Below are 72,089 nucleotides of genomic sequence, written 5' to 3'. Positions count from 1 at the left end.
AATTATAAGACCTGAAAACATGAACATACCCAAAGTTCCTAAAAGAAAGGGAGGCCAAATATCTTTGAGAAAAGATTTTGTGATAACAACAAAGTATATTCCATAACTCTTGCTCCTGGCAAAGTCAAGGAGTTTGCAGCTATTTACTAGTGTAGTTAAGTGCTGGGAAAGAGAAATAGGTAGACACTTGGGAGACAACTGGACCCTGGCTCTGCTTATCCCAGGAGACCTAGAATGCCACTACAGTGCACGACTCTGAGTCTGGGAGTCTGAGTCCACTTCAGGGTAAACCCATCCTCATGCTGTTCCTTTAGTGTCCTGACATATATTTGGAATTGATCAACTCAACAACAAGCAGTATCCTACACTGACGTTCTGAACCATGGAATGAGGATTAGTACAAAAAGAAGGACCTAATAGGAGCCCAGCAACCCTGGTGGCACAAAGGTTAAAAGCTTGGCTGCTAACCAAAAGGTCAGCAGCTTAAATCTACCAGCTGCTCCTTGGAAACCCTATGGGGCAGTTCTACTCTGTTGTATAGGGTCACTATGAGTCAGTATTGACTCAATGGCAACAGCTTTGGTGGGTTTTGTCTGTCTGTTTTTGGAATGGGGACCTATGCTTCTCCCCCTCCCTAAGAAATGTAAACCCAAAACAGCACTACATTTCTGGGGACCCTGATGATTAGTGCCACCCTAATTACTTGATATTTTATCTCTTTCATGTCCCTTTTGTTTTTTGGTCTGCACAGAAAATCAATAACTTACAGGATGACAGTAGATTAAGATGAGATTAATCAACAGTTACTCCAATTCAAGTTGCTGGACCAAATATAGTCTCAGCAGAGCATAACAGCATAGGTTTCCAGCTTAGTATGCAACCAGAATTTTTTTTTTTTTTTTTTTCTCCGTCACACTAAGTAGAGAATACTGGAAGCAGTTTGCTTTCACCTAGCATGGGTAGTAATATACGTTCACTCTCCTGTGCAGGGGTATGTTAACTCTCCAGCTCTGGGACATAATTTTGCCTATAGGAATGGTGGTGATTCTCACTATTTTATAGGATATAAAGTTGGACTATGGTACTGATTATTTCATGAAGGTAGAATCTTATAAACACTGTTGTTAGGTTGTTGTTAAGTACTGTTGAGTCAGTTCCCACTCATAGTGGCCCTATGTACAACAGACGGAAACATTCCCAGGTCCTGTGCCATCCTCACAATCACTGTTATGCTTCAGCCTATTGTTAAAGCCACTGTGTCAAGCCATCTCGTTGAGGGTTTTCCTCTTTTTCACTGACTCTCTACTTTACCAAGCATGATGTTCTTCTCCAGGGACTGATCCCTCTTGATAATATGTACAAAATATGTGAGACATAGTCTCGCCATCCTTGCTTCTAAGGAGCACTCTGGTTGTACTTCTTCCAAGAGAGATTTGTTTGTTCTTTTGGCAGTCCATGGTATAGTCAATATTCTTCACCAATACCATTCAAAGGAGTCAATTCTTCTTTGGTCTTCTTTATTCATCGTCCAGCATTCACATGCATATGACGCGATTGAAAGCATCATGGCTTGAATCATGCACACCTTAGTCTTCACAGTGACATGTTTGCCTTTTACCACTGCACCACCAGGGTTTACAGCTCCTTCTAAAGAGCAGAAGAGTTGGTTGCTAGTGAAGGTATTGCTTTTCTTCAGAGAGAATTCAATGAGACTTCTGCTTCCATAGGTGTTGATTGGGGATCCAAGTTAAATGAAATCCTTGACAACTTCAGCCTTTTCTCCACTTATCGCCATGTTGCCTATTGGTCCAGTTGTGAGGATTTTTGTTTCCTTTATGTTAAGGTGTAATCTATACTGAGGGCTGTGTTGCTTCAAGTTCTCTTCACTTTCAGCAAGCAAGGTTGTGTCATCTGCATAATGAAGGTTGAACACTAAATAGTTGTAATTAACTTATTGGTCCTTCTAAAACACATGTACACAAAGGGTTTTAGATAAACCCACGACAATTTCGTGCTCAGTGAAATGGAGTGTGTTGAGATACGCCTGCCAAAGTGAAAGACAAATTGCTGTACCTGATATCCTCTACAACTAAGAAAGATAAATTGTGCTTGCTGGCCCTCTTTGCATTTTGGAGACAGCACTCAGCACTTTTTCTGTGTCTTACTCTACTAAATTATTTATAAGACTGGCAGTTTTTAATAGAATTCAGAGAAATATAAAGTTCTACAGCCAATAAGGCTACAGTAAAAGCCCTTGAAATTATTGCAACTTTATCAGTATAAGAATCACAGGCAAGACTCATTGAGTTCTCTCTGAAGGAAAGCAATACCTTCACTAGCAAGCAACTCGTCTCCTTATTAGAAGCAGCTATAAGCAAAAAAAAAAAAAAAAATTTTTTTTTTTTTTTTATAAGCCCTGGTGTTGCAGTGGTAAAGAGCTGTGATTTCTAGCCAGAAGGTTGGCAGTTGGAATCCACCAGGCGCTCCTTAGAAACCCTATGGGGCAGTTCTTCTGTGTCCTATAAAGTCACTATGAGTCAGAATCGATCTGACAGCAACTGGTCGTTTGGTTTTTTTTTTTTTTTTCCGCTAAGCTTCTTATTGGGATCTGGTAGAATGAATGCCCAACCATAAGACACCAAACAACCATGGAACCTGGGCTGTCCAACATGAATTAGGTGTTACTGGATTAAAAAAAACTATCAAATCAGATGTTCTCAGCAATACTCCATCACCAAGTGAATGTAGATATCTGAAAGCTCTCTGAAGACACAGATTAAGTTGTATGAGCAGATAATGCAAATTCTCACCATGTCTACTCTTATTGCACTGCCTCCTCTCCCTCATAGAGTCTCATGAGAACTACTCCATTACTAGCTGACTAAGGAATTAAATATTTCACCTTGGTTTATAAAGTATCATATGTTAGAACCATCCAGACAGGGACTGATGCGGCAACTCAGACCCACTCTCGTGTGACCTTGAAGGACACCGGGGACGATTTATATTCCCACTGGGCACCAATTCCAGTATGGTTAGGGTTCTATCCTTCAGGATAGGGTATATACTCCAAACCACCTGATACATGATGTTTAATCTCCCATAGCCAAAGTGTGTGTACCTGGGACCCAAGGAGTGGAAATGAACGTGGCATCTCTTACTTTTGCACCTAATGTCCCCTTCATAACAGTTTTGCTCCCCATCCTTGTAGATTTGATCTCTGCTTGTTAAAGGCTTTAGTACTTGTACATAGACTTCCAGTTTTCCCAAGACTAATTCTTCTGCATGGAAATAATAGGACACTCTGAGTATCTATCTGTTTAGCATATGGCTGCCCAGCTAGAGACTACTAGTTCCAGTGTCCTTTGCATCTACACGTAGTCATGTGATAACATTCTGGTTAATGGTATATAAGCAGAGTGAGGTATGCAACTTTGAGGTAAAGTCCTTTAAAAAAGAAAATTCTTGCACTTTGCTTCCTTTCTTTCCATAGTCATGTGGGCTCAAATTCAGAGATGTGCTATAGGTGAGCCAGTTCTGACCATGCACATAAGGACAAGATACTACGGCATTACAGAGCAGCAAGATAGAACAAGATAAAAGGAATCTCTGGATAATCTTACGAAGCTGATATACCTGTATGCCCTAAATCACCTTCCGGCCCTGGACTCATGTGAGGGAAATAAACTATCTTGTTTGAGTTACTGTATTTTGAGATTTCTTCGTTATAGCAGGTTAGCTTTTATTGGAACTAAAATAGTACCCAAGGAAGGAATGCTCTCAGCAGAGGACATAAAAATGTACCACTCACTAGCCGATGAGACTGCCACCTGGTCACTTGGGGGTTCACCTGTCACAGGACCAACAGAGGGGGAAGGGGGGTTACTGTGTTTTCTGGGGTAATTAATGCATTTTAAAGAGAAATAGAGTTACAGCTATATAGCAAACTTAGGGAAGGATATGTTTGGACCTCTGGGGTATCCCCTAATTCTGCTATGACCAGGAAGATATGAGTCTCCCACAAGGAATAAACACTAATTTGCTTATGTGTCATCTATGGGAAAAGGGAGCATAGAATGGGTGGTGAAGGGAGAAAGTTGTGAATATCCACTGCTTCCGCATGAACAGTTGTAGAAAAATAGGGCTGTAGAAACTACCAATATTTTCACTATTGCCCTTATGTATAAACTTTTCCTTCTTCATCTTTCCTCCATTTTTTCTGTCGCTTTAGGTAGGACCTGCAGTTTTTCTGGTAATGATAACCTTTTTAATGTACTCCACAGCTTACAGGAGGCAGGGAGGAATGGATGTCACCCAAAAATGGACGTGGGAACTAATGAGACTTTGGATGTCCCTTCTGGGGAGAGCGTATTGTTGCCTGTATGAGAAAGAGTTGCATTAGTCTTGGTAAGATCATTTTTCCTTTGCATCCATTATTGATTTGTGGAAGTTTGAGAATGAGAAGAAGGGAGTGTACAGATATTGATGGGACCAAGCTTCAGAGCATGGCAAATATGTAGACTGGCTCACTCAACATCAATCCCAACCTCCTGCTAGCATTTCCACCTGTACTGCAGGAACTGAAATCTAAAAGAACTGAGTCTTTCATACCGTCTGGCTTCTACAGCTCTACGAGTCACTTAAGGCCTGCCAATCAAATAAGACATTCAAAAGTTTGATTGGAAATTGAGTTATATGAGGAGAGACAAAGCACTCGTTTTGCTAATGCTGATGGTGGGAAAGTGCTTCTAGACCTAGCATCTGTGGTAAGGCTTCCAGATTCAGCAGATGGACCCCAGAGTGGACAGCTTCCTGATTTGGGCAGATGTGGCTTGATTCTGAAGCCAACAGCAAATGTCAGGTCCTGGGGATGGCAGAAGTAACAGTTTCCTCTTCAGCTACGTTTACGAGGTGTCATTCTTGGATTCTCAGCTTTCTACTTCAGTCTGGGGTGTTGTGAGGTCTCCATATCTCTTAGTAGATTTTATTCTGCTTTTAAATTGCCTGATTAGTTTAATACTCCTGTGTAGATAACAAACCATGTAGCTTTATAGTGTACTATGATTTTTTGTACCACCTTTCCTTCTAATAATTTATTTGACCAAGAAATCTTTAATGGCAAAATTTCTCTAAATCAAGTGTGAAGTTTACAATTCAAGAGAGAGGTTACAACTAGCAATTAAAAAAGGAGGAAGAAGAGGAGAAGAAGAAGAACAACAAATAGGTGGTTAAAATCAAGGGAGTGGATATCAAAACCAAGAGAAGCCTACAGAGGAAAGAAAGAAGGCCCAGGGCAGAATAATTGCAACAGTGTAGGGGTAGATGAACAGTAACAGGTAAAGCAATCAGAGATGTTGTTGTTGTTGTTAGGTGCCATCGAGTAGGTTCTGACTCATACCTACCGTGTGTACAACAGAATGTAACACCGCCAGGTAGTATGCCATCCTCACAATTATTGCTGTGTTTGAGCCCACTGTTGGAGCCACTGTGTCAGTTCATCTCCTTGAAGGTCTTCCTCTTTTTGACTGACTCTCTAATTTACCAAACATGATGTCCTTCTCCAGGGACTGGTTCCCCTGAAAACATGTCCAGAGTAAGTGAAACGAAGTCTCACTATCCTCTGTTCTAAGGAACATTCTGGCTGTACTTCTCCCAAGACAGATTTGTTTGTTTCTTCCGGCAGTCCACAATAGTCAACATTGTTTGCCAATGCATCAGTTCTTCTTTGGTCTTCATTATTCTTTGTCTAGCTTTCACATGCACATGAAGCAATTCAAAATACCGTGGCTTGGGTCAGGCACCCCTTAGTTCAAAGGTGACATATTTGCTTTTTAACACTTTAAAGAGGTCTTTTACAGCAGTTTTGTCCAATGCAAGACATCATTTGATTTCTTGACTGCTGCTTCCAGGGATGTTGATTGTGAATCCAAATGAGATGAAATCCTTGACAACTCCAATATTTTCTCCATTTATCATGACGTTGCTTATTGATCCAGTTGTGAGGATTTTGTCTTCTCTATGTTAAATTGTAATCCATGCTGAAGGCTGTAGCCTTTGATCTTCATTAGTAACCATTTCAAGTCCTCTTCAGTTTTAGAAAACAAGGTTGTGTCTTCTGCATCATGCAGGTTGTTGATGAGTCTTCCTTCAATTCTGATGTTGCATTCTTCATATAGTCCAGCTTCTCAGATTATTTGCTTAGCATACAGACTGAATAAATATGGTGAAAGGATACAACTCTGATGCACACATTTTCTGATTTTAAACCATGCAGTATCTCCTTGTTCTGTTAGAATAACTGCCTCTTGGTGTATGTACAGGTTCTGCATAAGCACAATGAAATGTTCTAGAATTCCCATTCTTCACAATGTCACCCATAATTTGTTATGATCCACACAGTGGACTGCCTTTGCATAGTCAAATGACAAATGAAGGTTACCTAAGGACGGTTTGGTGGCTTAGTGCTCATGTCCAAATGGAGGAGGGGTGGCGGTTGGTGAGTAGTGAAGTGGCCTTGAGCGGAAAAGCAATAAGACAACCTTGTGCTGTTACACAGAAATGGCTTATCAGGGGCTCAGAGGTGTGGGGGAGTGATGGGAGGAGGGGGAACAGTTTGACCCTGTCTGTTACAATCCCACAGCTCATCTGGTCTTGGGTCGTTTATGTTCAGTACATCAAATCTGTTCTTGAGGTGGTCTACAAATTCAGGTGGCATACACTTTTTGTGGACTTGTTTTAGTTTTCTTCAGCTTCAGCTGGAGCTTGCATATGAGCAATTGGTCTGTTCACAGTCGGCCCTTGGCCTTATTTTGATACTGAGCTTCTCCCTCATCTCTTTCCACAAATGCAGTCAATTCCTGTGTATTTCATCTGGCAAGGTCCACATGTATAGTCACCATTTATGTTGTTGAAAAAAGGTATTTGCAATAAGTAAGTCTTTGGACTTGCAAAATTCTGTCATGCAATCTCCTGCGTTGTTTCTATCACCAAGGCCATATTTTCCAAATACCAATCCTTTTTTTTGTTTCCCACTTTCGTGTTCCAATCCCCAGTGGCTATCCATGCATCTCGATTGCGTGTTTAATCCATTTCAGACTGGAGAAGTTGGTAAAAATCTTCAGGTTTTTTCATCTTTGGCATTAGTAGTTGGCGTGTAAATTTGAATAATACTCATATTAACTGATCTTCCATGTAGTCCTGTGGATATTATCCTACCACTGATGGCATTGCAGTTCAGTATAGATCTTGAAATGTTCTTTTTGATGATGAATGTGATGTCATTCCTCTTCAATTTGTTATCCTGGCATAGTAGACTACATGATTGTCTGATTCAAAAGGGCCAGTACTGGTCCATATCAGTTCACTAAAGCTTCAGATAATGATCTTTATTCGTTCCATTTTATTTTTGAGGACTTCCAATTTTCCTTGATTCATACTTTGTACATTTCATGATTACTAATTTTTTGCTTGCAGCTGTTTCTTCTCATTTTAAGTCATGCCATATCAGCAAATGAAGGTCCAGAGAGCTTTACTCCATTCACATCATTAAGGTCCACTCTACTTTGAGGTGGCAGCTCTTCCCTAATCAAATTTTGAGTGCCTTCCAACCTGAGGGGCTCATCCTTTCACTATATCAGAAATATTCTGCTGTTATTTGTAAGGTTTTCACTGGTCAGTTTTTTCAGAAGTAGATCTCCAGGTCCTTCTTCCTAGTCTGTCTTAGTCTGGAAGCTCTTCTGAAATCTACCCACTATGGGTGACCCTGCTGTTATTTGAAATACTGATGGCATAGCTTCCATCATCACAACAACAAGCAAGCCACCACAGTATGAAAAACTGACAGATAAGCAGTGGAATCAGAGATAGGAGGACCATAAAATGCTATGTTATAAACTCCATGGTTGATTGATTTCTGGCTAGAAAGTAGGAGTCATCAGCATCAAATAGTATGTCATCGAGTAGGATAAGAGACATTATCTATGTTATTAGATCATCACATGTGATTCTCAAGGCTGCAGATCAAGTGTTAAGGGGTGAAGGTAGAAGGCAGATCATTGAGGGTTAAGAAATGAGAGGTTACAGTGGAAGTGGATGTATTATGGGTAGAAAAATTTTCTTTCATAAAGTTTGTTGGTAAGAAAGGATGGTACGTGATAGGCCAGTTCCTTCAGAAAATAGCATGGCCCAAAAAAAGTTCTATTTTGTTTTCTCTTTCTAAATAGGGAAGATATAGGCTTGTGAATAGGAAGAGTAAGAGAGATTAGTAGAGAGGGAGAAATTGGAGATGCAATAGAGAGGATAATTACTAAAGAAGAGTTCAGAAATAGCAGGAAGAACAGAACAAGCAGCTGAGTTAGTCTAATCAGAGACAACAGAAATAATTATTTCTTCCAACAAAGACTCGCTTACTGAATAGGTTAAAACTTAATTTAACCAACACATCCCTTATGCCTAACTTTTTCTACTTTGTTCAATGGAAGAAATACAGAAACATAATCTGTTGTTGTTGTTGTTGCAATGATGTTAGGAGATTGTACCTTACCATTCGCATTCCTGAAGAACAAGGGTTCATTGTCACTCTAATTACAATTCAGAACAGCTCTGTACCTCTTTGAAAGGTAGACTCTAAGAACATTACAGCTGGAATGGACCTTGCAAGAGAATGTTAAATTCTTTCCTCCTCATTTAAATTAAGGTTTTAGAAGAGGTCGAGTACACTATAAGCACAGGAATTCTAATTTGAAAAATAACCATTAAAAAATCCCTGTTTTGTCTTCCAAATATACTTCAAAATAGTTCATATAAAGCGTTGGTTCAAGGAGACTTTTTCTAGGTCCACACAGGTTAAGTTAATTGGTAACAAAATCTCAACTATTGTGTGTCTGGCTGGACTGATTTGGCCAAAATAGGAGATATCCAAATAATCCAGGACTCAAATAACATCAAAGGACCCCTGGTCTCTGAACATATTCCCATTTCTTTTTATCCCGAATTATACAGGTTGATTATTTATCCATACTAAATTCAGCACACACTTTTCTTTACATCATTTTGTGATCCTTCCTTATGGCTTAGTTTTAAGTGAGTTCTTTAAAAACATGCCTTGTTTTCTCATAATCTATAAAGAGTAAAATACTCTGGGAATTATACTTTGGAGCCTTGAGGAAAAAGAGGCCATTATATTTGAATTTCCCTGAAAATTCTTCCGCGAAGCCATAGTCCTAACTAAATTCTATATAGCAAATTCACAAATCAGAATGGGAACAACAAAACCCACACACAAACAGGAAAAGTATCAAAGAAAAAGAAGTAGTGTCAGCTTCCAGCTTTGGAAGACACCCCTCAGGAGACCTTAAAGTGTCATTCAAAGACAGACAATGAATGCATAATAACACAAGGACATTTACATAATCTGGCATCTGAGACAAAAACGTTAGTTGGGAAAAGGAAGTGCAAGTAAAGGTTGCCAAATCAATGGGGATTTTAAGAGGCTTCAGAATCTCTATTAATGGGAGAAGACTGTAAATATATTCTATTCAGCAGTGATAGGCTAGAAAAATATTAACCATCTCTGTGGCTGGCAGCATCTAAGATGGTCACCATTGAAATTCTCCTCCTGCTATTCGTGTTGTTAGGTTATTAGGGGCCATCGAGTTGGTTCCTCAATCCAGCTCTTTGAGCGTCTTCCTCTTTTTCGCTGACTTGGAAACCCTGGTGGTGTAGTGGTTAAGTGCTATGGCTGCCAACCAAAGGGTCGGCAGTTGAATCCACTAGGCGCTCATTGGAAACTCTATGGGGCAGTTCTACTCTGTCCTACAGAGTCCCTATGAGTCGGAATCGACTCAACGACACTGGGGGGCTACTTTACCAAGCATGAAGCATGATGTCCTCTTCCAGGACCTGGTCCCTCCTAATGTTGCTGTTGTTGTTAGGTGCCATTGAATCCGCTCTGACTCATGGTGACCCCATGTACAGCAGAATGAAACAGTGCCCAGTCCTGCACCATGCCCATAATTGTTGTTATGCTTGAGCCCATCTTTGCAACCACCATGTCAATCTACCTCGTTGAGGGTCTTCCTCTTTTCCACTGACCCTGTACTTACCAAGCATGATGTCATTCTCCAAGGACTGATTCCCCCGACAAGATATCCAAAGTAAGTAACATGTAGTCTCACCATCCTTGCTTCTAAGGAGCATTCTGGTTATACTTCTTTCAATGCAGGTTTGTTTGTTCTTTTGGCAGTCCATGATATATTCAATATTCTTCACCAACACCGCAGTTCAAAGGCATCAATTTTTCTTAATAACATGTCCAAAGTATGTGAGATGTAGTCTCTCCAACCTCGCATTCTGGCTGTACTTCTTCTAAGACAGATTCAATAAATATTATATGACAAAACTGATGGATTGTCAATTCTTCAGAAAATCTCTGGCTTCCGTCTTGGTGTCCTTTCTCACTCCCTCCCTCACTCACTCTGAAAGAAACTGGTTGCTGTGTTGTGAAAGGTCCTATGGAGACATCCATGTGGCACAGAATTGGTGTCTCCAGGCTGTAAACAGACTGTGGGGACTTGAAGCCTGCTAATAGCTATGTGGGTGAGTTTAGAAGCCAATCCTTCCTCAGTCAAAACTTAAGATGGCTGCAACCCTGGTCAACAGCTTGATCGAAGCTTTGGGAGAGACTCTAAGCTAGAGACACCTAGTTACCAACATGCAGATTACTGATCCCCCAGAGACACCTAATTAACCCACTTGCAGATTACTGATCCCCCAGAGGCACTTAGTTGACTCACATGAAGATTATCGACCTACCAGAGATTGTGATATAATAAATCTTTGCTATTTTAAACTACTAGGTTTAGGGGCGATTTGTTATACAGCAATAGATAACTAATACAATCCCTGAATTCCTAATGTTAGAATTGTCCTTAGTATGAACAAGGCATTTTACTTATTTTTAAACAATTTTCTTGATCCAGGCACTGTTCTAAATTATATTAACTCATTTATAATTTATGATATGATAATTTATAGTACCATATTTATATTATAATATTGTTCAAATATTAACTCATTTAAACCCTATTACAACCTTATGAAGTAGGTTCTATTTTTAGTTATTTTTTCTAGATGAAGAAATAGGCATTTGAAAAATTAAACCACTTACCCAATGTTATAGTATGAATAAGTGGGAACATTTAGAATCTGAACTTTTCACTACCACACTCTACTGTCTCTACAACTCAATAAATGCTTGTTTTTTTTATTGATGTTTAGACAGAAGCTTCCCCAAGAGAATTTCCCACAACTAAAATATTCTAGTCAAATAAGTAATTAGTTTATAAGGCCCTAAACCAAGGATGATACTCATATTTGTATGTCCAAATTTTGCTCTAGCATAGCACATATTCAGTAAACATTTGTGTGAAAACATTGACTTAGGGGATGGGAAAACAGTAGGGTCATACAGAAAGTAATTCATTTTCTGTGAAACTAAGTATTTTGGAGCTAATTTCACTACGGGTCTTCCCTATAATTATTTCAGCTTATTCTGTAGAAGAAAGTCCAACTATGCATTTATATGTACTTTCTTGCATCTTGTCTTTACTTCCTTTTTGTACCAGTCAGAAGGAAAGGTTTAATAGCTGGTCAATGATGAAGTAATTTCTGGGCATTGGAAGCAATTTGGGCATGTTGGGAGCTCACCTGGGTATTCTGAGACCTTTCTCTACGCTATTACCATTCACGCTACATCATCCTTTTTTTTTAAAGTTAAGTAAATCAGTGCTAGAGGACGTGTATTGTGTCTCATGAGTTTGTTAAAATGCAGAACCACCATCAACTAGAGCGAGCTTCGTGCTTGACATCTCTCAGACAAGTCTTCTGGCTTACAAATACTCACTTCTTTTAAATTAATATACCTAGAGAAACAAGGAAAACATTATCACCACAAAAAAAAAAAAGCACTACAAAGTGACAATAATAAACTCAATGATAAAGAACAATGATGAATCTGTGAAGCATCTCATAACATGGATACATCTGGAGGACATTATGCCAAGTGAAATAAGTCAGTCACAAAAGGACAAATATTGCATGAGACCACTACTTTAAAAACTCATGAAAAGGTTTACATACAAAAAGAAACAATATTTGATAGTTACTAGGGAGAGGACAGGTACGGATGGAAAAACACTTAATAGACAATAGATAAGTGGTAACTTTGGTGAAGGTTAAGACAGTACACCATACCGGGGAAGCCAGCACAACCTGTACAAGGTAAGGCCACAGTAGCTCAGTAGACACATCTAAACTCCCTGAGGGACTGAATTGCTGGGCTGAGGGCTTTGGGGATTATGGGCTCAGGGAACATCTAGCTCAATTGGCATAACACAGTTTATAAAGAAAATGTTCTATATTCTACTTTGGTGAGTAGCATCTGGGGTCTTAAAAGCCTGTGAGTGGCCATCTAGGATACTCCGCTGGTCTCACCCCTTTAGGAGCAAGGAAGAATGAAGAAAACTAAAGATACAAGGGAAAGATTAGTCCAAAGGACTAATGGGCCACATCAACCACAGCCTCCACCAGACAGTACAACTAGATGGTGCCCGGCTACCGCCACTGACCGTTCTGACAGAGATCACAATAGAGGGCCCTGGACAAAGCTGGAGAAAAATGTAGAACAAAATTCTAACTCAAAAAGAAAGACCAGACTTGCTGGTCTGACAGAGGCTTGAGAAGCCCAGAGAGTATGACCCCTGGACACCCTTTCAGCTCAGTAATGAGGCCACTCCTGAGGTTCACCCTTCAGCCAAAGATTGAACAGGCCTATGGAACAAAATAAGACTAAAGGGACCCACCAACCCTGGGACAGGAACTGGAAGGCAGGAGGGAACAGGAAAGCTGGTAATAGGGAACCCAGGGTTGAGAAGGGAGAGTGTTGACATGTTGTGGGGTTGTTAACCACTGTCATACAACAATGTGTTTACTAACTGATGATAAACTAGTTTGTTCTGTAAACCTTCATCTAATGTTCAATAAAAAATAAAAATTAATTAATTAATTAATACACCTAAATCTGGCTATGATGTAAAATGAACAAAAACAGTGTATGGTGAAAAGCTCCAAAAAAAAAAAACCAAAAACCAAACCCAGTGCCATCGAGTTGATTCCAACTCATAGTGACCCTATAGTGACCCTATAGGACAGAGTAGAACTGCCCCATAGAGTTTCCAAGGAGCGCCTGGTGGATTCGAACTGCCGACACTTTGGTTAGCAGCCGTAGCACTTAACAACTATACCACAATGGTTTCTGATGAAAAGCTCAGGGAGAAAATATAATGTAGCAAGAACCTGTGAGCTTAAAGCAATTCATAGGAAAAGATGTTCTGTTGTTTGAATCTTGATCGCTAGTTCAACTGCTTTAGGTGAACTGAACAAGGGCTTGGTCCACAGAGTTAAAAGAGCTCACGCGTGTTTCCCTAAGAAAAGCTGCGGATAGTCTTAATATGCAGAGGTATTTTCTCTCACAGAAAATCAGAAACTGGGCAAGTCTACAAAATGGGGGGAATAGGGAGGAACCAGTAGGGCACGTGCTGTCTAGGTTTTCACCTTCAGGTCTAGAGAGCTCAAGGTGCCCCTTTCATGAAGTATATCTGCACACCCAGATGTTTAAACTTTAGGCTTCTACTATAAGAAATGCTTAGTCTCTGTTGTCTTCCAGAAATGGCTCTCACGTTAACTGAAAAAGAATCATCCATTGCTCATTTTTCTACCTTTAAAGAAACAATGTAGGAAAATACCAAAATGGGTTGTTTATTGATCCCTATCTAACTACCAGTGTACTTTGTTACTGTTTTGAAACTTTATAAAAGTGTAAACTATGTTTAGTATTGTAAACTTAGAGTGAAATATTTCAATAGGGACTTCATAGGAATATTTTCACCTGCCATACTTACTGTTATATTTACTCATGTATTGAAATTTAAATGAGCATATTTATTATCTGACTTTGTACTAAGATGCAATACAGGTGTCACAAGTATACATTGTTTTATGCTAATAATAGACCAAAAAGGTTGAAGGGAATGATATTTTATATCAAAATACAGCGAAGGCCGGCTGCTAACAGAAGAAATAAGTTGCCTCAGGATAAAAGACTAAAGTTAATCATTGAATACATTGTTTCCTGTCAGTCAAAGCCTTCCTATACTGGAACAGCACCGTAAATAAACTAACATGTGCAAATAGTCTTACAGTTTACGAAATGCTTTCCTATCTCTTTTCATTCTCACAAAAGTCATGCGAGGCCTGAACTACTGTCTCCGTTTGACAGATGAGAAAGGAAGCTGGTCGACAACTGCAGTTTCCAGTTTCAAATCTCATTTTTATTTCATTGTACCATGCTGCCTGTAATTATACAGTAAGGAATATTCCATGCTGAGGAGGAATGAAACTGAAGTATTTAGTTACTAAGAGTATTTCCTTCCCTTAAAACGTGTATTGCTGATACTTAATTTGCATAAAACTGCTAACAGATGCCAATAAGGACCAAGAGGAAAAGGGAGAAAATAATTACAGTGAATGACACCTGTGACAAATGTGTATCTAGAGAGCAGAAGAAATATTTGTAAAAGAAGCGGGAAAATGCTGGTAGATAAAGAAACCAAAGTAAGCAATTGCACTGAGGAATAAAGACCCTCACAGCTATTTCAATTTCCCGATAGGCACATTATAAATAAATAAATAAATAAATAAATAAATAAAGTGGAAATGTGTTTTAACGCTTCATTCTCAGATAAGATTGACACAAAAATTATAATGATTTGGGAATTTACAGTAAAGATAATCCCTGTGAAATATAGTCTCAAAATATTTTTATACAATGTTGTGGAATTAACAATACAACTAACGTTATGAGGAAAATACAGGATGTTTGTATCTTTCTTTCACCACCAAGACATCTGTGGGAGTTACAGCAATGTTACCAAGCATAGCAGAGTATGCAAATAAATTAGAATAATTTTAAGCAAGATTTTATCACCTATGCCTATTTTAAACAAGACATCTAAATATTAGAAAGTTACAATTATAAAGGAGTTAAAAAAAAAAACCTGGCTAAACAACAGAGAATACAAGGAAAAAAAAAAAGTGCTATTGAAAGAAAGCAAATTAAACAAGCCACTTTAGTCTTGACCTGAATTCAATGACAGTTCTGATATTCCAAATCTGTCCTGGAAAAATATATTCCATAACTACTTGAAAAAGCTATGGGGCATAGTGATTTATACTAGCAGTTCTGAGCAAATGAAAACCCAACGTTTTTACAGTTGAACAAAATTGGGCTTGGACCATAGGGAACCTAAAACTCGTTTGGATTCATGCAGTGTTTCAAAAACACATCACTAGGACCTCTTACAATCAATCCAGTACCTAACTGGCAGCCAGAACCAAAATCTCCAAGCAGAGGCATACGTTGACCACACTCTGCATGTTTAAAATCTCAGGGGTTGCATACTTGTGCAAGCTGTCTTTTTCTTTCGCCAAAGGAACACAGGAAGGAGACTTGTAGGCAGAGAATTACAATAATCCAAGTAGGATATCATAAAAGCACGAGTTAAAGTTTCACTGCCTGTCTGTGACATTACATTCTAACTCACTCTATTTCTAAACCGATTATACACGGGTTTTCCCCAATAGATTGAACGTAATTTGGGAAGAACAGGCATCAATTAATGTTTACACCTTGTGCACAGATAAGAGAATGGTTGTCCTTTTCGCTTTGTAACAAGAAAAGATGAAAATCTACAGGCACGGAGCTTTAGGAGCTTTGCTGTGCATCTTTTTCATATTATCTGAATTATATTTCAGGACATCTGAGGCCTCCAAAACTAGACAGCATATGATATTGAAGGCAGGTGTTCTTGCAAGCTAATAGCGAAAAATAGTCTCTAATAGCTAGGTCAACTTCACAACGCTATTCTTATTCTTTTCTTGGTCTGTGATATCTATTGATTCCTGAAATACTCAGGCACAGATAGAGCCATATCCCTGCAAAACGGTAGAAAGAAAAAAGAGCCTCTAACGTCTGTCTTTACCACGATGGGTTGTAAGAGAAGTTAATAGGAACAAAAGTGGATAAGGGGCAGCCCAGACTGATAAAGACGGTATCATCCTCCATAGGCAGCTTAATATCGTACAGAGGCTTCTAAGTCCTCTCATGGCATAGAAGGATATCAAAGTTCCTACGACCGACTCGGGAAATCCAGTTAACATTAGCTTTCAGCCCGAGCACATGGTTTGAATACAATAGATGGTGTTCATCTTTGTGTTACGGAGTCATATGGTATTTTGGGATTTGACCCAACTCTTCAGAAAATTTGCACTTTCCCCATAAAAGTAAATGGATAGACATTTTTGCACTGTTAATACAGACTCACTTTTCTAAATCTGATTAAGCATTTCATTCCCTAAATTAAACTGTAATTCATGTTTGCCTTCTTTCTCCACTATCGGAAAACATTCATCATTTCATTTTCATAGAAGGGCAGAGCTTTCTGTTTCAAGAATTGATAAGCTATGATGGTGTTACAGCCTGGACCTTGGAGAAGTCCATGTACAAGAAGATTATTTTATAATATATATGAAATTGATAATGATGAATTAAGAGTATGATAGAACACCGGTATCCAAAAGTCTTTGCTCTGGAGTTTTTGCTCTTCTGGCCTTCTTCTCAGAAACCCTCAAGTTGAACGTGTGTAAATGCATTTGTTTCATGTTTTTTGTAACCAAATACCTGTGACTTTACCTACACAGGTAAATAGGAGTTGTAAGTGATGATCTAAGTGGCCAAATGATAACAAATCTATACAGACTTATAAACATGCCATGTTCGTGCTCTACAGCGATTTTTTCCTCTGAAGTCCACAGATGAAGGCCCGAGTTCCCCGCTTCCCGTTCCTCTGACAGGGAGAATCTAAAGGTGATGAAGCTCCATGCTGTACGCTGGCTAACATAACTTTTCCTCAGCCTAGGAAGTTTTACGGGGCAGGTCTTAACAGGGCATGTAAATAACCACTAACCACTTTTGCAAGTACTGATGCTTAATGTAGTTTTTTTTTCTCTTCACATCAAAACTACGATGAAATTTTATTTTAGTGTTTTATGTTCACTCCGAGTTGAATCTATACAGATTTTAAACAAGAAAATATACCATGTGATCTCAGGGAGCATCTAGCTCAACTGGCATAACACAGTTTATAAAGAAAATGTTCTACATTCTACTTTGGTGGGTAGCATCTGGGATTTTAAAAGCCTGTGAGCGGCCATTTAAAATACTCCACTGGCCTCACCCTTTCCGGAGCAAGGGAGAATGAAGAAAACTAAAGATACAAGGGAAAGATTAGTCCAGAGGACTAATGGACCACATCTACTATGACCTCCACCAGACGGAGTCCAGTACAACTGGATGGCGCTTGTCTACCACCACTGACTGCTCTGACAGGGATCACAACAGAAGGTCCTAGACAGAGCTGGAGAAAAATGGAGAACAAGTTTCTAACACAAAAAAAAAGATCAGACTTACTGGCTGATAGAGACTGGAGAAACCCCAAGAGTATGGCCCCAGACACGCTTTTAGCTCAGTAATGACATCACTCCTGAGGTTCACCCTTCAGCCAAAGATTAGACAGGCCCGTAAAACAAAATGAGACTAAAGGGGCACACCAGCCCAGGGGCAAGGACTAGAAGGCAGGAGGGGGCAGGAAAGGGAGTAATAGGGAACCCAAGGCTGAAAAGGGAGAGTGCTGACATGTCATAGGTTGGTTAACCAATCTCATAAAACAATGCGTGTTTAAATGTTTAATGAGAAGCTAGTTTGTTCTGTAAATCTTCATCTAAAGTTCAATAAAAAAATAATAATAATGAAAAATATGCCATGTGAACATTATGTCCTGCTATCGTTCTAGAATATTTTATTTTAACTGGGGATCTTATTTCCTTTATTTTCCTTTGTATAACCTAAGTGATGCATAATAAGTTATATATCATATTCCTGAAGACATCTATTTTCCTGCTCTCCTGGGCTTTCTCTGGTTAGCACTTCTACGTGGAGTGCTCTTCCCCAATCTTTGCCCATTAGAAGTCTTTATTGTCATTCAAGAACCAATTCATCTGCTGACTTCTCAGTGAACACCCTGGCTGGACAGAATTTCCCTCTTCTCTGGACTTCTATAGCATTTTGGGCCACACTTGCAGTGTTACTTATTATATTTGTTAGTTATTTTTAAGCTAATTTATACTTGGCAGGAGTGGGGTGGAGAAGAAGGATGGTAATATTTTCTTTCTTTACTCAACCAAAAAAAATCCCTGCTGCCTTCTAGTCAATTCCGACTCACAATGACCCTATAGGACAAAGTTGAACTGCCCCATGGAGTTTCCAAGGAGTGCCTGGTGGATTTGAACTGCAGACCTTTCAGTTAGCAGCCGTAGGTCTTAACCGCTATGCCACCAGGGTCCTCTTTCATCACCAGTAGGCAGTTAATAAACAATTACTATATAAAACAGTGTGTTGGCAATTAAGAGCAAATCCAAGTTTTAGTCTATACCCATTGTCGTCTAGTCAGTTCCAACTAATGGTGACCCCCTGTGTGTTAGAGCAGAACTATGTACCATAGTGTTTTCAGTGGCTGATTCTTCAGAAGTAGATCTCCAGGCCTTTCTTCCAAGGCACCTCTGGGTAGACTCAAACCACCAACCTTCCTGTTAGCAGGTGAGTGCATCAACAGTTTGCACCACCCAGGGACTCCAAGTTTTAGTCTGTATTTCTTTTTAAATGCCATTTTTAAATTTTTGTGAATTTCTTTTCAAGAAAAATTCCAACTTTAACTTCATTTTTATAAATTTATTGTAAACAGAAAAGGTGGTATTTTGCACTTGAAATCACTGTTAAGCATTTGAAGTTTTATTAAAACTCTATGAGTGCCAAATGCGCTCCTTTTAAAAATCACCTCTATGAGACCAAACAGTCAACAATTAAAACAAAGGTGAGAATGTAACAGGGCAGGGAAACTAGATTAACGGAAATGGAACAACCAGAACGAAACTAATAACAATGTCCGTGCATTGTGAAGAACGTAACCAACGTTTCTGAACAACTTGCGTAGACATTGTTGAATGGGGACCTAAACTGCTGTGTAAACCTTCACTGAAAATATAATAAAATATTATTTAAAAAAAAAAAACATATAACAGCTTATTTAATGAATCCACATAGTAACTGTAAATAAAACTATTGCTACCAAAAAACAAGCAAAAACTCTATGAGTGCCAGAAACTACTGACCAGCAGATGAAAATAAAAGGAAAGAAAAGTCATCTTTCCAGTAACCCACCTTCCCTAATAACTAACATTTTCAGCAGTGGCTCATTATAATAAGGTGGGGAAAGGGAGGCAAGCGTAAGAAATGTCTATTTTGCTTTCAAGTGTTGCTGCCCCTTCTTGGGAGTCAGAAGTTGTCAGAGCAAGAGAGAATGTTTGTCCCGTATTCCTCCTATTTAGTGTGCTTTTAAAGTTTTCTTCACCCATTTATCTTTTCCACATGTATGCACAATCTTTTTCTATGCCATAGGCAAGAAGGTGAGTTTTGTATTATGCAGTCTGCTTTGGTTTAAATCAGAATTATTTGTTTTTCTAATTCTAAGAGTCCATCTTAGATAAATGAAATCTGTTTCTTTTTGTTGGCTTATTCTTGAAATTAGAGTTTGAATTTTTTCAATTAGCTTTAAAAGTCTTAATTTTTTTTTTTCAAGGAAGTAATTCTTACTGTACTTCAAGTTTATCCACACCCTTAATATTTCCAGAGTCTCAAAGGCTGAACCACCTTCATATGGACTATGCCCTATAGGTACCAACCTTCATCCAGAAATAATGAAGACAGCAGAGTAAAGGTTTTTTGTCTCTGATTCTAGCTCCTTCTCAGATTCGAATCCCAATGAAAGTTCCTAATTCTACATTATCTATATTAAAAACTGCTTAAGCTTATCAATAATGGTTTCCAGTTCAATATACATTAACTAAATCTGGAGGCTTTTATGTAGCACTTATGAAAAGCATATGCTAGTACTTTAGGGCAGGGTGTCAGTAAACTTCTTCTGTGAAGGGTTAGATAATAAATATTTTAGGCTTTGTAGGCCATACAGTCTCTGTCGTAACTACTCAGTTCTACCACTGTAGCACGAAATCAGCCATAGACAATACATAAATGAATAAACATGGCTGTGCTCCAATAATATTTCAACAGACACTGACATTTTAATTTCAGATAATTTTCACATGTTGCAAAATATTTGTTTTCTTCTATTTTTTTCAACCATTTATAAATGTAAAAACCATTCTTAGCTTGCAGACTATACAAAAACAGGTGGTTGACCAGATCTGGCCACAAACTAATTTGTTGACCTCCGATTTAGGTGCTAGAAGGGAAATCAGGTTTAACATCCATAACTAGTAGGGGAGAAAGGATATGTAGACAAAATATTAGACTACAAGGTACCATGAGAAACGTACAAGCTACTAAGAGAGTTTACAGAGGGCTGGAGAAAAGCATATAAAAATATGTTATGCATAACTCTGATGGTTAAATTTAATGGAATATTTCTAGTAAAGTAAAATGTAAATTCTGAAAATGTGTATGTATAATAAAGACTTGGACTAACAGTAAATGCAGTGTCACAAATTCCACCCACCAAAGAATTCCCAAATCTATGGTGGTGCAGTGGTTAAAAGCTCATCTGCTAACCAAAAGGTTGGCAGTTCAAATCCACCAGCCACTCCTTGGAAATACATGGGGCAGTTCTACTCTGTCCTACAGGGTCACTGTGAGTCGGAATCAACTTGACAGCAAAGGGTTTGGTTTTTTAGTTTATCTGCCAATTAGAAGCAGGGCACATCTGAATAAGTAACAAAGAGAAGGCAAACAACAGTGAACCATGTCAGAACAAAGGATCAAGAAGGCAGAATATGACACTGGAGTAATACACAACGTAGCAGGAAACAACCCCCTAACTCTATTGCTCTCAAGCAATTAATAAACTTTAGAATAGTAGCAAAGTAACTAATGTAAGCAAAATGAGATACAAACCAGTAGAAAAACATTCACAAAAATATCAACTGACTCTCAATATTGTTTATATCCCCGCTGCCATAGACTCGTTAAAAACAATAATGGTATACCCCTACCCTCCAAACTATTAAACATCCCAGGTTAAACACACAAACACACATATACACGATAGTTCATTTATATGAAATGCATGGTAGCAGGGGGGATTATCCAACAGGCCAGGTAAGCATGGTGCTTACCTTGCTTACAAGATCATCTGTAGTGAACAATTCCACAATTTTTTCACCACATCAAAGATTCTGCTTCTAGGTATGGCTGGCATCTGTCTCTCTCCCAACCCCATAGCACCTTCCTACGGAATCAAAGCCTCTTTTCAAATTTACAATCCCTGACGGGGCAGATGACCCAGCAAGCAAGGTAAGCACAAGCTGACTTGTGCTTACTTACTAATCCGTGGTGAACAATTTCACATATGCAGTAAAAAAGTGTGAAATTGTTCACTACAGATTAGTAAGTAGCACAAGTAAACCTGTGCTTTCCTTTCTTACTGAATCATCTGCCCCTGCATGGTAGAGAAGCCAGGTCAAACAGCAGAAAGCGAGCTGAATGCCTAACATTGTTGGAAGAAATTGTGCTGAGGAGAAATGGATTTGAATTATTTATGATAACAAGCAAGTCAAAAATCAGTCCAAACTCAATTTTCTTCCTGAGTTAGTGCCTATTACTGCTGACTCCCAATTGTGCTGTGCAGGCATCATCAATGAGAAATTTATTCAGATACAATTATTAGCTCTGTTAAAAATATCCTTCTTTAGGGCTAATCGAAGATTTTCATTTATTATAAATTTAGCCATTTCGTGATTTCAACCTTATTTCAGGCATATGGTGGGATAGAATAATTATAAAAGGCTTTTTCTTAGTGAAAGTAAAAATCATCCCTTTCTACAGACCACTTTTTTTACTTCGTTTGGAACACTTGCCCCAGCAGGGCAGATGGGGGATGGCAAGGCCTGAGGGGTTGAGAGGCTAAGGAGCCAGGAAGCGGAAGCTAAAGAGACAAGGAACACAGAAAGCAGAGCTGCCTCAGTCTCAAAGGATGGGGCCATGGCCTCTGGGGTCTCAAGAGTGGAGACCAACTCCCACTCATAATGGATTATTTCTTTTAATTTTTTTCTCCTCAAGCCATTCCTCGACCCCCAAGGCTGAAAAATCTCCTAAATGTCAATGGGCAAAATTTATTCAAGCATTTGTGCATTCTAGAACTCCAAGATTAGCCTATACAGCAGCGAACAGATAGTCAGGAAGACCGTTCCCTTTCCCCACTCACCAAACTTGCAATGCTCTTCAGTTGTACTGCTGGGTAGCTGTCTCGTTCTTCTTGAGATGGGGTAAATCTTCATATAATAAGAGCAAAAAGATCTAGCTAGGAAACTTAATTGTCCAATTAGATATTATCAAAGCCTAATTAAGGGGAACAGAGTATATACCCTGTGACCTAATTCTTAGGAAGTCAATTGGGAGAAAAACATCTTGTTTTCAGCTAAATGCAACAACTTGCAAAGTCTTGTGTTAGTTCTGCAGAAGTAACCTCTCTCAAATAGCTCTCCGTAGGATTTAGCGGTTCAAAAAACCTGTTAACCAAAGAGGTTTCTTTTGAGAATCTGCATCAGGCCATGGTGCTAAATTTCACGATCATACAAACCTGACTTAGGTGTCAGTGGCAATAGATGGGCCATGTTTTACAGATCCTTCCAGGAGAAGGTAGGCTATCATTTCAAAGTACTTATTTATATAATCTAATCAGTAAGGAAATTTTGTCCAGGTGATCAATAAAGGCTAAATAAACTTTACATTAAAACCATTTGGATCAAAGAGAGAAAGGAAAGGAAAAAGCATTTATTGAGCTGTACAGGTACTGGGTGCTTCACAAGTTTATGTATATTTCAGCAATGAGTCCCCTCAGTCTCACTGGGTGGTTGTTACCATTATTTCACTGAGGCACAGCGAGATTAACACAGCGCTGTTTTGCTTATTAAATTTGAGGGTGAAAAAAGAAAAGCTTAGGGTAAAAACGACAAGAAGAGTTTGTCTTTGCCACAGTTCATATATGCTCAAATCCCCACTCATCCTTCAAAGGCTAAATCAAACGTTAGCCCCTTCATTTCTTCTCTTTCACTGATTCACTAGGCGGAGAAGATCTCTCCCTCCTAAAACTCTCCAAATATTTTTTGAAGTCTGACCATGTCATAAATCTATCATATTCACAGTGTTATGCTAAACACCATACAGTCACTTCTTAGAGTGGCTGACTTCTCACTACTGTGTCTTTTTAGTCAGCTGATCAAATGGCCAGGGGTGCCCTAGGCCAGCCTCAGAGTGACTAAGGATCCAGGAGTATTGGCAATGTCTGTGCATATCATTGTTATCATCTTTAATCCTCTTTCCCCCTCCCAAAACTGGAAAGGAAAAATTTGCTTAGAATAATAATATTTGGGTAAATCTAATAAGTACTTATGTTACTGTGCTTCTAGATTTCTTCAGTAAATTTGTTCCACAGCCCATCATATTTACCTATGCAAACAGCCAGACAAGCCTGTGGGACCAGAGAACGAGGGAGCGCTGGGTTCCGCTGTGGGGAGAAGGCAGGTCAAGCTGCAGGGACAGAGAAGGAATGGTGGCACCAGCAGTCCAGGCTTTCAATGGCTTCAAATGGTCTCGCCATTTCTCAGTGTGGGCAGATGTCCAGGGACAGAAGGGAATGGAGGAATTGGCAAGAATGACCAAGATGGTGAGGCCCAGTAAAGATGATGGATATCTCATGGCAGCAGATAGTCATATGAGCAAAGACATTGCAGTACCCCCATCAAAGGCTTGCTGTTATGTAAGCCCTCAGAACATAGGTCCAATCCTACACTGAAGGAGAAAGAAAACTGCAAATTGACTGAGATGATAAGTCTGCTTAGGGAAGGGGAATTGGCTCAAAGTACAACTTTGTTGAATAGAAAAATAAAAAAACATATTGCATTTATTGTGTTCTTGTTAAGTGCTCAACGGCTAACCAAAAGGTTGGTGGTTCAAATCCACCCAGCGTATCTGTGAGAGAAAGCATTGGCTACCTGCTTTCATAAAGATTACAGCTTAGAAAATCCTGTGGAGCAGCTCTACTCTGTCCGTCACATGGGGTCACTATGAGTTGAAATCGACTCGATAGCACCCAACAACAACAGGTGCTGTATAAGGAACCTGGATGGCACGAGTGGTTTGTGATTAGCTACTAGTTTAAAGGTTGGTGGTTGGAACCTACCCAGCAGCTCCACAGAAGAAAGGCCTGGCAATCTGCTTCCATAAAGATTACAGCCAAGAAAATCGTATGGAGCAGTTCTACTCTGTAATACCTAGGGTTGCCATGAGTTGGGGGTCTGCTAAACAGCAGCTAAGAAAAACAATAAGTGCTTTATATGAATTAACTCAATTAATCCTCAGAAAAAGCAATTCATTTTATTGCCAGTTAGGTGAACAGAGACATTATGTAGAAGAGGAAGCAAAGTTAAATAACTCACCCAATGTCACAGCAAATAAGTGGCAAATTCAGGATTTAAACTCAGGCACTAACCACACCACCACCATTGGAATCAAGTTGATTCTGACTCATAGCGACCCTATCCAGCAAGGACAGAGTAGAACTGCCCCATAGGGTTTCCAAGGAGCACCTGGTGGATTTGAACTGCCAACCTTTTTGGTTAACAGCCATAGCTCAATCACTACACCACCAGGGTTACCAAAACTGCACCATAGGGTTTCCAAGGTGCGCCTGGTGGATTCGAATCGCTGACCTTTTGGTTAGCAGCCGTAGCAATTAACCACTACACCACCAGGGTTTCCATATCACTTCTCATGATGGGCATTACTAATAACAAACTATTTAATTGCCATCTTTTGAGCATACTAACTCATAGTGCTGTTTGCCTAACATAAACAGTAATTTCCTAGCCCATTAAACTGAAAAAAAAAAAAAACTATTAATAAATACAGATATGGAAACATTAATGACAATAGGTTGATAAGGTTCTTTTCCTTTCTAAATGAATTAATTTAGTTAGAAGCTTACTCGTGTCATGTAGCATCCATTAGATAAGTCAGCAGCCAGTAATAACGCATGTTATTGATATAATTGGTAATGTTTTATAATAACCATAATCTATCAGTTTAATTTTTTAAATTTATACAAAAATAAAATCTTAGTAATATGCCAATCTTTATTTTAAACTTTCAACCATCTGCATAGGATTATATTAAAGATGCAATTTTACTCCCTTTTTGGACAAAAAAGTTACACTCTTTAATTCAAATTCTGTTTTTCAAATCTTGCTGTTGACCATCTCTCTTTTCGAAAAGAAAGAAGAAAGACCCAACTTTAGGGAGTCCTTTATCTTTTCTCACATATATGCTAAAGGAACTAACTTCATCCAAATGGAAATGAATTTTGTTTTTTTGAGTCATTCGTATCTCTGGCAAAATTATAACTAATCAGAATTACATATCTGCCCCTCACAACCGTAACTAACACACCTCTAATGCAATGTTTCATTGTCATTAAATTGAGTGAAGATTGCTTTAACAACAAAAGAACATGACGTTTCAATTAACTGTACACACTTTAAAACTCTAGGTTCCCCTTATGTCTTCCTTATCCTTCCATAGTTAATGATGCACAAGGATGATATTCCTTAGACAAAGTAAAATACAAGTATGCAAGGATCTCATTAAAAATCAGTTGGTTGAGCTGTGGGCTTGGTCGTTATATAAGTTGAACCACGTACCTCATGTGGACCATGATAGATAGGTACCACATCTCAATACTTAAAACCCAATCCCTTAACCTGGAGCCTTGATTTGTCGATGAATGGTACCACCGGTTCGCCGACAGACAAGGAATAAAGTTCTCACTGAAGGGAAGGAAGAAGAGCAAGAACGAGAAACCAAGACGAAATACAGATTTGTCGAGTACAACTTGGGCTAGATTAGTTGGGAACAAAGCCATTATTGAAGGATTGTGGCAAAGCTCTCTCTTGGGAAGATGAGGAAGAAAACAGGTAGCCAACTGTATAGGGTTGTTTATGTATATTTTTAGAGGTACCCGAAAGCATATATTTTCTTTCCTTCGTGTGCCATTAATGTATACTTCATATATGTTTGATACTATGGTTTAAATCTCCAAAATGAAACATAACAGGCAGTCCCTAAGTTACAAACATTCTTAGAATTCTAAACACTTTTATTCTGATGCTGTAATGTGTTTTCTTAAAGAGACGTTAATAAAAATGGTGTTCAGGGTCTAATTGCCAATTAAAAAAATCTATTTAAGCTAAAATACAAATGGAATATTGAAGATTTGCAACATAAATTAAAAGAAATATTTAATCATCATAAAATGAAACTTAAATAGAAATTATATTAAACTCCTAACTACGTAGAGCTTTTCTGAAATAGTGCAAGAGTAGTAATTAAACAAAAATACAGTAAACAAGTTAAGTAATTAAACAAATAATACACTTTATACCTTATTTAATGATTGCTGTTTAGGAAAAGTATATTTATAATACTTTGGAGAATTTCATTGACATTATAAAAAAGAAGAGTGGTATTTTAAGTGGGTTTAGATGTTCTTTTTTTTTTTTTTACAATGAACACTGACAATAATGCCCACCATGTATGAGGTTATCATAGTGATTAAGAGCTATGGCTGCTAACCAAAAGGTTGGCAGTTTGAATGCACCAGGCGCTCCTTGAAAACCCTATGGGGAAGTTCTACTCTGCCCTTTAGGGCCACTAGGAGTCAAAATCAACTAGAGGGCAACAGGCTTGGGTTTTTTTTTAAGGATGATAATCTCAACCCTTAAGAGCTGACTGTCTTGTTTAATAAACATTCGTTTTTGTTTTCCCAAAGTAATACCAAAAAGAATTAATTTTTAGAATTAACTATCATAAGGTAACAAGGCTTTCTGTTCAAATGTCCAGAAAGGATTCAAACTTACCACCTTTGTGTATATTTCCATCAGATAATTCTCTGAAATGCCCTTCTTCTGAAGGCATACTACTCTACTCCTGGCTTTTCCACAGAAACTTTCTCTGAAATGAACAACTGTTATCTGAATTAACAATCTGAACGAATTGACTGACACAGAGCCATTAACATCTGTTAACAAAATTGGATGGCGGAATCTGACTGGGTGCATCTCTCCCTTTTCCCTTTGTACATTTGTGTTGTTTGATTTGGGGTGCAGGTGGCACAGTGGTTAAGCGCTCAGCTGCTATCCAAAAGGATGGTGGTTCGAACCTACATGCTGCTTTGTAGGAGAAAGGTGTGGCAGCCTGCTTCCATAAAGATTTACAGCCTTGGAAACCCTGTGGGGTAGTTCTACTCTGTCTTGTAGGTTACTGCGAGTCAGAATCAACTCAACAGCAATGGATTCGGATTGTTGAATTTGATAGAATGAACAAATGCTTGTTTTGTAATTTTTTCTTTAAAAGAACCTAATGGAGGAAAACTATAAAGAGAATTTACTGAGGCAGGCACTACCATTCTTAACCCTTTTCAGATATGTTTGGAAGCCCTTTAGCAAATAGTGAATCTGGTACCCTCCACAGGGCTTGCCACTCCCTTTAACAATGGAAGAATAGGGTGGGCTTTGAAAAGAGTGAATTACCTATGGCTTGTAATTTACTTTTTGTAATAAAAGTCTTGTTAGTTGGCACTTTTCGCATGGTAGACATAGTCTTCAGTTTCTCCCAGATGAATATTGAGATAACGATGCTGATAGCTGATATTTATTGATCTCTCTCCATATGCAAAAACTGTCATAAAAGTTTTATATTAATTAACTTGTTTAATGTTGAGTTTCTATATATGGTACATAGTCAGCCAGTTTCCTATGTTTTATTGTTTGTGTGTTGCAGAATTCACGTTTTGTGTTTCAGAATCATCCCTTATCAACAAAGGATTAAGCTCATGTAGAAAAAGCTTTTCTTTTTCTATACGTAGGACATCTGTGATTTTTCTCGCTATTTTCATTTTTTTTAATAGTATTGTCCCCATTTTTGTGTCATTGTAATCACACATACATTCTCACTAGTACTTCATTCACAGTGTTAAACCCCTTTCTACTTGAAATAGCCAGGTGAGTTTCTCTTCACCAACCTAAAGCAAACTTTCTTTTAGTCTGCTTTCTATTCTTTCTACCTCTTAGTTTTAGAGTTTCTCCAGGTTTCTCTCAGCTGTCTCTAACGCAGTATTTTAGGAAAGCAGCTTTGTAAAATATGGAGTGCACTGTTCTTTTAGTCAAATAACAGGGTCAAACCTGAGTTCTTTTTCTTACTAGCTACAGAGCTCTAGACCAATAACTTAATCTTTTAGACCTGTCAGTAAAATGAAGAATTTCCATAGTTATTGTGATAAGATTGCCACCTTAGCATCTTAAAAGTTTCTACAACATGAATATGAATCAGATTATCTGTATCTCTGAGAAATCGATCTTTAACCAGAAATATTTAGCACTCAGACCCTCCTAACCATTGTAAGCCAACAGCCCCTGTGGACTCAGACTCCTGGATTCTCCTGTTTATTCAAGGTCTAACTCAGGAACGAATTTGAGCAACTGGATACAAAGAAGGTGATGCCACTCGCCGAATCCGGGCTTAAGATCTTTGAAACTTGGAGGTAGATCAGTCTTGAGACAGAAACCAATCAAAAAGAAAAAAGTTGCCAGCTCATTATACCTCATCAAATGCAATTCCTAAGCATGTGTAGACACAATTCACACAGTTTTCCCTTCCTCTGCCTGAAGGCAAAAGTCATAGGACCCACAGCAGGATTGGTATTGCTCTCTCAACGAGCAGGGTGTTACACGATTGTGGGGTTTACCCAAAGAATTTGGTTTTGTTCTTGGTTCCTGAGAGACAATCTCTAAAACTTCTAAATTTACGAAGAAATTGAACTGTCTTTTATCTATAAGCTATAAGGGCTTCAAATCACAACTGAGGATTTATGCTAATGAGATGACCCTTGGGTGGAGACTGGCTGGGCCAGAAAGATTCAGTGTGTGATATAAGCCCAACCTCAAGGAACAGTGGCTGGAGGTTGAGCTCAATCAATCATGCCTCTATAACGAGGCCCCAGTGAAGGCTCTGAACATAGAAGGTCTATGAACTTCCTGGCTGGTGAAAGACACCCATGCTTGGGAGGGTATCATGTCCTTTGGGACATGGAAGCTTCACTTTGGGAAACCTCCCAGGTCTTGCCCTATGCATCTCTTCATTTTTATCCTTTTTGCTGTAATAAAACTGTACTCATGAAGTATAGCACTTTCCTGAATTCTAGGTGTTATTCTAGTGAATCATCAAACCCAAGGAAGTAGTGGGAGCCAGCAGGTCAAAAGTGAATGGGATCTGGGGGTCCCCAACCTTATGGATGATAATCCTTAGGTGGGTAGAGTGAACCCCTGAATTTGTAGCTAATAGGTCAGATGGGAGAGAAGTACTGAGAACCCTTGTGCTTAAGACTGGCATCTTGAAGGTATAGTGGGAAAACTCCCAATGAGTAGCCAAAAGGTCAGAAGTGAGGGTATCGTGGGGACCCGCAAGCTTGAGGCTGGTATCTGAAGTCTTGGGCAGACTTGGCAGTCTGAAGGACTGTGCCCTTTAACTTGTGAGGTCTGACCTAGCTCCAAGTGGTTAGAGTCAGAGAAAAAAGTACTGCATTTTAGTCCCTGTCAGAACTGAACAGAATTTGATAGATCTGAGTTGGCATTGGGTAGATTGAATCCCTTCGCTCCAGAGTTGTGACTAGTGGAATAGATTGCATTGATCTCTGTAATGGCAAAGAAGTCTTGTGTGCTTCCTGTGTTTTTTGTGGTAAGGAGTTGGAAATAGCAGCATATAATGACAGAGATATTCTAAACTGCATTTATTGTATTTTCTGGGGCAGAGAATTTGGGTTGAGAGAGTGAATTTACAGTAAAAATATTTTTCCATAATCTCTGCCTATGGCATCATCTTTTTAGACCTTTATGCTTAAATCTTACTAGAGTCCAACTCATAGGAAATCTCTACAACTTCTTCTGTTTTCTTGACAAGATAAAACCTTTGTTGGGGAGATAGAGTTATATAACAACTGAGCAAGCACACAGAATTCCTAAACAAAAGGGTATTAAGCAGATGATTTTCTAATGTTATTTAACCTCTATGTAATGGGCAGAGGTCCTTGTTTGGCATATCTTACTTAAGAACAAAGAGCTATGGGTATACACGTTACAGAAATGATTGCTGATGTCCACCAGAGAACACATACAGGCATGTTAGCACTAAACTGGAAACACTGCATAATCAATCAATACAAAATGCATCAATAAATTGTAGAAGACTGTGTTACATGACAGGGAAAAAGAAAGAACTACTGACATATGCAATGACATAGGTGAATGTTCACAGACGTAGCAAATGAACACAAACCTACTCGAATGAAGTTCAAAAGCCGACAAAACTACAGTATGGTGATAGAGGTCACAATAGGGCTTATTTTTGGAAGGGGGTGGAAACTAACTAAGGATCACTACTGGAAATGTTCTATATCCTGATTGAGATGTTATTTACAAGGGTAATTCTTTTGATAGGTTAAAGTTTATCAAGCTATAAGCTCAAGACTTTTTTCACTTATATAACATACACCTTCTATAAAAAGTATATAGATAGCCATGGATTTAGATATGGTGTAATCTATATACCTCAATAAAAGTAAATAAAATGAAAATATAATAATTGTCACAATTTATGAGTAATCAGTTCTCATAAGAAGAAAAATCAGTTACACATCAAGTGCCAGCAAGTTTTGGCTCCACATACAGACTTTTTCTAAGGATATCTCATAATACACATATATGAGTAACCAAATTCAAGGCTGTGTACAACAATACTTAGGCACAGGAGTGATAGACAAAATATTTAATTTGGGCTCTTCACCGCCGGTCAATCAGAATAGATACCTGGCTATTAGAAGACATCTATTACGATGTAACTGTGTGTTGCTTGAATATCTACCTGCCTTTTATGAAGATGATAAAAGAATTCATTGAAAAAGATAGAGACCACAGTCAGAAATGAAAACTTTCTACAATTTGCAATGCATTGTTCTACTTGACAAACTATGAAGTCCATAGCATGGGTTCCCGTATTCCTTTACTGAGCCCTCATTGATAAAAGATAGTTATTAGCATTTATTGATTCTCTTCTGCTTTATACTCATTAACTCCCTTGAACCTTACAGCAATCATATTAGGTAGTTTCTTTTAGCCATCCCATTTAATGGATGAGGAAACTAAGATCTACCAAGGCTAAATAATGTTTCCAAAGCTACTCAGTTAATTAGTGGCAGAGAAGGAGTCAAACCTCGACTCTAGGGTATGTAGTCAACCAATTTGTTCTGCTTTCTTTGCACCAAGATGCCAGGAGTAAGTACCCGAGTTCTCTTATTAATAAATGTCAACCTTTGCACTAGCTCAAATATATTTTTAATTATGGATACTATATTAACTAATTTACATGAAAGGTTTGCTCTCCTCATTAGGCTCTGGGGATGACTGTATGGTATTCCAGCTCCGTATTTCCAACCTTAGTCTTGTTTAAGGGAATTGCATTTTTCTGGGTAGTGCGATGGGAGTCCTGGTCTTTTAAAGTGCTCGTGGGAGAGTCTCCTGCAGCTCTTCCACTGGGCAGACTCCAGTGTGCCATGACACTTCCTATTTATCACTATTAAACAATCTCTTCTACTCTGAGGACAGCAGCCCAGAGAGTTACTGTTTAAACACTTCATGCCCAACATTGTACGTGTCATGCCTATATTCACAAAATGGGTTTTTAAGGTCATCTAGCCCATTCCCAAGTCTACTGAAATTATCACATTTGCTTCATTTGAGATAAATGAAAATGTTTATAACCAACCAACCAAAGAGGGTCATTTCTATTCTAATATTTAGTAAATTTCACTGTCAAGACACATTTAAATAACCTAATCCTTTGGGCTTCATCTTAGCCAGATTTTTTCCCCCCCTATTCTCAATAGTTACCAATCTCGAATTATCACCAAGCCTGTTGAAAGGGATGAAGAGCTTTGGAAGATGGGATGACAATTCAAAGTGACTCAGAATAAATTTCAGACACTTAAAAAATGTTAATAAATACCCAAATTCATTTCAAGTACTTACAAATTTTACTAATTCAGGAGGTTATAACTAACATCCCATTTTCAAAAAGAAAATGAATTACACCAACTGAACAGCCAAAGTCACTGGAAATTAAGTTTCCTTACATTTTGCCTTCCCAGTCTATCACCTCCTCTTTGTAATGAAGAGGATATCTGTCATCAGTAAAGGGCTTTTAGGCAGCATGGTGACTTCAGTAAAATTATTTTTCTAATAGTGATACCTCTAACACCAGATAGCAGACATTTTTAGTTTTTTATTTATCTATACTTTGACATTTAAAGGTACAAAAGCATATAAAAAAATAATTTTTTAAGTATTCAAGATGAAAAAAGCAAAGGAGAATTTGTCTAAAAATTAGCAACTGTCCACAGTAACAATCTGAAAATAAAATAAGAAGGGTAGCACGTGCTTAAATTCTTTGTAAATGTCTTTGTTTTCTCCTTGCTTAGCCTAATACCATTCTTATTTTTGTCTGGTGATTTCTCTGATATCATGGCTTGTCCTTCCATGCTCCAAGGAGCTGCTTAAATTCCTATCAGCCCCAAGCAGTCCTGGGAATGGTTCTGGTATAGAGATGGGGACCTATACTATGGAATTTAAGGGGTGGATTTCCTTACTTTGTATTCTAAGAATTAATAGGATTTTTTTAAATGTGTTTTGGAAAAATTATTAATTAACACATAATCCTGATATCATTTCCAAAACCCTTTTCTGTTTACATTTTCTCTCCCCAAGCAGCATAGGCAGAAGGGATAATAAATGAATTCTAACAAGATACTTTCACTGGTTTGTTTTAGACCAATCAAATCCTTAGAAATGAGAAACTCAAGCCTATATTATTAAAATTAAGTGTTTCTTAAGGCTTTTTCTATTTAAAGTCAAAGGGAAAATAAGCTGCAAAACTTGAATGTACTTTTATTTGAGTTTTACATTATTATTCTTATCTCTATGTTCTGTTTCCTTTCATAGCCGCCCCTCCAAGATTGCCTCGAAACAATTTTTGAGAAGAAAATAAAGAGAACTGTCTTTATTGAATAATCTTCCTACGCACAGGCACATTCACTTGTTTGTCTGTTTAAATTGGCAATTGAGGCCAGCAGAAAGAAGCTGCATCTAGAGATAAAAGGTTAGTTTTTCCAATCAGAAGTCTCAGGGTAGAATTAAGTAAATTAATTTTAAATAAAGAAGGAACCAACTTACCTGAAGATTGGCTAAATGAATTGACAGCTAGGATGCATAATATATGACTCCATCCTGCTCATTAATATATCCCTATGTTATTTGCCTTAGATTAAATTATATAGAGAGCATTCACTAACAGAAATATTGCAATAAATTACAGCAAAATTCTGCTCTTTCCAGGTGATTAAAATTAATAAAGATTAATTTCATAATATAGATTGTTACATAGAAAATAATACAGAAATGCCTGAAAACACCAGAAGAGATGAAACTTTCAAGGTCTTTTTGTTTCTCCGGCCTCCGTATTAACCACACACACAAAAGGTCAAGGCTTTGTTTTAAGACCCTTTCCCGGAAAACATGGGGAATTGAAGAAGGGGTGTGTAAGCTCAGAGATGACTACTGAGAAAAATTTTTGTTGCTTTCCTGTATTTCCCAAACCTGCAGACATCATAACTCTGGCAATCCGGCTAATCACCACCTTTACCCTCATATTCAGCCTATACAGATAACTTGATTTTTCTATCCACTGTTCAGAGAGATGTGTGAAGCCAGGCAATTTCACTGCAGTGTCCCTTTACATGTATAATTTGAAGAAGACCAAAAAGCTTCATTCGCTTTAAATGTTTTGTTTAATTTCATACAGAGTAGATGAAATGGCCATACAGTTTTTTTGTTTGGCTTTATTTTGGCCAATGCTATAATTGAAAGTGTAAAATCAATCAATGCCATCTCTCATTAAAATTTATTTCTGAGAAATATCCCAAAGGAGTGATTTCGGAGGAATAATATGCAGCCTTCAATTTACTTTATCACAGCTGGATATGAAGTTAAATCCCCGGCTGGAATTTAACCATCCAGAACCAAGCACCAGATGGCTTCTCTGCACCTCAACCTGACAGCTGTGCCCTGATAGGCACAGCTGGTCTTCACATTTGAATGACGAAATTTAAATGATAAAATTATGTAATGTGGAAAAATGTGTTTGGGCAGCCTGGGTCTTGAAAAGTAGATTGCACGGCTCCTCTTAATAGTAAATGTGCAGCCTCAACCACTAATTCACATTCCTTCTATCTGTGTTGATGGGCCTTGGCTGGAGATAAGAGTTCAGCGCCACATGGAAACACTCCAGTGTCATTCATATTGTACTACTATCTATCCATAATGATTCTCTTGTGTGCTCACCATGGTAGATTTTTCTTTGTGTTAAAACAAGCACAACACAGTTTCCATTGTGAAGCAGGAGACTTTTAAAATTTTGTGATAATTAATAGAGGGTGCATCCTGCCAAGATGGAGGAATTAAAAGGAGCTTGGTGGGTTTTTTTTTTTTTTTTTTGGTGGGAAGCAGCTGCTATAGAAGTTCTTTGACAGTTTTGAGATGTTATTATTCATTTTCTAGTTGAGTCACAAATGTCAACAGATCAACAAAACGGAGCAAAATTAATACCAAAATTCACCACTTTTCAAAAAACTCCATGAAGGGCAAACTCTCTCAAGGAAAATGTATTTGAATATGTTTCAGACACAAATGAAAAATGTGACATATTTCAAATGAGAGATAGATGAACTAATGTACAAGGCTTTAACTAATAAAATCTATAATGGCAAGTATTCTATTTCACGATTTGACAGAGGGTTTCTATGCTGCTGCTCAAACATTGATGAATGTATACACTACCCCAGCGATTCAAAGAAAACTTCTCCTTAATGTATATCAAAAGTAGTTACGGATATAAAAAAAAAAAAACTTTGGATCTACTAATCAGGGGCCTGCATATAGTACCTTACTGCTACATTTAGTAACTATAAGTGTGGTCATGTCTTTTAACTTCTACAACTTAAATTCTTTCACCTATATAATGGGAGCCTCACAATTTAGGACAAAAATAAGACATAATGTCACAGATGAGATTACATGTGTGAATATGTTTTGCAAACTTTTATGAAACAGAAGGTAGTGTGACTAAATAGTACTCCTCTCCCCCACCCATGGGACAAAAACATGTGAGTCTGCTTCCGTAAAGATTACAACTTTGGAAACCCTATGGGGCAGTTATTCTTTTTTTTTGCTCCTTCAGTGGGATTCTGAGTAACCTAAAACATAAAATCAGGAAGGCAGACAGAGACCTGAAGACCACAATCGTAACTGATAAAGACTAAGTCAGAGGATATCCCTTAGTGCAAAAGCCAAATGGGTTTCCTAGCAGAATCAGGCAGGCTTACCCATTCAGGTAGACAAAGCAGGGGAAAAGAGCTTAGCCCTGTGAGCAGCTCAGGCTCCAGAGAAAAAAGGGCAAAGATGAGCCTAGCGTGCCCAAGGTAGTCCTCCCAAATTTGTCAATCAAATAAGGCAGTCAGAGAAAAGGAGTAGATACTCCAGGAGTTCAATGAATACCCTTCACATGGAAGAAAATATAGGAACTGGAGAAGTGTCTCCCCCTAACATTCCTCAGCATTTTGTTCTCTTACTCAGTTGACTTACCCACTAAGTTTTGTTCAACCAGGGATATGACTCTCCACTTTGGAGGAAGATATTAACAGAGTCCTGCTTCTACTTTCATGCAGCTAGTCCCCCAATACCAGTAATCATTCCTTTGAGTATCCTGAGACCACTGATAGGCCAGATAGATTTTCCCCTCAGAAAACTCAGAAATAAGCCAGAGTACTACATTAACTAAATCAACCCCAATTTACTCTGTATCTAAAGCCAGAAATTACTCCTTATTCCATTTCCCATCTGTCTTAGTCATCCAGTCCTGCTATAACAGAAATACCACAAGAGGATGGCTTTAACAAGAGAAGTTCATTCTCTCACATCCGGTATTGACAGCACCATTTGTTAAAAAGAATGACTCTTCACCATTTGATGGACTTTGGTCCTTTGTCAAAGATCTGCTGACCGTAGGTGATGTCCACCTGTAAAAAAAGAAACAGGACTCATACCTGACACCATACACAAAAACTAACTCAAAATGAATCAAAGACCTAAAATATAAAACCTAAAGCAATAAATACCATGGACGAAAAAATAGGAACAATGTTAGGGTCCCTAGTACATGGCGTATATACAATATAAACCATAACTAACAATGCACAAACACCAGAAAAGAAACTGTAAAACTGGAAGCTTCTAAAAATTAAACACTTATGCCCATAAATGACTTCACCAAAAGAGTAAAAATGGAACCTAGCAGACTGGGAAAAAAAATTTGGCTACGACATATCCAACAAGGGTCTAATCTCTAAAATCTATAGAATACTTCGACATCTCAACAACAAAAAGACAAATAATCCAATTAAAAAATGGGCAAAGGATATGAACAGACAATTTACCAAAGAAGACATTTAGGCAGTGAACACACACATGAGGAAATGCTCGTGATTATTAGCCATTAGAGAAATACAAATCAAAACTACAATGAGATATCATCTCACCCCGACATTACTGGCATGAATCAAAAAAAAAAAAAAGAACCAGAAAATAACAAATGTTGGGGAGTGTCATGGATTAATTTGTGCCCCCCCAAAATATGTGTCAACTTGGCTAGTCTATGATCCCCAGTGTTTTGTGATTGTCCACCATTTTGTCATCTGATGTGATTTTCCCACGTGTTGTAAATCCTACCTTAATGTTGTTAATGAGGCTGGATTATTGGCAGTTATGTTAATGATACAGGACTCAATCTACAAGATTAGATTCTGCGTAAAGCCAATCTCTTTTGAGATATAAAAGACAGAAGCATGCAGAGAGACAGGGGGACCTCATACCACCAAGAAACGAGAGCCAGGAGAATAACATGTACTTAGGACCCACAGTCCGTGCCCTGGGAAGCTCCTAAACCAGGTGAAGATTGATGAGAAGGACCTCCCACCAGAGCCAATAGAGAGCGAAAGCCTTACCCTGGAGCTGGCACCCTGAATTCGGACTTCTAGCCTCTAGACTGTGAAAGAATAAATTTCTTTGTTAAGGCCATCCACTTGTGGAATTCCTGTTACAGCACCACTAGATAACTAAGACAGAAAAGTTGAGGGGAGATTGGAATTCTTACACACTGCCACTATGGAAAATGATATGATGCCTTCTTAAAAAGCTAGAAATAAAAATTCCGTAAGATCCAGCAATCCCATTCCTAGGAATATAGCCTAGAGAAACAGGAGCCATCACATGAATAGACATATGCACACCCATGCTCACTGCAGCATTATTCACAATAGCAAAAAATGGAAACGAAGTGCCCATCACCAGATAAATGGATAAACAAAGTATGGTACATATACACAAGGGAATACTACCCAATGATGCATATACACAAGGGAATACTACCCAATGGTAGAATACTACCCAATACTATCCAGTGATAAAGAACAATGATGAATCTGCAAAATACCTCACAACATGGAGGGCATCATGCTGAATGAAATAAGTCAATCAGAAAAGGACAAATATTGTATGAGACCACTATTCTATGTATGAGACCCCAGAAAAGGTTTACATACAGGAAAAAACAATCTTTGATGGTTAAGAGGGAGAGGAAGGATGGGAGGGAAAATCACTAACTAGGTAGCAGACAAGTGTTAACTTTGGTGAAGGGGAAGACAACACACAATACAGGGGAAGTCAGCACAACTTGACTAAGGCAAAGCCATAGAAGCTTTCTAAACACATTCAAACACCTTGAGGGACCGAGTTACTGAGGCTGAGGCCTGGAGATCATCATCTCAGGGGACAACTAGATCAATTGGCATAATATAGTTCATAAGGAAAATGTTCTACATCCTACTTTGGTGAATGGCATCTAGGATCTCAAAAGCTTGTGAGCGGCCATCTAAGATACCTCTATTTTTTTTTTTACCACGTTCGGAGCAAAGGAGAATGAAGAAATTTGAAGACACAAGGGAAATACTAACCCAAAAGACTAATGGACCACAGCCTCCACTAGCCTGAGCCCAGAAGAACTAGATGGTGCCTGGCTACCACCACTGACAGCTCTGACAGGGATCACAATAGAGAGTCCCAGGCAGAGCGAGAGAGAAATGTAGAACAAAATTCAAATTCATAAAAAAAAGACCAGACTTATTGGTCTGACAGACACTGGAGGAGCCCCCGAGACTATGGCCCCTGGACACCCTGCTAACTCAGAACTGCAGCCACTCCCAAAGTCCACCTTTCAGCCAAAGATTAGACAGGCCTATAAAACAAACAAAAACACACTCAAGGAACGTGCTTCTTAGTTCAATCAAGTATATGAGAATGAATAGGCAACACCTGCCTGAAAGCAAAGACAAGAAGGCAGAAAGGGACAGGAAAACTGGATGAATGGACACAAGGAACCCGGGTGTAAAGGGAAAGGGGGAGAGTGCTGACACATTGTGGAGACTGCAACAAGTGCCACAAAAATACACGTGTATAAATTTTTGAATGAGAAACTAATTTGTGCTGTAAACTTTTACCTCAAGCACAATAAAACTTTTTAAAAAAGCAGATGGCATAACAGCGTGTATAATATCAAGATTTTCCAGCGGATTTTATATATCAGAAAATGGTGAGTGATTATTAATAAATAAGACAGCACTTAGAAATTGTCAAAGAACACAGAAGTGTTTCTAACAGATGAAAAAATAGTAAGTCACATGTAAAATAACCTTTCTTTTTATATCTTTATACAAACCATTAAGAAATAACAGACTATCTGGATACCTGTACAGGATATATTTTTTCACTATTAGAATTTTTTTCCATTTAAAGCATGATAAAAAATGAGTTTTATTTTAAATGGGTAATCTGTAGAGTACTTACTATCAGGTATTGCTATTTTAGAATTTTGTTTTTATTGTTAAATTTCTGCATGAAAATCATCTGTGACCATAGTTAACAATGTCAAAGTAATTTTTTAAGTGGTAGGAAAACATTGTGAAGTTTGTTCTTTGCCCTAGGGCTTTATTACTGTAATGGATCATATTGATGAAAACATCGTAACATTATAAACAATTATCATAAAAAGCATACTCCACCATGGAAAATGAACCACACCAGCCTCATTCTAACTTTATTAGAGCAGTGGCCCAGTATTACAATTACAAATTGAAAATACATTGCACACAAGTTATTTTGAGAAGAAATCATTGAATAGGCCAACATTCTCCCCTACAGTCTTGGTCTTCATAGGTCACAAAGATGACTTTTAAAGGTTAAAAAGTTAAAAAAAAGTTTGTAATTTGAACCTGCTATTGATTTGACAAATGGTTTTGGGCACACGAATCAGGAAAATTATTTCAGAAAGAAAGGATACTCTCTTTCCACATTTAGAGAGTAATAAGATGACACTTATCTCTGTCTAATGACTCTAATTACATCCAGAATGTACAATCAGGTAGTAACATCGAGCACTCCTAAAAAAAAAAACACTCCTAGATTGATGTAAAACAGGTTTATATTAGAAACACGGACCCACAATTCTCTAACATCAGCAAAAAATCATTACTTCCCCTTTGCAAATCTGACAAGAGCAAATGTCAATCAAATAAATAACAAGTATTTCGATAACCCAAGAAATAGTTCAGTGGTGAGTTTTGGAAAACGAACTCATTATTTCAAAGCCAAGTCACGCTTACAGCTTTGAACAAGTAGCAAAACAAGGGCATGTTTCTCAAATGGGTTTCACAGCATCAGCGCAAAAGCCGGAGGGGATGGCTTATTTTTTTAAGCCTCAGATTTGAAATACCTAGACTCCCTGCAACTACAGCGTTAAATCCTCTGTGGAACACAGCTTCAAATGCTATCAGGAGTGACTCAACTCTTCATCCTTCTGAGACTGATAAATTGGAAGCCATGAAGTTTAGAGGCAATGAAGGGAGTCTGCAGGGGGGCACCGGCTCCCAGGGAGGCTCTATTTGTAACACCATTTAAGGTTCCATTTGAGGCTGCCTCCTTGGGGAGATTTGAGGATGCTGTCTTAAAGACATTCAGAAATCTCACAACGCTGCCCTTGACCATTCTTTATAAACATTTAAACCAAATTGTAGACAGCTCAAATGAGAATGCAAACATTATTTTTAACTCCCACTTAATACATTCAGGGAAATTCTCAGCACTTACTTTAAATGTATTATAAGTCTCCAGCCAACTTCTTATCACGCCTGTGAACATTTTTGAATCTCAAACTGATTTCTCCTTGCTGCTTTGTATTTTCTGAATTATCTCCTCCCTGACATCAACTGATGGATGCTGGGTAAATGCCAATGAAAACAACAGAATTTTACTTAATTTGTATTATATGCAAAATACTCTTGCATTTCCTTTCTCATGTCACCAAAATTTATTAGATAAGCGAGATCACTATTATTATCTCCATCTTAAGATGAGGAAATTGTGGCAGGAAGATTATATGAATAACCATGACTGATACGTTATGGCCCTAAATTTTTTAAATCCAGGTCTTCAGAATGCTCCTGCTGTATTGATAGTGATAGGTTTTACTTAAGAACATACACTTTTTATCAAAGAAAATTATGTAATGCATTCTAAATTTAAATAAAAAATTTATAACTAGTTCTTTTGATTTATCCGTAAAACTCCGTATAAACTTACGACTTAAAAGAATAAAAAGTTGGGGATGGTGCTGGGAAAACTGCAGATCATTTTAAGTTCTACTCCGTTACTGATTAGCATATATCCCTTTTTATTCAAATTCACCTTAAAATAAAGCAGAAGGAATCCAGTTATATTTAGGGCTAATGGAAAACCTGAAAGTAACATGAAATGACTGTTTTACCCTCTTTTCAAATATCACCTGGCATAAGTTTATCCTCAGTTGTTGTTGTGTGCCCTGGAGTCGGTTCCAATGACCCTACAGGACTGAGTAGAACTGCCCCATAGTGTTTTCAAGAAACGGCTGGTGGATTTGAACTGCTGACATTTTGGCTAGCAGCCTGAGCTCTTAACCACTAGTCACCAGGGCTCCTAAGTATCCTGAGTAGCCCAGCACAAATGACTTGTTCCTCCTCTAAACTCCCATAGTTAGGAATTTATAACACTTCCCTTTAATTACACTAACGTTTTATAGCACTCCCCAGCCTTGGGGTAATTCTTCAAGGCTATTTGATGCTGTTAAGGTCATGTGTTCAATTTCGCACCCATAAAAGCCTTAAATGTTTTGTAACCCTCACAACTCCTAGCTCATATTTTAAAAGTTTACATATTGCTACATGGTTTTTAAAATTATTTGATTTCATAGCTTCCTTTGGCAACAAAAGGCAGGCATTCCAGATTCCCAAATGGGTTATTGGTCCTTGCTCTCACATCTGCCCAGCAATCTAACTATCACAATGAGCAGCTTCTACCATGCACGTAAAGTCTTCTTTCCTGCTTTGATTCAGACATTTATTTAGCACTTAACGCGCTAGGCACAGAGAGAGAAAACATTCAGGCAGGAACCGAGGCAGCGTTCTGGCCCTGGAGGAGCGGGAGGTGCACTTCACTGAGCTGTGTGGAGGGTACTGGCCCTGGAAGAGCAGGAGATGCACTTCACTGAGCTGTTTTGGGGGGCACTGGCCCTGGAGGAACAGGAGGTACACTTCACTGAGCTGTGTGGGGGGTACTGGCCCTGGAGGAGCAGGAGATGCACTTCACTGAGCTGTTTTGGGGGGTACTGGCTCTGGAGGAACAGGAGGCGCACTTCACTGAGCTGTGTGGAGGGTACTGGCCCTGGAGGAGCAGGAGGTGCACTTCACTGAGCTGTATGGGGGGTACTGGCCCTGGAGGAGCAGGAGATGCACTTCTCTGAGCTGTTTTGGGGGGTACTGGCCCTGGAGGAGAAGGTGGTGCACTTCACAGAGCTGTTTTGGGGGATACTGGCTCTGGAGGAACAGGAGGCGCACTTCACTGAGCTGTGTGGAGGGTACTGGCCCTGGAGGAGCAGGAGGTGCACTTCACTGAGCTGTATGGGGGGTACTGGCCCTGGAGGAGCAGGAGATGCACTTCTCTGAGCTGTTTTGGGGGGTACTGGCCCTGGAGGAGAAGGTGGTGCACTTCACAGAGCTGTTTTGGGGGATACTGGCCCTGGAGGAACAGGAGGTGCACTTCACTGAGCTGTGTGGAGGGTACTGGCCCTGGAGGAGCAGGAGGTACACTTCACTGAGCTGTGTGGGGGTTACTGGCCCTGGAGGAGCAGGAGGTGCACTTCACTGAGCTGTGTGGGGGGTACTGGCCCTGGAGGAGCAGGAGGCGCACTTCACTGAGCTGTGTGGAGGGTACTGGCCCTGGAGGAGCAGGAGGCGCACTTCACTGAGCTGTGTGGAGGGTACTGGCCCTGGAGGAGCAGGAGGTGCACTTCACTGAGCTGTGTGGGGGGTACTGGCCCTGGAGGAGCAGGAGGTGCACTTCACTGAGCTGTGTGGGGGATACTGGCCCTGGAGGAACAGGAGGTGCACTTCACTGAGCTGTGTGGGGGGTACTGGCCCTGGAGGAGCAGGAGGTGCACTTCACTGAGCTGTGTGGGGGATACTGGCCCTGGAGGAACAGGAGGTGCACTTCACTGAGCTGTGTAGGGGGTACTGGCCCTGGAGGAGCAGGAGGCGCACTTCACTGAGCTGTGTGGAGGGTACCGGCCGTGGAGGAGCAGGAGGCGCACTTCACTGAGCTGTGTGGAGGGTACTGGCCCTGGAGGAGCAAGAGGTGCACTTCACTGAGCTGTGTGGGGGGTACTGGCCCTGCAGGAGCAGGAGATGCACTTCACTGAGCTGTGTGGAGGGTACGTTTCTGTCGCGTGGACCTTCCTCGTCCTCTTCCAGCTCACTGATGTATAAGGACGTCCTACAAAAGGCTGTGGGTGGAAAGACCTAAAATGAACCTAGTTGTAAGCAGGCACGCTTCATCTGTCCTCAGTAACCTTGCCAGATCTCTGGGGCCAGGAATCCCAGAAAGCACATTTTGAGTTTAGCAAACTTTTTCACCTCGAGGTTCTCATTAAGAGGATAATAAGTAAAACCCCAGTGCGCAGTACCTAACCATTAACAAAAGTCCCTAAGGGCATGAGACACAGCGTTGCATGATTTCGTGCTAATTTTTCAGTATTAAACTAGTTCTGCCTTTAATGATAAGAATGCAACAATTTAGTTGATTAGTATAAAAAACAAACAAAAAGCCTGCGTGACACTTAAAAACAAGCGCTTTACGCAGCAAACCACATGCCCAGCGGGATAGGAAGCCCCGCGGGCCCCGAGGAGGCCACGTCTCGCGAGAGTTGCGGAAACGCGGCCCGACGTCTGAGCGACTGGGCGTGGCCGCCAGGTGGGCGGGGCGCGGGGGTCACGGTTTCGGGGGGCGGGGCCGGCCTCCGCGGGCAGCGCCGTCTCGTGACCGTGTCGTGACAGCGGGGCCGTGTCGTGACAGCGGGCACCGCGTGGTCTCCGCGGGGACCGCCCCGAGCCGCGCCGCCCGCCCGCCGCCCGCCCGCCTGCGGCCATGGCGCGGACGTCCGGCCTGCCTCTGCTGCTCGTGCCGCTGCTGCTGGGCCCGGCCCTGGCTCGCAGCCCCGGCCCTCTGCCCCTGGTCCTCAACACCTGGCCTTTTAGGAACGCCACCGAAGCAGGTGCGGGCGGCGCCCGGGGCGGGGGGCTGCGCCCGAGGGCTCGGCGCGGGGCGGAGGACGGCCGGCCCTGGCCGCGTTAGGGGCGCCCGGAGAGCCGGCGAGCACTGGGCCGCCCGGCCTTCCCGCCCCTGTGCGCCTGATCCTCGCCGCCCCTGCTGCGTTTAGGTCCTCATCCTTCAGGGTCCTTTGCCCTAGCCAGGAATCCTGGTGGCGTGGCGGTTAAGTGCTGCGGCTGCTAACCACAGGGTCGGCAGTTCGAATCCACCGGGCGCTCCTTGGAAACTCTGTGGGGCAGTTCTGCTCTCTCCTGTAGGGTCGCTATGAGTCGGACTCGACTTGACAGTAACGGGTTTTGTCCTGTTTAAGCCCCTGCGCTAATACGTTTTTCACCCTGCTGCTGACCTAGAACAGTTCTGACATTTCTGCTTAAAGTCTTCCAGCAGGGCCTACGCTTTTGCCTGGGATCCAGTCCCTTGATGGGCTATGTCCTATCTATCTGCCTTTCTTATCTGACCTCTCCCTTCTCCGCAGTACCTGGTACCACAGCTTTGTGAACAACTAGTAATTCTAGAAGCATGCTTTTCCCCCCGTTTACGGGCTTGTCACCTACTGACATTTTGTTTCTGCCGTCTGGAGTGCAGTTTCAGCCTTCAGCTGCCAGACTTGATAACTTTGAAACGTTCAGTCAGACAGAGGCTCCAACTTGGGCTGTGCCTTAAAATCACCTGCAGAGCTGCTTAAAAATATCTATGCTTAGGTGCCACGTCCTAAGATTTTGATTGAACTGTTGGAACCAAAGCCTCTGTTTTTGAAAGCTTTCCAAGTGATTCTGATTCCTGGTGGCTTAGTGGTTAAGAGCTAGGGCTGCCAACCAAATGGTCAGCAGTTCAAATCCACCAGGCACTCTTTGGAAACTCTATGGGACAGTTCTACTTTGTCCTGTAGGGTTGCTATGAGTCAGAATCCTCTGGATAGCAATGGGTTTGTTTGTTTGTTTGTTTGAGGGGGGGGAGTACTAAGCTACAGGCGTCCCTTCGTCCAGGAAGCCTTCCCTTACACCCAGCCTGAGTCACATGCCTGTCTTCTGTGCTTCTATATTGCCCTGTCTATACATGTGTCTTGGCATTTTCACACTGTATTGTGCTTGTTTGTTTCTTGGCTTTGAGACATACAATTACAAGAGTAATTTCACATCCCACCTTGTGAGGATGCTGATTTATTTCCTGTCTGGGGCTGAAATGGCTCCAGAAGTTGGTGGAGCTGAGTTCTTAAGTAATAGGCAGCGAATACAAGTCAGAAAATGAGGAAACAGCTGTGAGAAGGAAAATCCCAGTGATAATGAGACAAAAAGGAAAATACAGCAGCCGGGGCAGGGAATGTTTCTGTGTAAGTTTCATGAATTGGAAGGGGGACCCTCTCCCACTATACTCTTAGCCTCTGGGCCCAGTAAAGTGTTGCTTAAAGTATTCACCTGCAGTGGTTTCTATCAGTAAAACCTGGTCCATTGAAGACACTCCCTTCCCGCCCCACCCTCACCTCCACCCTTTTTTCAATGTACAGGGCTCTTCAGAAGTCCCAGAGTAGAATGTTAAAAATGTGGCCTCTGGAGCTGATATGGCCCCTTCCGAATTCTGACTTTGCCCTGTACTAGCTCTGTGACCTTGGACAAGTTTCTTAACCTCTCTGAGTCCAGTTTCCTCTTTTAAAATGAGGACAATACTTACCTCAAGAACTGCTATGAAAATTAAAGAAGTTAATTCATATGAAGCCTATGTTGTCAATATTTGCTGTTACAGTATTTTCATTGAGATTTGTGGGTGATACGCACTCCCTCAATGAAAGTGTTAGTTATGTATATTTTTAATAATACTGCAGAAGAAACTAAGATATAATTCAATGGATTTTCAATTTAACTGCATGTTAGTAGTTTCTGTCGTACTTTTCAAAATTAAAGGAGGGAATACTTATTTCTTTTCTTACACTCCCAAAAGAAACCAGTGTTAGTAAGTGAAAAAGCCCTCACTGGGCATCAATAGCCAGTCTTTGAATTCTTCACAGTCAGTAGTTGCATTTATATAATTTCATCTATACCACTGTGACTCTATTGTAGCATTCGATAAACTAATTTGTTAAAATCTCAACTCAAATTAGAGCAAACTTGAAAAAATAAAATAAAAAGTGTGAGTTATCAGGATGTTTCTGGTTTGTTGCAGTTGACATTGAAAAAAAAAATGTATATGTGTAAATAAAGAAGCACCCTTGTGATCTGATTACCAGCCTGGAGGACATTAGCGTCTGGAGGCTCTCCCCTGGACGCAGTAGAGAGTGGCTGTGCTGTGTGTGAGAGAGAGCAGTGTGATGGCACTGTGGGCTTTGGAGGAAGTCCTGATGAGTTTGGAGAGACCACACTGGATGCCATGATCATGGATGGGTAAGAACGCTCTTGGGAACCTATTTCTCTCTCCACCTTTGCTTCATGGTGAGTTACATTTATAGTTGCGTTCTTCGAATGAGAGCTAGATGGTAGAATAAATGAGTTTCGTCATAGGACAAAACCCGTAGCTTACCGTATTCAGCCTTCCCAAACATAAGAACTTTCCCCTCTCAGTGAATAACAACGACAATAGAAAAAAAAAAGTCACGTACAAATAGGTAGTCTCCTTAGAACAGAGCCAACTGCAAGCTATAAAAATACACCACTAATGGTTTGGGTTTTTTAACCTTAAATGGAGCCCCTGGTGGCGTAGTGGCTAAAAGCTACAGCTGCTAACCAAAGGCTCGGCTGTTCAGATCCACCAAGCGCTTCTTGGAAACTGTATGGGGCAGTTCTGTTGTCCTGTAGGGTCACCGTGAGTCAGAACTGATGGCAGTGGGTTTGGTGACACAGCGGTTAAGAGCTACAGCAGCTAACCAAAAGGTCAGCAGTTCAAATCCCCAGCCGCTCCTTGGAAACCTATGGAAGCAGTCCTACTCTGTCCCGTAGGGTCTCTATGAGTCAGAATCGACTCAATGGCAGTGGGGGAACCTTAAATGCTGTTGTTTGCCTGACCTGAAGCCTTTCAATACATTAGGAAGAACTGAGAATTATAGTGCTGTTGGGGTGTATGGTAAATTGAACTTCTGTTTGTTCATTAAGTTTTTTCTGGCTGTGGGAATTGGTATGAACTTCACGAATGTGCTCTCTCTTCTGTGCCAAGATGGTGGGGTTTATTCTCCAAAACACTTGTTTGGAGGAAAGCAATTTTATATATATATATATATATATATATAAAAAAAAAAAAAAAAAAAAAAATTTTTTTTTTTATATATATATATATTTTAGTCTGTGAAGCTATGAAAATACCTTTTTATCTGTTACTGCATTTGTCTTCTTACAGCACTACTATGGATGTCGGCGCAGTCGGAGCTCTTAGACGAGTTAAAAATGCTATTGGTGTAGCTCGAAAAGTGCTGGAATATACAACACACACACTTTTAGCAGGAGAGTCAGGTATGTTCTAACTGTAAGGAAGGTTTTTCTGGCATTTTTTCAGTTATCTTCACTATGAAAAATAGGATTCCCTGCAAAATAGTTGATAAAAGAAGGCCTAACTTCAAATTCCTGCTGTTTTACTTAGTATCTTTAATTTTGGATAACTTGCTTAACATCTAAATCTCACTTTCTTGGTCATTAAAATAGGATTTTCTTTCATAGTCTGTTATACGTCCATGAGCAAGTGCTAGACCTAAACAGGATTCAGCATTAATTGTCCTGCTGTATTACACCTCGTAGGTGTAAGACCTAGGGAGCATCGTAAACTTAAGAAGGTGGGAATTGAAGGACTTTTGCCATGAAGGTGTCACTTCATCATTTGAACTCCTTCCAAATTATATACCAAAAATCATACTTTGATCTGTAAACGAAAATATTTTTAATGATCTGTTAGCTGACAACTCCAGTAGTCTTCCTTCAAGTTTGTTTCAAGTACAGAATTGGAAATGACCTGACAAGCAAAAGGATTTCTTACCCATTCATTGGAATCCTGTTGTCCTTTTGTGTGGTGTCCCGATACGTTCACATCCGAGGGCATTGCCCCCTTGTTGGAGCAGTAGGATTCTGTTCTGGTGAGAGCTGTGCCTTTTGTTCTGTAAAGTGGAAGAAGGGAGAGTGTAGAAAGGGGGCAGAGAAGGAGACCTGTCATAACACACACCCTGACGGGCACAGCTGATCAGTTTTAGGAAAGCCTCCATAGAGAAATTGATTCCCCTATAACTTTCATCGACTGAGTACTCCTTCGAAGGTCTCCAGCACCCCGACTGGTAATTGTTCCCCAGTTAAGTGACAGCTGACCTAAAGTGCCTCCTAGACATACGCTTTACTTAAGAGGGAGTCCTTGACTCACATTTTTCTTCTCCACCTCCAGCCACTAAGTTTGCTGAAAGTATGGGATTTGTCAACGAAGATTTATCTACCAATGCTTCTCGAGCTCTTCATTCAGCTTGGCTTGCCCGAAATTGCCAGCCAAATTATTGGAGGGTATGTGTGGACGTTTAATTTTTGAAAGTAAATCCTTTGAATATATTAAGTGATGTCCCCTCTGCTCGCCGTTGCCCACCTTCTGTCTGGGTGCTGGTTAGTATCCTGGCCACCCATTAGATTGGTTTCTGGGCACCCAAGCTAAATCAAATGCACATATAAGATGCGGAACTCCTGGTCTCTGGCAAGATTTTCACACTGAAGTTCTGCAGTCGGGAGAGGGAGCTGCCTACATCAGATCTGTCCGCTTGTAATCCTGTAACAAAAGGTTCCAAGTCTAAACAAATCAAACTTCAAAACCATTAATCTACTAATATTTTTTAGATCTTATCTGTATGAAGCATACCCAATATCTTGCCCTTATTTGACTTGAGAATTTATAGTTAGGCATCTGCTATGCTACTAGTGGGATAACTTGTTTTTAAACCAATGGGACTTTTAGCATAAATCAGCTTGCCTTTACTCTCCAGAGTCCTTCTGTAGTAGGGTCGCTTAGTGTCTCATCTGTTTCTTCCCTAACTCCCCAATTACCTTTGAATGACCAAGGAGTCTCTGGGGTTAGCACTTGAAACGGGCAACTCATAAAACCAGGTTAGGAAGGTACCTGGGGCTCCCATCTTGAAGCCATGTGTCTTGGTTTTCTTGCCTTAATAACAGTCTTTACATGCAACCTGAATTTATAAGTTTGAGTTATTTTCCTGAGCTTTTAAGATTTATAAACAAATCTCAGAGTATCACTGAGAATATGTTCACATAAGCCTACCTTTGGAGAGGGGGATGGTTTTAAAACAGATTTTACTTTAAATCTAAGACCTCTACTTTGGCCAATGAATGAATTCTGAAATTTAAAGGTCAGGTCATGTGTGAGAATTAATAGCTAATTAAAATCTTCATTTATATCTGCCATTGTACTGAGAAATTTAGGCATTTAGAGAAAAAATCAGGGATCTAATCCAGACAATATAGATGTCTAACCCATATTATGTAATTCTGTAGTCAGTACAGATACTTAATAAAATCACATCCATGTCTTCACGTAAAACTTAGCTATGTTTTAATTCTTATCTTTGAGTTCCCAAATGTCTTTTTTGGTTTTGGCTAATGTTTGGTAACTGTGTATAACTATTTGCTGATTTTTAAAGACAGTCTTTTTGAAAAATAGAACTTAAATTTTATTTACAGAATGTCGTGCCAGATGCTTCGACATACTGTGGACCCTACAAACCCAAACCACCTGGTGTCTCAGAACAAGATGGTACTACCTGTAAAGGAACAGGAGATACCCACAGTCATGACACTATTGGTAACTTGACTTCTATACAACTTTTATGGCTTAAGTTTAGTCACTTTTAATTGCCTTCATGTAGCTCTTAATTTCCTCATCCCTATTTATGTTTATTTATGTGCCAGAAGTTGATTTTGATTGTTTTAACTATAAATATAGACATTAGTTTTTTAGCATCTGCAAACCATTGGTAAATTGTCTAATACAAGATGGATAAAATCCAGTGAATATTCACTTGTGGATTTTTAGATATTTAATGTTTAATTCTTTGGTAATCTTAAATGGTTTCCTACATTCAAGTGATCTTAAATTTTTCTTTGGAGTTACCTCTGAAAGGGTATTGAAAATAACTGAGCAGTTTGAAGAAGTGGGGATGAGGGATGTCTACCAAATGATGTTAAAACTATGAAACCAGCTCATTAGAAAACACAGATTGTACCACTGGCATAGTTTTCAGTATTCCCGAGTTTCCTGTTCTCTTCTACCTGAAATTAATGAAAGAACGTATTTACGTTACTAGCTACTCAATCATTTGGTGATATTTGGGGTAAACTTTAGAGTTGGTACCTACAATAATTTTGGGGGGTTTTGTTTCTTTTTAACTTCTAGGCATGATTGTAATCCATAAGACAGGACATACCGCTGCTGGTACATCGACAAATGGTTTAAAATTCAAAATACCTGGGTTAGTGTTCCCATTATAACAGATCTCACAAATACGTGTTGAATGTAAATCAGTGTGGGAGGTGCAGAATGCAAAGCATCGCCTTCATCTCACAACTGAGGTAAACGTGGAAGAAAATATGTTAGTATCTGCCGAGTGCCAGAGGGCGTCCTCGGGTGGTGCACACAGTTAGCACGCTCAGCTGTTAACCTGAAGGTTGGAAGTTTGAGTCCAGCCAGAGACACCTTGGAATAAAGGCATGGTGGTCCACTTACAACTATCATCCACTGAAAATCCTATGGCGTGTAGTCCTACACTGACACACACGGGGTCATCGTGAGTCAGAATTGACTTGACAGCAGCTGGTTAAGTGCCAAAAGCGAGGGCTTCACAGCCAGTGCCTTAGAGCTCAGGTGATCCATTTAAGCTGAGGTAGCTTCTGAAGCCAGTAAAGAGATGCCAGGAGCTGAGACCTGAGCCCACTGCAGGGAGCAGGGAGCATCCAGGCAAAGGGATTAGCCCATACAAAGGAGTGCATGCTTCAGATTTAGGGTTCCAGCTTGTGGAAAAGGAATTTTGGGTGGAAGGTAATGGAAGGAAGGACTGCAAGGAAAGACTGGATCCAGATTTCAATGAATCTTAAGTCAGTTTAAGGAGTTCTGATCTTATTATGGGGCCCTGATGGCACAGCGGTTAAGCGTTCACCTGCTAACCAAAAGTTTGACAGTTCAGATCCACTAGCTGCTCCTTGGAAACTCTATGGGGCAGTTCTACTCTGTTCTGTAGGGTCACTGTGAGTGAGAATCAACTTGATGGCAACAGCCTTGTTTTTTTTTTTTTTTTTTTTAAGTCAGTCTAAGGAGTTCTGATCTTATTGTGAAAGTAGTAGAAAAGTGTTGAAGGTTTATTATTAGGGAAGATCTTGATAAAAGTTTGGCACATTAGATAGAAAGGAAAAATAGATTGTAGGTGAGGGAAACCAATTTTGAAACTGTTGAGGTAATCCAACCATTAGATGATAAAAGACAGCAATAATAGAAGAGTCATTGTAAATCTGTGCCATCTTTGTGTAAACTAGCTGGTATCAAATTCTTATAGAATTAACATGGGTTTGGGAAAACCTAAGCTAAAAAACCAATGAAAATTTTTTCCATGTCGTGATGAAGAAATTTCTTCAAAAGCAATCATCTGGAAGTCGGTAGTGGTGATGGTTGCACGCAGTGTGAATGTATAAAATACCACTGAAATGTACACTTTAAAACGGTTAAAATGCTAAGTTTTATGTTACGTGTATTCTACCACAATTAAAAGAAAAAAATCGGGGGTAAGTGGAAGTAACCCTATCGTTGAAACAGCGTATAAACTAATGTCTTTTTTACACTTGACACCCTGCGTTAAATTATTGTTCCGCCCTCGCAAAGCCGTGTGGGAGATTCGCCAGTACCGGGATCGGGAGCTTATGCCGATGATACTGCAGGCGCAGCTGCGGCCACCGGGGACGGCGATACGTTGATGCGTTTCCTGCCAAGGTGTGCGTTCCTGTGTTTGTGAATTTAAGAGACTGTAATGGATCCAATTGTGTCCCCCCAGAATGTGTATCGACTTGACTAGGCCATGATTCCCAGTATCGAGTGGTTGTCCACCATTTTGTGACCTGACGTGATTTTTCTACATGTCGTCAATTCTAACTTCTATGATGTCAATGAGGCAGGATTAGAGACAGTTACGTCAGGCAGGACTCAATCTATAGGATTAGGTTGTATCTTGAGTCAGTCTCTTTTGAGAAATAAGAGACTTCAGCAGAGAGGAGAGGGACCTCCTATCACCAAGAAAGCAGAGCCAGGAGTAGAGCATGTTCTTTGGAATTGAGGTCCCTGCATCGAGAAGCTCCTAGGCCGGGGGAGGATTGTTGACAAGGACCTTCCTCCAGAGCCAACAGACAGGGAGAGCCTTCCCCTGGAGCTGGCACCCTGAATTAGGATTTCTGGCCTCCTAGATTGTAAGAGAATCAACTTCTGTTTGCTGAAGCCATCCGTTTGTGGTACTTCTGTTACAGCAGCACTGAATGTCTAAAACAGACCTTTAGAGGAGTTATTTTCCTTGTCAGGGTGGAAAGTAATTTTTTCTGTTGCTTTTTTGGTGCCATGTAATTCAAATTCAAAAAGTTGTGAGCTTTTTAGAAGCTGTGTCCATAAAGACTTTTTACCTATCATTTTGATGATGATAATCATTTAAATTAAATAAGCATAGTCCTTCTGAATAGAATACTTCGGATCTATTTAAATAATTTCTGTAAGGTCACAGAGTAAAGGAACTGTAGTAGTTGAAGGTAGAAGCAGGAGATGCAGCCATTGTGTACAATTAATTATGAAAATACAATCTTTGACTTTACCACTGGATATTTTGTACGTGCATATCATTTTCCCCTTCCCTTGTAGCTCCTTCTCTCATTTAGATGTGACTCTGTACTTTATGACATCTGGCTTTAATAAATTAATTGACAGTTACTCGGCCAAAACCAACAATAATGGTCCTTCTTCTCTGACATTAATGGGTGGATTAGTTGAAAAGATTGACATTGTATCAAACTTTACTTGCTTTTGTGTAGATACTTAAGTAAGAGTTACTGACTCCTATTGATTACTGTATTCTACCAAATGTGACAGTTCTGGTATTTTTAAATTTGTAACTTGAGGTAACTCAATTTGAAGTTAGTGTTTATTCTGTGACACTGAAGTTTCACCTCTGTTGAAATTAGCTACCAGGCTGTAGAATATATGAGAAGAGGAGTCGATCCCACCATAGCTTGCCAAAAAGTGATTTCAAGAATTCAGAAGTATTTTCCAAAATTCTTTGGGGCTGTTTTATGTGCCAATGTGACTGGAAACTACGGTAAGTTATGTTTGGAATTTGCATTTGTGTGAACTTGGGAATGCTAATGAAATGTAGATTTTTAAATAATGTAGTGTATTTTATTCATCATTGCGACTCATAGTGACCCTATAGGACAGAGTAGAACTGTCCTGTAGGATGGCAGTGGGTTTTAATGGTTTTACTAATAGAAAAAGGGACTATAAAGAGTAGGCACTAGAGAAATGCTAATTGATTTACATTAATCAATTGGGAATCAGCGGAGAACCATGAATTGTTAAAAAAGCTAAAATCCTCCTTTGGCCGGTGCTGGTGGTTATGATCGTTCTTTGGTTTCTAGAGCTTCTCTCTTACATCTTTCCCAAGTAAAGTTAGCTTCACTTCTAGTAAGTGTCGAGATGGGCTAATCTATTACATACTTCTTTTAACTAGAAGAAGAGAGCAATAAGTTGTCTTCTGTACTCCCTTTTCATTTACGATTTAAATATCTCAGCCATTTAGATTTTCTTGGGGCCCCAAGATAAAAAATGTATTACTAGAAGACGTTAGCAAAATGATTTTTGCACTGCATTTTAGGCACGTCCTTTGCTTCATTTACTTTCTGTATGAGGCTATCAGAGTTTCAAAGCATCTCAAGATCAACCACTGCTGGTTCTCATTAGTGAATTTTCAGATGCAGAAGACGTACAGCTTACTGATCAATATGACTTATTGGGTTAGGCTGCTTATTATTGTTCTTTGATCTTTTACTTCCCACAGTTCTACATTTGAAAACTTTGAGAAATTCCTTATTCTTTTCTAAGAACTAAGACACAGAAGTCAATATGAGTTATGGGGGAAAAGGCTTTATACATAAGTCAGTTTCATTGATTCTCTCTTAAATAAACATAAAAGGCTCAAAGTTGAATTTAACAGGATATAAAAATGATAATTATATAATTGTAGATGGTGAGTTCCTTATATTTAAAGCGAGGGCAGTAGGAGGGGAACCCTCAGGTGCTGGAGCAGAGGAAGACATCCGCTGTTGATATAGGTGGGCCAGCAGGAAACCACTGCATTGAGACGAACTTGTTAGAGCATCTTCACAAAGAAATAACTCTTCTCTCACCCTATTAGAAAGGAAAGTGTAAGGAGTGTAGGGGTGGAAGGGGTATACATGAATGATGGGAATACTATAGCGTCTAGGGAAATGCAGTTTTTAGCATGTGCCTAAAAACAGAGCTTTTTGCTAAGAAAACAATAAAATAATGGTAGAAACCACAGCATATGTAGAGAGTAAAAACATCAGTTTTCTCAGGTTCCCAAAGCTGGCTACCCATGACCTCTTTCTTTCCTCTAATTGTCCACTAACCGTTCACTACTAAGGAGAGCAACTCTAGTGTACTTCTGTGGCTTAGATGGACATAAGCTTTACCATAGCCAGCATCCAGGCAAATAAGCAATATCTGTAAATATACATGCCATATAGTTAACCAAAAGGAGCCCCCGTATCACAGTAGTTAAGCTCTCAGCTGCTGACCTAAAGGTCAATGGTTTGAACCTACCAGCTACTTCACAGGAGAAAGATGTGGCAATCTGCTTCCATAAAGATTTATAGCGCTGGAAACCCTGTGGGGCAGTTCTGCCCTGTCCTGTAGGGTCACTGTGAGTTAGATGGAATTGATGGCAATGGATGTGTGTGTGTGTATTTAACCAAACAGCTTTCTCTTTTCTTGTTCCCAGGTGCAGCTTGCAATAAACTTCCAACATTTACCCAGTTTAGTTTCATGGTCTATAATTCTCTAAAAAATCAGCCAACTGAGGAAAAAGTAGACTGCATCTAATCCATCTTTTCTGTCAGCATCCACATTTAAAGAAGGAAACAAAGGCTGAGAAGGTTACTATTCATACAGTGTGCCTCATGTATTCTAAATTCCTTGTGTAATGTAAGCACAAAAATAAATTTATGCCAAAGTGGCATTTTTCACTTTCTGTATCTGAAATTTATGTATTATGTGTTTTTACTTAAGCTATGGTATAAAAAAATGCACGTGTGTGTGTTTTGTACATATTTATGTTTTAAGCAATACTTGGATTTCTGATTGATGTTTTAGGAAATTGTTACTTCGGTGACTTATTCCCATAGTGACATCATAAAGCTAAAACAGATCATCAATATCTATATTTAGATACTTGAACTAGAGAATCTGAGTTTTTTAAACCCAAGGAAGAAAGTAACAGTGAATCATAGCATGAAGAGGACTGCTGAGTTTCAGTCTGTTGCAGGCATACATCTTTTATCACCAATTATTAGTTTGACATAATGCCCCTAATAGTGTGATGCGGGAAGAAAGCTGTTAATATAGATAGTCTTGGTTGTACACATAACGTCGATCCTCATTGTTTTCAGATTCTGTGTTTGCGAGTTTGCCTACTTGCTAAAATTTACGTGTAACCTCAGAATTGTAAGTTGCGGCACTTTCACGGTCATTTGTAGACATGCACGTGTGCAGGCTGGAGAAACTTGAATCACCCAGCGAACGCGTTCCCAGCTAAGGTGGAACAAGGCGACACTCTCCCTTCCTGTTTCAGCTCTCATACTGTGAACAGGTATCATTGGCACAGTCTGTTTAGTCCCATATTTTCTCATTTCTGTGCTTTTTTTTTTTTTTTTTTATGATTTTGCTGTTTAAAATGGCCTTAGGTGTAGGGCTGAAATACTGACTAGTGTTCTAAGAGCAAAAATACAGTGATGTATCTTAGGGAGAAAGATAAGCTTTGTTCAGGCATAAGGTAACACTGCTGTTGGCTATAAGTTGTGTGAATCAGCAATAGAAACGTCCAGAAAAAGCAAGAGAAAATTCTCCCATCTGTACACGAAGCTGCTCCACAGAGTGCTAAGGTACCATCTTGAGTACTCGATGAACCTAGGAAAAAGGTGAAAAGCGATTAAATTTGTGGATTCATGAGATGGTGACTGATAAAAATAGTGTTGTTGAGAGCATTGTTATGAGCCTGAAAGCCAAAGAAAATGTCCAGTAAAATGTTAAACCTTTCTCAGCTAGTGTTGGCTGGCTCACACGTATCAGATGGTGATACAGTGTGAAAAACGTTAAACTCGAAGGTGAGGCAAATTCGGCAGATCAAAGGCTGCAGAAGAATTTTAAAAATATCTGCTGAGTGTTCTACAAGAAAAGGGTCATGTGGAAGAGCAGATTTTCCATGCTGATGATACCGACTTGTTATACAAGGAGGTTGGCAAAGGAATCTATATAATGCAAATGGCCTCCAAAGCCCCTGGCTTTCAGTCACTTCATTGCTATTGCTATTGTGTGTCAATGCCAAGAGCAACTTTAAATGCAAACCCCAATGATGTACACTTCCCAAATACCACTTAAAGGGAAAAACCTGAACTGTACGCCAGTCCATTGAAGGTGAAACAAAAAAGTGTGGATGGTGTTTGTAATATTTTGAGATCCATCCTACAACTGCTTCATCCCAGAAATTGAACACTACCTCCAGGATAAAAACCTTGCTTTCAAGGTTTTATTCATTTTAGATAATGCTGTGCAGAACTTGAAAATGCCCGGCCCAACATAGAAGTCTTTTCATTTCCCCAAACACCGTGTCTCTCATCCAACCCCTCAATCAAAAAACTATGCAAGGAAGCTTTACACCAAGACTTTTGTTGCTCCTGGCACCAACACGGAAGCCGCTTGATGGGGTAGTAGAAGTCAGTCACTATACACAATGTGATTATGTGGACACAGCCTGAACAGCATCCAGCAAAGTAACGTCACTAACCCAAAAAATGTTTGGCTGGATTGTGTGAAAAATTTCTAAGGCATTGAAGCTGTTAACAGAAAATACAAAGGATAGTGTCAAAAACAATGCATGTCACATGGCAAATAAGTGGAGAAGGCTTTGATGACGTGAAGAAGATGGGAAATTTTGGCAGAGAACACAGGAGAACCCATCAGCAAAGACCTGGAAAAGATTGTAAAACAAGGCATTGGAGTGAGTGATGCCAAGGATGGTGATAAGAGTCAGCCTGACACTGCGGAATTATCCTTCTCACACAGGCCACAATATCAGAATGGAATTTTGCCTTGGAAAATATTTCAATGACATGGGAAAGGGTGAACCTATGCTTGAATGCAGCCTCAGATGGAAGTGCCTAACCTCCACTGTGAGCACCCCTTACGCCAAGATGCTTAAAGATCTGAGGTGAAAAGCTAAGCAGATCAGGCTGACACAATTTTTCAAGCCACTTTGGAGCGGGGGTCTCCAACGCTATCAACAATTTGCAAGAGCCAAACTCTTGAGGTAGAACTGAGAGATGTCAGCCTGCCACCTTCACTGATGGCCTCCTCTTCTGCAGGATAAGTGGTGCCAACATCTCCCTTGGTTTTCATAGAGGAAGCCAGAGTCAAGAGGTTTAACCACACAACACAGTTCCCTATCACACATCCTAGTGTTCCATCAAAAATACGGTTTTCATTACTATTTGTTGGAGTGATTGGTATTTACCACCGCTGAAGGAGTACCACTGTGTGGAGGATGGCATGAGAATGCCTGTAGTCAGGAGGAACCAGTAACTACTAACAGAATGTTCGTTAGAAGTGAGGATAGTGAGACTTTGGTTCACTTACTTTGGACACATCAGGAAAGGCCAATTTCTAGAAAAGGACATCATAGTTGGCAAAGTAGAAAGTCAGCTAAAATGAGCGAAACCCTTGGTTGACCCCATAGCCATAACAATGGACTCAAATGTACCAATGGTCATGAAGATGGCACAGGACTGGGCAATGTGTGTAAAGTTGCCATGAGTAGGAGTTGATTTGATGTCAGCTGAGAACAACAGCAGTAATGGTAGCCTGAAGGCTAATAAGGAAATAATCCTATAGCACTACACTTAGAGAAGAGGAAATCTTAATTTTGAGGGTTCCAATGAGGTTTATTTACTTGAGCCTGATAGTGGCCCTTGGAAGAAGAGAGAAAGAAGCCAGATTTAAGCTTGCAGTATATTTAAAAGGAGCCCTAGTGGCACTCAGTTGCTAACCGAAAGGTCGACAGTTTGAACTCACTAGCTGCTCCACGGGAGAAAGATGTGGCAGTCTGCTTCCAAAAAACCTTGGAAACCCTATGGAGCAGTTCTACTATGAAATCATTATGAGTCAAAATTGACTTGATGGCAACGGGTTATGTTTATATTAGTATTAAACTCTATTTTGTATATTTGCTATCTGTTAATACATTAAGTAGTCATAGACTACCGTAAAGCAGAATTAAGCTGGAAATATACATGGCCCCTCACTCCCCGGCAAATTTGGTACTAATTGACAAAAACAGCCCACATATGTTTTTAAAAGACATTTCTCTTAAAGGCACATTCTTCCTGATGGAAATAACACATTTCCCTGTATATCTAAGATGGTGGTGTTTTTAGGTGCCGTTGTCCAGGCATGGACCAGTAATGTGAAATTTGTCTCCCAAAATGGAAGGTGCCAAGAGACCAAAGAAAGAGGTGGGCAACTCCAGTGCAGCATCAAAGGAGTATGTTAGGGAGACTTTTATAGGAGGTGAGTCCCGGGCAGTTGCAGGATGAGAGCAGATCTCCACACTCCACAATGGGAGGGCAGAGGTTTTATAGCAGTGGTGGACAATAGTGGCTCCATGCCAGGGGCTTACATAAGAATGCAAACTGTAGTGATCTAGCTGATCACATGGGAATGCCCATGTTCAGCCTCACAAAGCTTGTTTCCCCTTCAGCCATCCAGTCAGTTCCAACTCATAGTGACCCTTGTACAAACAGAACGAAAACACTGCCCGCGTCTGCGCCATCCTCACGATTGTTACTGTGTTTGAGCCCATTGTTGCAGCTTCTGTGTCAGTCCATCTTGTCTGTCATTTTATCATACTGTGATGGCTTGCATGTTGCTGTGACGCTGAAGCTATGCCACCAGTATTTCAGATACCAGCAGGATTACCCATGGTGGACATGTGTCATCGGAGCTTCCAGACTAGGATAGTCTAGGAAGAAGGACCTAGCAATCTACTTCTAAAAAATTTGGCCAGTGAAAACTTTATGAATTTATGTCTAAGGTAGAAAGAGATATGGGATTAGCTTTGGAAATTTTTTTTTAATTCTAGATTTAAATATAATATTGTTTAAATGCTGCAGAAGTGTTGTCCTTTCTTTTAAAAGATCAAATTATTTTGTTTCTGTTGATGTAGATGGGGAACTCACCTTGATGAAGGTGTTTTGATTTCATTGTTCATTGGAGATGTAGGGAATACATGTAGGAAACTAGTGAAATAGTATGGTTGCTAAAGGGAATTGTGGGTCAATTATAATTACACTGAACTTAGAAATATTTCCCTAAAACTTGGGAAAAGTAACTACTTAGGAAACGGACCTTAGACAATTTAATCATGATCTCTTTTCATGGCAGACCGTAGTTGGTGATTTGTTTCACATATATCCTGGTTGTATAGATTGCATGGCTGTCAGATAGCATAGGGTAAAGGTAAGAGATGGATGCAGAGATGTCTTCCTCATTTTGCCTTTTTTTTTTTTTTTATTTGACCCTATGGAAGATGTTCTACCACGTGGCTAATACTAGGCAAAATAAAATAGACCTAGCACACATATGGGTTAAGCAACTTTCTAAGTGATTCTTAGAGCCTTAATACTGTCATTTGGATCACTGTTGTTAACTTTTCTATGCTACGCACACAAACACAATACTTGCCATCTGATTCTATTCTCTCACCATTTCAGCCACGGCTTTCATCTAATGGAACACTGGCATTAACCTAGGAATTTAATGGGCTGAAGTTTCAGCGTTGTATTAGTTCTGTCAAACAACAACAGTTAGAAGAAGGAAATGATTTTGCCTATCAGCAATATCATAATGTCTTGACTACTACCCCCGAGCCTACAGATGAACTTCTTGCAACTGTTTTATATTTTTAGCACAATAGGCAAATAGGAAAACCTTAAACACAAGTATGTAGTAGTCCAGCTTCTCGGATTATATGCTGGACTGTATGAAGAAGAACAGGACATCAGGATTGGAGGAAGAGACTCATTAGCAACCTGCGACATGCCGATGACACAACCTTGCTTGCTCAAAGTAAAGAGGACTTGAAGCACTCACTGATGAAGATCAAAGACCACAGCCTACAGTGTGGCTTACACCTCAACATAAAGCAAAAATCCTCACAACTGAACCAATAAGCCACATCATAATAAATAGAGAAAAGACTGAAGTTTTAAAGGATTTCATTTTACTTGGATCCACAGTCAACACCCATGAAAGCAGCAGTCAAGAAATCAAAAGATGCATTGCATTGGGCAAATCTGCCGCAAAGGACCCTCAGTGTCGAAAAGCAAAGATGTCACCCTGAAGACTAAGGTGCGCCTGACCCAAGCCATGGCATTTTCAGTTGCATCATATGCATGTGAAAGCTGGACAATGAATAAGGAAGACCGAAGAAGAACTGACACATTGAATTGTGATATTGGTGAAGCATATTGAATATACCATGGACTGCCAAAAGAACAAACAAATATGTCTTGGAAGAAATACAATCAGAATGTTCCTTAGAAGCAAGGATGGCGAGACTGCGTCTTACATATTTTGGATATATTGTCAGGAGGGATCAGTCCCCGGAGAAGGACATTGCGCTTGGTAAAGTACAGGGTCAGGAGAAAAGAGGAAGACCCTCAACAAGGTGGAGTGACACAGTGGCTGCAATAACACAGGCTTCAAGCATAACAACAATTGAAAGGACGGCGCAGGACGGAGCAGTGTTTCGTTCTGTGGTACATAGAGTCGCTATGAGTTGGAACCAACTCAATGGCACCTAACAAGTTTGTAATGAATATTTCGGTAATTTCATGCTCTTCATTGTTTGCTTTGACTAATTCCTGAAACACATTATTTTAATTAATTATTATCTTTATTTAAATGGGGCAACAATAGCTCTAAACTTATTGTGGGTGGAGTCTCATTTTTAGTAGCCACAGTATAAAACATAAGTAGCCATGAATCCTGTTCATCAAAAAATTCCATCTCTGCTTTCTTGGCAAATGGGAGGATTGTTTTTCCTGGCCCCTTGTGATTTGGCATGGCCATGTGGCTAGTTAAGGTAATGAATTTTAAGCACAAGTGATGAGCATGAGACCCTCCCAAACTCTCTTTTTAAGCATGGAGCTGTGATGGTGGTTGCCCCATCAGCCTCTGTCCCTGAGTGACTACAGTGAGCAGCGTCCACTGACAGTATAGAATGGATATATAGTGTGAACAAGAAATAAGTCTTTGTTATTGTGACCTAGTATAACTTAGCCTGTCCTGACTGATACATAAAATATAAAGTAGTTAAAAAGTTTTGTGGGTGTTATTAAAATCATAACAAATTAAACCATTCAAAGGAATTAAAAAAGTTAGAGACAAAGATACCTAGAAAGTATTGATAGGAAATTAATAAAAAAGATAAAGATGTTACTGGGTTGAAAAGTTATTGATGACCTTAATACTTCTGTATTAAAAAAAATAAGTATATTACTTTCATAATGCAGGGGAGAAACTAAAAAAACTTACAGGTTTTGTATCTGTGTTTAGGAAAACCTGGTGGCGTAGTGATTAAGTGCTATGGCTGCTAACCAAAAGGTTGGTAGTTCAAATCCACCAGGCACTCTGGAAACTCTATGGGGTGGTTCTACTCTGTCCTATAGGGTTGCTATTGGTCAGAATCAACTCAACAGCATTAGGCTTGGTTTTTGTTTTGTTTTTATCTGTGCTTATGCTTTTTTTTTTTTAAGCTAGAATACTATATGCTAATAATCATAGCCAGTGTTGATTGAGCACTTTACAATAGTAGGTACTTTTACATGTATTATCTCGTTTAATTCTACCAAGAATCAGTGATAACGATTGTGTCAGTATTCTCAGTTTTGGTATTTTGCGTATAGTAGTTGCATTCCATATGATTATCTCTAGTATATATATATATATATATGTATAGTTACTGCAGTCCTTTCAGACTTGAGTCTCTAGTGTTTTTGTATATCTTTGTAAAGATGTCCGTGCAGCAGATAACCTTGGAAGATTGAGATAACGTCTCTCTCCTAGTCAGAGGGCAGATTTGTTTGCTGTTTGGTATAATAAGGATGATGTCTCCCTGAGGCAAAAGTTAGGCAGGTTTGCAGCTAGATGCGTGTTTGCTAACCTTGAGGCCTGAGTATCCCCCTCAGCCACCTCTCCTCCCTTCTGAGTCTTAGGAAGCAAGGGGAACTGACATGAATGAATATTATGCTGCTTACTGTGCTGTAATAAAGTCCTTTGTCTCTAACCCAGGAATCACCTGTCTTCTGCAAGCATCCATGAAACTGTGGAAAGCTAACTTGTTAGCTAGCAAATAGAGTAAAATACCTTATTCTTCAGAGTGCTTGACCCTGGCAACAGTAATTCATAACAGATTCTTGATAATAATATTCCTAATTTTGTCATTATTTGTTGTGTCTTGCATGTTCAAGATGACGCATTGTAGATCTGTAGGTCAGGTGAAGATATAAACAAACGCTGCAGTTTTAGAATTTCAAAAGCTGAAGAATAGTTTAACAAAGACCAAGAAGGACAACCCTCTGAGATTGTCTTATAAATAGTTCAGATAAATGAACCATTAATTAATAGTTATAATATTTCCAAAAGATCCCTTATCCTATCCAGGAACCTAATTTAAAATATCTGAATGTTAATATCATTCTTTTGAGTGAAGTAATCAAATAGTAATGAATATAACTCAAGTTTAAACAAGCTGTACTACTAAATACTGTATACTTAATATAATGGATACATATTTCATACAATTCTTTGTTTCTCTCCTTTGTTCAAACAATTCTTAATAGATCTTGATTTATTCTTAGAGAATACTGACCTGAAATTGTTAGAAAAATATATGTATATTGTGTATACATACACGTAAAAACATGTTTATTTCCAATATGAGCACTGACTTCAGTAATTCCTTTTGGTTTCAGAAGGTAAGAGATAATAGGTATAATGTATTTTTAATTCAGAGATATTATCCACAGAATATAATGTACTTTCAAAGCCCATATTTTTTCATTGTGAATTTCTTTCTAGAGTGTCATTACATCTGGCATTCAGTGATTGAATTGGGAGCTGAGGACATAATTGAACTCATTTAGTATCTTTAATAGTTTAATTAAATTCATTTGAATAAAAACTACTGGTGACATAAGTATATATCTGCATGTGATGCTAATTATGAAGATAAATTAAAACCCATTGAGGTCATTTTACTGGTCAATATGTTTTTAAAAGGTTCCTAGGCCTTTAGCAAAGCTTCTAGAAAAGGATGCTAAAAATTTGTGCCTTTACTTTTGAATATTTGTTACTTGGTATATTTTCCAACCCTGTCTTATGATGTGAAAAAAGATGAACTAATGAGTTCATAACAAAAAATACGAATTGTTTGTGGTTAATTTGCATCTTTTTTTGTCCACTGAGTCCAGTCTGAACTGATCGAGAAGGCCATTTTTCTATTGTGCTGTATGATAAATGTTTCCGTATACAGCTCAGGGTCAGCCACTAGAGAAGTGCTGTATTTCAGTATTTGGAAAACACATACCCCTTAGAAGGAGAAAATAATTGCCATGTTCAGTGGATATAATGGAAGTTAAAGCTACTGTGATCAACCTATTTGCTTCTGAGTTACAAGGGAAGAAATCATTGATCGTTTTCTAATGCATGGATGGTGCACTGAAGAATTATCAGTCAACGGCTTAAACTTGTGACCTTTCTAAGCTCTGTGTTAGCTTTGGTTGCTAGTTTATTTTCTTTAAAATTTGGTTCCTATAATGTGGATAGTGAGTGACGTATAATATTTGTAAGAAAATCAGATAGTAGAATGCATTTGAAAAAACAAAATCCCCCCCCCCCCCCAGTAGCTAGCAATCTATATTTCTTTCTTTCTGGCTTGTGTAGCATCCTTAAGTACCATAAATGTCAAAATACTTTCTATTCCTAAATAAAACCAATATAATTTGTCTTCCTTTCTTGTTCTGTTCGTTGTAATTAAAGCCGATTGAAAATTAAACCCAAGAAAAGTTCAGAATAAAACTCCATTTAATCCTAACGAAGCTAAAGCAGTGGTGTCCTGGAGCCAACTGTTGAATGGTTGACACCTTGTAATCAGCCGTGCTGAGAGTACTTACACTGCAAATATCAGCAAACGCTACAACGGGGGCTTACTTACCAGCACACCATTCACTAAAAGTGTTTTGAGATAATATATAATACACGTTTTATACTCACAAACACACACACTTGTGAAGATAGACAGACAGGCATAGAGGTTTCTGTACCTTGCTTGAGTTCAAACCCTGGCTCCCTTAATTACTAGCTGTGTGACCTTGAACAATTCACTCAGTTTCTTTGTGCCTCAGATTTATATTCTATAAAATGGGAATGAAGATAATAGTAGCTACATTATAGTATTGTTGTTGAATGTCTGTCTAAAGCGTTCAGAACAGTGCCTGGCACAGAGACGGTGCTTGGTAACTGTTGGCCAACATTATCATTGTTATTATCTAGACTGAAGTGAGAAAAAGCAGACTCTAAATAGTATTTCTGAGCAGTGTATCTGATAGATCATGTGCTTTTAGTAACCACTATTTGTATCATATTGAGCCCCTCTGCTTCCATTTCACAGTCCCTGGGTGGTGGAAACGGCATGCACCGGGCTGCTAACCAAAGATTGGTCATTCAACCAACCCGTGGTTTGTAAGAGGAAAAGACCTGATGAGCTACTTCCGTAAGTTCTACTCTGTAACAAGTGGGGTCATCACGACTTGGAATAGACTCAATGGCACAAGACAACAACAACAACAGCCTCCAGTTCACTGCATTATACTCAATAATGCACCTAGAAATCTATGTTCTAAAGTACAACTGCTTGTGCCAGTTCAATTCTGCTATGCTAGTAAAGACAGCGTTTATACACACCTACACACTTTCCTTCCTTTTCATCACTGTATCTCCCCTGCAAGAAAAGAAACCCAAAGCAGGGAAAATATCTTTGAAATGTATTTCCTGAGCCCATTGCTTTGTTTGAGCCCACTGCTTATGTGTGGAATTTTATTTATGGTTAATTAGTTTATTTCTTAAGCATTGTTTGTTGTCCAAAGAATGGCTTCTCGGAACCCTCTTACATTCAATAATCTTTTGGGAGCTTCTATGTCAAAATGGCAGATTAAACACGCAGGTTTATTTCCTTTCCCTCTACTGCTCTAAAAATGACTTTAAAATGAGGAAACAAAGATAAAATTAACTCATGGTGTCAAAGGAAATGAGAAGGAGCCAGTAGCAGATTTCAAAAAAAGATTTTGAGAGACAGAAGATGAGAGGTATCAAAAGAAGTAGCACGAAAGGGGTCATGTCCTGGAATTTGTGAAGAAAGACTGATCGACTCAGAAAACTCTGCAAAGTTAAGAAATGGGAAATGTCAGTGATAACACAGGAAACAGGAGAAATGAATGGGCAGTTAAAAACATGGGAATGTATATGGAATCAACAGTCAGCCTGCCCTATAGCTCTGCCCCAACACGACGCATCTTTGAATGAACTCGTGGGAAGTCGTAGGGAACCTAGTCTAAGAGTTTCTTTTCCGGAACAAAGCACTCTGCATGTGGCAATTAAGATCAACCCACTCCCCACCTATGCATAGCAGGGCAGAGAATGCCTATTGCCAACCGCTGCCCGTGTTCACGGAGCACAGAGCCAACCTTTCTGACTGTGGCCTTATTCTTAAATATTCAAAAGTAATCAAGGATCGTTAGACATTTCCACAAAGTCTACAAAATGAAGGACATTTTCATAATGCTGGAGGAAGCATGCACCCCAGCAGCAAGCAGGAAGAAATAGAAATGAGTTGGGGACAAAGATTAATATTAAAAGAAAAAAAAAGTATTCTGACATTTTCAGACTCAGAGGACAAATCCATATTTTGAATGATGGATATAAAGCCTAAGGTCATTTAATAAGGACTGGAGTCACCGTGGTTAAGGGCTCAAGTGCTAACCAAAAGGTCGGCAGTTCAAATCCACCAGCCGCTCCTTAGAAACCATATGGGGCAGTTCTACTGTGTCGCTAAGAGTCAGAATAGACTCGATGGAAACATTAAAACTGCACCCCATGTGACATCCCTTTACATTCCTTGCCTAGCCACGGGCATTTGAGCTTGTGACCCTTCTGTGGGGGAATTTTAATGGCTCTGTTTTGTTACTTATTTGTGCATCCCACTTTGAGATGTCATACTCAAGTTACAGTAGAAAAAGCATCAAATGGACATCAGAACACAAGTGTTCAGAGAGTGGAGCCTCCAGAATTTTCTATAGAAAAGAAACATCAATTGCTTAAAAAATAGATTTCAAGGCAATCTTGTAACTGAGTCTGTATGGCAAGAATGTGCATTTCCATATAGGTCAGGCTTTAGGAGGTTGATGGAGAATACCAAACCAAGACTGAACCCGTTGCCATCAAGTCGATTCCAATTCATAGTGACCCTTTAGGACAGAGCAGAACTGCCCATAGGGTTTCCATGGAGCGCTGGTGGATTCCAGCTGCCGACCATTTTTTTAGCAGCCGACCTTTTAACCCCTGCGCCACCAGCGCTCCGTAGATGAAGAATTGTTGTTGTTATTAGGTACCTTCGAGTCAGTTCTGATGCATAGCGACCCTGTATACAACAGAAGGAAACACTGCCCTGTCCGGCGCTATCATCAATCGTAGCTGTTTGACCTCATTGAGGCTTTTCCTTTTTTTCGCTGATCCTCCACTCTACCGAGCATGATGTCTTTCTCCAGATGAACTCTTGCAAGCCTTGTTTCCAAGGAGCAGTCTGGCTGTATTTCTTCCAAAACACATTTGTTTATTCTTTTGGCAGTCTACACTATATTCAATATTCTTCGCTAACACCGTAATTCAAAGGCTCAATTCTTCAGTCTTCACGTATAAGGCAATTGAAAATACCATGGCTTAGTCCTTAAAGTGACATCTTTGCTCTTTAACACTTCAAAGAGATGTTTTGCAGCAGATTTGCCCAATGCCATGCGTCTTTTGATTTCTTGACTGCTGCTTCCACAGGTGTTGATTGTGAATCCAAGTAAATTGAAATGCTTGACAACTTCAATCTTTTCGCTATCATGATGTTGCTTATTTGGTCCAGCTGTGAGGATTTTTGTTTCCTTTGTTGAGGTGTAATCTATACTGAAGGCTGTGGTCTTTGATCTTCATCAGGGTTTCAAGTCCTCTTCACTTTCAGCAGTCAAGGTTGTGTCATCTGCATAATACGGGTTGTTAAGGAGTCTTCCTCGGATCCGGATGCCTCCTTCTTCTTCATATAGTCCAGCTTCTTGGATTGTTTGCTCAGCATACAGATTGAATAAGTATGGTGAAATGATACAACCCTAATGCACACCTTTCCTGATTTTAAACCATGAAGTAGCCCATTGTTCTGTTCAAATGACTGCCTTTTTGTCTAAGTACAGGTTCCTCACAAGCACAGTTAAGTGTTCTGGCATTCGCGTTCTTTGAAATATTATTCATAATCAATTATGATCCACATAGCTGAATGCTTTTGCATAGTCAATAAAATATAAGTAAACATCTTTCTGGTATTCTCTGCTTTCAGCCATGATGGAGAATAGGCGGGGCTAACCCCAAAACCTTTTGGTGTTGACACCGGCTTAAAGCTCAGTTCTGCCACTAACTACTTATATTGTCTTAAGACCTTAACCTTTCTGAACCTTAGGTTTCCCCAACCAATCCTAAGAGTGGGCTGAAATCTTGCTCTTCAAAGTGTGGTCCATGAACCAGCAGCATCAGCACCACCTGGAAGCTTGTTGAAAACCCAGGATCTCAGGACCCACCCAGACCTACGGAGTCAGCCTCTGCATTTTCACAGGATCTCCAGCTGGTTCATATACACGTTAGAATTTGAGCGACACTGAGCTAGATAATATCGAGTTCCCTTCCTGATGAGTCAGCCTAGCAAATTAGAAAGAATATTACATTGGAACTCAATAGACCTAGACTGGAATTTTCTTTCTACTGCTACCTGATCTATATTCCATTGGACACATGACTCAATTTCTTTGAGCCTATTTTCACATTTATTAAATTGGAGATATTAATATCTGTTTTATAAACCTGTTGGGGCGATAACAAATATGAGACACCTAGCACAGTGCCTGACATACAATTGGAATTCAGTATTGTCTTAGTCATCCAGTGCTGCTATAACAGAAATACCACAAGTAGATGGTTTTAACAAAGAGAAATTTATTTCCTCACAGTAAAGTAGACTAAAAGTCCAAATTCAGGGTGTCGGCTCCAGGGGAAGGCTTTCTCTCCCCGTCGGCTCGGTGGAAGGTCCTTGTCCTCAGTCTTTCGCTGGTTGAGGAGCTTCTCAGGCACAGGGACCTCGGGTCCAAAGGACACGCTCTACTCATGCTGCTTTCTTGGTGGTCTGAGTTCCCCACTCGCTGCTAGCTTCTCTTTCCTTTTATCTCTTGAGAGATAAGAGGTGGTACAGGCCACACCCCAGGGAAACCCCCTTTATGTTGGATCAGGGATGTGACCTGGTAAGGGTGTTACAATCCCACCCTAATCCTTTTAAACATAAAATTACAATTCCACCCTAATCCTTTATAACATAAAATTACAAGCACAAAATAGAGGACAACCACACAATAGGGGGAACTATGGCCTAGCCAAATTGATACATACATTTGGGGGGCAGGACATAATTCAGTCCCCGACAAGTATAGTTCAGTTCTTTTCCCTTGCTCCCCACCCCCCCGCCCCCGCAGAACCAACAGTTGATGGCTCTAGGGCTCCCATTTCCTGCCATAGATTTCCTTTCCTAATGCCTTTGCCCTCAATTTAAGGAGAGAATAAAAACAAAGTATCAAATCTTATGAAAGTAACACCTACTCTGAAAACAGTTATCAGATGGCAGCCAACTGGAATTACTGCAGTAGCCCTAAGAAATAAGTAGAGCAACTTTCTCTACTTTTGTCAGTTCAGCTCAGAGACAATAAACATTTTTTTTTCCTTAAATTATCAAAACGCTGTTGTTGCTCAGAGGCAAGTTGTGTGTATCCCTGGAGTGTTATCTCAAAAACAGAGCAATTGCTGACCCAATTACCTATTAAATGTTATAGTTGTTCAAAGTAACACTGAAGAAACCTGTTTATTCTAAAGACTTGTTAGCGGGGAGCAATGTCTCCCAAGATATCTTTTTAAATGCTGCTGTTCCACTGTTTTTTGAGGTGATATGTTTTGTCTTTTACTGTGTTATTATTTGAAAATCGCTCACTTATCTTTACACTCTTCATTTTGAATTCAGCTACATTGTGACTTTTCTGTAAATCTTTTATAAACAAGGTCTCTGGTGGATCTTGTTTAATTGGTTAAGGATTATCGGTAGAGAACACTGTCAAAACTCTAGGCAGCATTTCTTTTAAAAAATCATGGTACAAAACTTTTCCTGGGATAAGATGTGCGGATGCAGATAAGAGCAAACCACGTTCTCATGCTCACAAATGCTATGTGAACGTGGCTTGTCAAAACAAAAACGGTTTTCAAGTGTCCTCTTGGCAGTCATATTCTCTAACAGCTTTGTTTTTTAAAACTTAATTATTTGTGTTACGATTCTGACAAAACTGGTTGAAAGAAGGAAGGGGATTGGAGATCTTTGCTAATAAAATGTTCTTGTAGCTATTTTTTCGGGATATAAACTACCAGAAGGTATCAAATGTGAAAGCCCCTGAAGGGTTTCCTTATGTCATCTTGCAAAACTAGTCCACGATTTTATTACCCACTGTGAAGGGACAAGAATAAACACACACGTATATCCGCATGTCACATGTGCATCATCTTCTCCTTTTTTTTTTTTTCTAGGTTATTGTCTAACGTTGGTGAGAATTCATGCTTGACTACGAGTCAAAACTCCCATCCCCTCCCATTCCTACTTCCAACTCGTGAGTATCTTCTCAATCTTTCCTCTATGCTCACAGTATATGCAAATATTTCTTAGGTTTGCTGTATCCATCTTTGGATAACTCCACTGGTTCACATGGGTATTACTACATTTGTAATTAAAAGGCATTTCTAAATATTGTAGTAAACCTGTAAGTCACACAACAACGTTAATATCTTTATTTTAATCTAAAATTTCTGTTATTATATGCATTAAAACAAAACAGAACTGTTGCCGTCAAGTCGATTCTGACTCATGATGACCCTATAGGACAGAGTAGAACAGCCCCATATGGTTTCCAAGACTGTAAATCTTCATGGAAGGAGGCTGCTGCACCTTTCTCCTGAGGAGCAGATGGTGGGTTCGAATCACCAACCTTTGAGTTAGCAGCTGAAAACTTAACTACTGCCTCGCCAGGGCTCCTTAGTTGTTGCTTCTTTACCTCTTAATCATTCTACTGGATATAACAGCCCTCTGCTGTTTAGGATAAATGTAACTTTCTTGCCAGCTTTCAGAAGTTGTTTTGGATCAACATAATTAATAATCAGAACTAAACTTATAATTAGATCTCTTTATCTATGACTTAATTCATCTTATTTTTAGTTTATAAAATATTCACAGACATCTTTATTTGTATCGTTCTTAGGTTTTATAAAAATAATTTTCAGTCATTTGTATATTCAGAAAATTCATTCATCCCAGCACATCTAGATTTGATTTTCCCCAAATCTGCTTTTATTGGGGCAACTTGTAGTCAACGGTTAATAGGGAGAGCTTTTTCCTACCACCTGTTTCACAGGAGAGATCAATACACCACATGGAAGGGGACCCGAGCTGTCCACTCCAAACACAGATGCCCTCCCAGGAGTTACCTCTTCCCTCTTTTGAGATTTTGTCCTGCTTTGGGAGATTGGCTCAAAGGGTCAGGGGTAGTTGAAAGAACTTGCATGGGGGAAATTTTTATATATCTTTTTCACCTGGGAGATTTCACATAAGCCTGCTCAGAACCTCTCTGCTTGGTATGCAACACAGAAATAATTGAGTATGTCTCTCACTAAATTGAATTGAACTGACCATGGGTTTGAAGTTGCTGCCTTTCCCACTGAGTTAAAACCAAATGGAGCTGCCTCCCTGGGCCAGGCTTTGATCAGTAGCGTGAAACTTTCCTCTTCCTGACTTAAATGCATCCAGTCCTAAGAACTGGCTTTATTTAATGTTCTTGTTCACTTCCCTGGAAATGCTTTAACTCTGGCTCCTGCTGGCTGTGAAAGTGATTAGGATTTCATGGGACCAGAGCGTTTCATTTCTGGTAAGCAGCACTATGGCCCATAAATTAACTCAGGATTATGCTTCAGCGTGTTCTCTGCAGGCTTGTTTTGAGCTGAAAGGAAAGGCGATTGAAGGATGAAGAAAAAAAGGAAATGATGAAATGAGAAGTGAAGAGTTGTACAAAACCCGACAGCGTGTATTAGCATAAGTGCTTCCTGAGCAGGACACTAAGAAGCTTACGCCACTGCCCCCTAGTATTCTGTCAGTGCTGACAAGCGTC

At 39.6% G+C, this 72,089-nt stretch overlaps 1 protein-coding gene and 1 long non-coding RNA gene across 2 annotated transcripts; both read left to right on the top strand.

Annotated features, from left to right (window-relative positions):
* The first annotated feature begins 43,875 nt into the window (after positions 1–43,875).
* AGA (aspartylglucosaminidase) lies at positions 43,876–55,467 on the top strand. The gene is made up of 9 exons (XM_049864397.1): positions 43,876–44,149; positions 46,427–46,580; positions 47,527–47,639; positions 48,553–48,665; positions 49,848–49,968; positions 50,560–50,635; positions 52,036–52,143; positions 53,373–53,506; positions 55,208–55,467. The coding sequence occupies exons 1-9, from the start codon at positions 44,023–44,025 to the stop codon at positions 55,306–55,308; spliced, it is 1,047 nt and encodes a 348-aa protein (XP_049720354.1). The 5' UTR covers positions 43,876–44,022; the 3' UTR covers positions 55,309–55,467.
* A 9,570-nt stretch (positions 55,468–65,037) lies between these two features.
* On the top strand, positions 65,038–70,839 carry LOC126064901 (uncharacterized). The gene is made up of 3 exons (XR_007514674.1): positions 65,038–65,311; positions 70,462–70,541; positions 70,767–70,839. It is a non-coding gene; the product is annotated as an uncharacterized LOC126064901 (long non-coding RNA).
* The last annotated feature ends 1,250 nt before the right edge of the window (positions 70,840–72,089 follow it).

Source organism: Elephas maximus, chromosome 21 (genome assembly GCF_024166365.1).
Source record: "Elephas maximus indicus isolate mEleMax1 chromosome 21, mEleMax1 primary haplotype, whole genome shotgun sequence".
In the NCBI taxonomy this organism is placed as follows: Eukaryota; Metazoa; Chordata; class Mammalia; order Proboscidea; family Elephantidae; genus Elephas; species Elephas maximus.
The sequence above is the reverse complement of the archived record's forward strand: the minus strand, read 5'-3'. Positions and strand labels throughout refer to the sequence as shown.

What these genes read in the sequence shown, in the direction of transcription:
- AGA (XM_049864397.1), top strand. Translation starts at nt 44,023, where the DNA reads ATGGCGCGGACGTCCGGCCTGCCTCTGCTGCTCGTGCCGCTGCTGCTG. An exon ending in CCACAGTCATGACACTATTG is followed by an intron (nt 49,969 to 50,559) that starts GTAACTTGACTT and finishes TTTAACTTCTAG; the next exon opens with GCATGATTGTAATCCATAAG. An exon ending in CAATGTGACTGGAAACTACG is followed by an intron (nt 53,507 to 55,207) that starts GTAAGTTATGTT and finishes TCTTGTTCCCAG; the next exon opens with GTGCAGCTTGCAATAAACTT.